We start from the raw sequence: 60,948 nt of genomic DNA, 5'->3' as shown, positions 1-60,948 counted from the left end.
CTGCTAGGTTCCTTCATTGAGGCTATAGCTCCCGTTGGGTGGCCTTTCCTCCAGCTACAGTTCTCACCGGGTTCAGGGACATGCTCCCCCATCACACCTTCATGCCTACAGGTGGTAACAGACTGTTGCCAACCCTGGACTTCCTTCAACCCTGCTCAGACCTTTGTAAAGAGTCCTTTAACAAATCCGCCCTTAGTCAGCCCTTTGAGTGTATGTGCTGTCTGTCTCCAGCTGGAGTTCTGACTCATACACTCTCTGAATCGGACATGAGGAATTTCTGAAATTTCATTCAACATTTATTTTAACAAAAGTGTTTTGAGCAACTACTTTATACAAATGATAAATGCTGAAAGACTTAATAATATCTGAACATTTTCGAGTGTCTGGTATGTGCCAGCTAATGGACTAAGCAATTTATATAATTTAATCATCACGATAATCTTGTGATGATGTGTTTTTAAACCTCTTTTCAGGTATGGAAACCAGTGTTTGTTATAAATAAGTACCTTGACTGAGGCTACATCCCCAGTAAGTAGAGGAGGCAGGATTCATACCCAGAGGGGTTTCATTTTTAAACTTATACTTTAAACTTCTTCTTTTTATGGTCTCTTATATACAGTGATAATTATGACAGGGTATTCAGGGAAAAAACAGAGGAGGAGGGAGGACCTCATGTACTAATTGCATACAGAAAACTAGGCTCTTTTTTCAAACTTGAAGACTGGTAGGAGGGCAAACCTACACAGACAGGATGAATGAAATGATAAAATATTTGGATGAAATGTTTATCAGGTGAACTAGGGGTGGGAGAAGAGGATTATGGAGGGGTGAGTATTATGTGCAGTGACAGGCAGTGATATGTTCAGCAGGTGGTCTCCATCCTCCCCAAAAGCCTGGTTTACAGTGTTTGTCAGTCTCTGTGGCATAAATACTCCCACGATGGCCAATGTCAAGCTACCAATATGGCATCACTGAATGGCATGTGGGGAAGAGATGTGCAAAATTGGCTCTTGAGAGTGGGTACAGGCCTGCTGCTGTGCACCACTGTATTTATGTGCAAGGGCAGGGAGTCAGGAAACAGCACGTGTGTTTGGGGTACTCTAGGTTGGTCAGATCTGCTAGAACACAAGGAACAAGTGGCAGGGGAAGGTAGAATGGGAACAGGGATGAGACAGGGGAAGTGGTAGAAAAGACCATGAGAGAGGGCTTTGTCTGCAGCTGCACTGTACAGTTTGGTACCCACACATTGCCAATGAGTACTTGAAACGTGTCTGGTCAAAATTGGGATGTGCTGTAAGTGTAAATTATACACTGGATTTCAAAGACTTAGTAAATATACATATATTATATAATTAATAGATATATGAATATATATAATTAGTATATTTGTGTTGATTATGTATTAATGATAATATTTGGATATATTGGGTTAATCACATATTTATAATTAATTTCATCTGTTTTCTTTTTACTTTTCAAAATGCAGCTACTAGAGAAAGCCAAACTACATGTGTAGCTCGCAATGTATTTCTTTTAGACAGCTTTGAGCCAGAGAATTTGGACTTTATTCAACAGGCAACAGAGAGTCTTAGAAGAGTTTTAAACGGATATGGTCTGCTTCCCGTAATGATCCATCTGGTGCCGTGTAGAGTTTGCTGAGCCCAGGCCGGAGGAGGGAACCTTGAGAGAGTCCAGGACAGAGGGATGCGGCACTGAATGAGGCAGAGGACGTGGGGATGAAGGAGGAGAGAGCAGACTGGATGGGACAGGGTGGCCGATTGCATGTGAGAGGTGGGCAGAGGGAGGAATCGAGGGTGATGCCCAGGTTTCTGGCTGGACCACTGTCCAGCTGGAGTGGTATTACCGGAGATGGAAGTGTAGGAGGAATGAAGATATCTTGGGGGAAGATAATGTGTTCAATTTCAGACCTGATGAGTCTGAGGAGCTAGGGAGCTTTCAGGTGTCCAGCAGGCAAGTGGGTACAGGGGTCTGGAACCCTGTTGGCACCGTCTACAAAATGCATCCCGAATCAACCGTCTCTTGCCACCTCTGCTGCCTCCTCCTAGTCTAGCCACTATAATATCCTGTCCGGAGGATCGCTGCAGCCTTCTAGCTAGTTCTTTTGCTGATGCATTTGCCTTGCTTTTTCTAAAGTCTCAATCAACAGGCAGAATAACCTCATTAAAAGCACATCAGAACATGGCATGCCTCCCCTCACAGTCTTCCAGTTAATTCCACGGCGCTCACTCCACTCTGTACAGTGGCCTAAGGTCCTATGCGACCTGACCCTGCTGCTCTGAGCTCCACTGCCCTCTCCCTCAGTGACTCTGCTTTAACCACGCTGAGCTCCTTGCTGTTCCTGGGACTCACCAGGAATCCTCCTTGCCTCAGGGCCTTTGCACCTGGTACTCTTCCCTTGGATTTCTGAGGCGCTATCTCCCTCACCTCCTTCAGGTCTGTACTCAACTACCCCTTCTCTGTGAAGACTTCCTGCTCACTCCATCTAAAATGACACCCCGCTCTTTCCTTCCCTTCTTTATTTTTTTCCCCAGCTCTTACCACTATTAATCATACTATAAATGTTACTTATTTATCATATTTAATATCTGTGTCCCTCATTTGAATGTAAACTCCGTAAGGCAGAAATTTTCTCTTTTATTTTCTGCTGCATCCCTGAACCTGGACTGGTTCCCGGTGCATAGTAAAAACTGAAATATTTGTTAAATGAAAGAATAAACTGCAGAAGATCAACGGGCTGAGTATATAAGGCCTAGGAATAAACAAGCCCTTGGAATCCCAGCTCTGACACTAGTCATTGTGACCTTGGACTGGTTATTTACCATCTCTAAGCCTTAATTTTCTCATCTATGACATGGAGAGATTAATAGTACCTCCCACAAAAGATTTTCGTGAGGATGCATCCAGCCGAGAAATATTTATGGACCCCCTCCCATGTGCCAGGAGCTGTGTTTAAATGGGGATTAGATGAGAGAATTTATAGAAGAGTTTGACATTGTGCCTGCCGTATTGCAAACCTGCCGTAAAGCCTTTACTGAGTATTAGCAGAGGAAAGAGTGTTAAGCAGTCAGGAGACAGGGCTGTGTGAGAGCCGCTGAGCTGGGAGTGCGCGTACTGACCCAGAGGGAGTGAGCAGAGTGCGGGGTGAGGGGAGGGGACTCTGCTGACCTTGCCGATTTCTCAGGGATGAACCCCGTGAGGGGGAGCCAGGAAGCAAGGTGGACTTTGAAGGATGATTAGGGAGTAGAAGGGGAATTCTGGTGTCATCATCAGCATACCAGTGCCAGAATGGAGAAGAATTGCAGACACAGACTCTCTCCAAAGCCACAAGTCACTGCTCCCGGGAGGAATGACACCGTGGGCATCCCCCTGCGAGAATCGAGGGGCCTTGAGAAGAACACTGTAACTTGGCAGGGTCCCACATACTTCAGACCGGATTAGGGTTGGACTCCCAAGTGCCGTGCCTCACTGCTTGGAAACCCCATGAAAGAGCTGGAGCCTCGTTCTGGGCAGCAGTGGACAATGGCTCTTTGTCAGCAGCCAGTGAAGAGTAAGCGAGGAGAGTGATGGAAGCTGAGGTCTGAGGGGTGCTGTGTGCTGGGGGTCTCAGATGGTGTGGAGAAGAGGGTCAAGGCCTGGGAGGTCACAGTCAGGCAGGATGAGAGCGTGGAGAACTGAGGGCCCTGCCCTTTCCCTCCGGACCCACCATGGCTCTGGCCCTCTCTGCCTTGGGCTGTACCTTGCTCTGGCCTTCCTGGTGGATTATTCTGGAAGACTTCCCAGGAAGTTTGGAGGTCCCTCAGGTCCAGGCCCCAGGGATGAGGGAGCCCAGGATAGCGGTTATTCCAATGATGTGAGCCCCTCAGGCACTCCGGCTTCTTCAGTGCCCAGGAGGCCCTGTGGTGCCACAGAGCCGACAGCGTGAAGCCGGGGACCCCACTGCACTGTGGGGAGGAGCAGGCTGAGAAGTCAGACCCTGAGGTGTGGCCTCTCGCTTTCCACCCACGTTAAGCAGAAACCACAACTTCAAGGCTTACTGTGCTCCTCCCTCCAGCCCTCAGTAGTATATGTTGCATAAGAGACACCTGCAGCTCAACAAGTAATTGCAAAGTGAATCCTATGTAACCACCACCTAGGACATGAGGGGACCACTGCCATCTCCCCTTCATCCCTTTCTGATTTCTATCCCTTGCCTCCCCCTGAAGGTAATTACTATGCTGACTTCTAGAACCATCATTCCCATGTTTTTTGTGTGTTTATTTTGTTTTGTTTTTACAAGGCAGCATAGTACAGTGGTAAGAACATGGATTCTGGAGACAGAAGGTGTTCATTCAATTCTTGGTTCCTCTACTCACTTGCTGTGTATCCTTGGGCCGAATACTTTCTCTCTCTGTGCTCACTTTCTTCATCTGTGACGTAAGGGTCACGAGAGAATGCGAGCTGATGAGGTTGTTTAAAAGATTAAATATGAGTTAATATATGTGATTAGAACAGTGCCTTGGGTAGTATGGGTGCTCTTTGTAGTACTGTCACCTAAATATACATGCCTTAGCGTATATGGTCTAGTTTGCTAGTTTTTGAACCCTATGCTAACGAATCATACTCTAAAACCAACCAACAAATAAACAACCAAACAGATAGGTACAAAGCCTATATGATGACAGCAGCAATGATGATTGAAGGGGAAAAGGATGTGCCAGTGGCTGAAGTTCTGGAAATAGGAGGAGCCTGTCGTGATGGGCTGGGACGTGAGGACAAGAACACACAGGGGTGGCATAAACAGATCATGGGGATTAACACTCAGCAGAGGGGTGTAACTGAGGGGGTTACTGAGTCTAAGCTCATGCTGCTCGTTGCCAGAGAGGCCAGTAAATCAAGTTGTTGGGACAAGGAATAGTGACTTTATTCGGAAAGCCAGCAGACCGAGAAGATGGTGGACTAGTGTCCCAAAGAACCATCTTGCCCGAGTTAGAATTCAGGCTTCTTTTATACTAAAAGGGGAAGGGGTGTGATTGGTTGCTGCAAACTTCTTGGTGTGGAAATCCTTTGTTCTTGCAGCTGCCCAGGTAGGTCATGTCACAATGTTCTCGTAAACCTCAAGCAAGACAAATGTTATTCTCTGTTCTGCAACTTTTTATCTCTATATGAATGGAAAAGTGTTACACCTTTAAAGGTCAGAGCCTTGAGGATGGGCCATCCTGTATATTTCAGGCTATAGGCAGCATGCTTTACTTGTAGCAAAAGCAATGGAATACAGAGGTTAAAGTAAAAGAAACAGATCCATATGGAGTCAGATCTGTTCTTCCCTATTACAAGAGAACACAGCATGGGTCCAAGGAGTAGGAGGGACTCTGGGGAGTGAGGCAACCTGTCCCTCCTCTCCCACCACCCGGCACCCAGCGTGGTTCCTGTGGAACTCATGCTGCTTCCTTCACGGTGCAGTGCAGACTCCATCTCCATTCTGCCTCTGGTTGCATGACGTCACACTTCCACTCCCGGCTGTGGGGCCTGGCTGTAGGTCACTGCCCTGATAATAGATGCTTCAGTTTCAGTGCAGCCTGGACAGTGCCCAGAGCCTCGTGGGCCTCTGTCTCCAGAGGGAACAGCCCTGTGCTTGGGGAACAAGAAGCCCCAGCTCCCAACTGCACTGTGGGCAGAGTTAGATTGAAAATGTTGTTATTCAGCAAACTTGTACTAAATACTTAAAAGTCCCAAATACTTCACTGAACTGAGATGGTTTTCTTTGCTTTCCCTGGATCTGCCCACTCAGTCGTCATAGCAGCCCTGAGCTCTCCTGCTGTCTCTGTGTTATAGAAGAGGAGACAGAGGCGGGGAACTGGCTCCCACTCACACGGCTAATAAGTGCAGGAGGCCTGGCCAGGGCCGTGCTCACTGCCCTGCTTCACCTCACTTCCTTGCTCAGCAGTCCTGGTTCTGCTCCGCTGGCTATGTGGGCACACTGCTGAACCTCTGCGGGTTTCAGGTTCCCTGCTTATGAGGAGCAGGCCTATGGGCCCCAGTGTTCGCATCCCCTGATTCACTGCCCTTCATGGAGGACTCCCACAGATGCCCTGGGCACCTGGGGACTCCACGAGAAGTAATATCACGGCCTCTGGCCTCCTCAGGGAACTTATATTTGGGGACACAACTGATGATACAAGATGGTAAATAATTAACTTTCCAAAGTGTGATTCAGACCAGGGTGTAATTAAGGGCTCTGGGAGGGCAGCTGAACGAGTCTTGCCTAGTGGAAAAATGGGTCATCTTAAAGGAAGAGCAAATTCTCCTTAACCACTGCTAAAAATTACTTCTCTGTTAGGCAAGGGTCAGAAACACTTTCCTGGCAAACAAGTCGTTACCATCTGGCTCCCAGTCGGCCCTACCTGCCCCACCCGCAGCCGGGAGCCCTGTGCAGCTTGTGGACGTGCCTCATTTCAGCAAAAGCATCAACACTTAGAGGGAGGGTTTTTTCTTCCTCCACAAAACATGCTTCCTTATGTTGAAATATTTCTCCACAGGGCTATGCGTGGGATGAAGAGGATGTATGGTGAGCAGGCATAGCCCCAGAAATAGAGGGCTAGTTGGGGTTGTGCAAAAGTCAGTGGATGAACCTTGTGACAGAGACACCACACACCCTGAGGCTGGTTGCTTCAACCATAAAGAACTAGTTGTGAGAAACAGAGTTTGACTGGGTTGGGGCCATGACACCGGGGAATGGAAACACTGGAGACAGTATTTTAAAATGTTGAGCTTGGGCTGAAGAACGAATCTTAGGTTTGTGCTGACTCATACTGTGGCATCGCAGAGCCTGTGGAGAGGCGGCATCTATCCCAGGATTCTTGGTCTCCCACTGTGTCTCTTCCTCTGTTGGTTTTCTTCCCTATGGTTCTGTGCCAGCTCTGCTGTTCATTCTACTACTGCAAGGGATAATACCTTTCCAAGATTTCAGTGTTTAGTAGCAGGCTGATGGCTCACAACTTTACTTTTTAATTTAAAAATTTTATATTTTTATTGCAGTATAGTTGATTTATAATGTTGTGTTTCAGGTGTATAGCACAGTATGTATATACGTATTATATATTCTTTTTCAGATTCTTTTCCCTTATAGGTTATTATAAGATGTTGAGTAGAGTTCCCTGTGCTATACAGTAGGTCCTTGTTAGTTATCTATTTTATATACGGTAGTGTGTATCTGTTAATCCCAGCCTTAGAGTTCCAGCTGGGAGCTGGCCGTAGGCTCTGGACTCACGAATGTGGCTGCCTCCTGGGTGTCGTCGTTCCGAGTCCCACAGGTACATCTTCTCAACTAAACTCCTCCCAAACTTGCTTCTCCCCATCCGCCTTCTAACTCAGTGAATGGCACCATCACTCACCCTCCCCATCCTCCATGTGCAAAGAGTCACCAGTTCCCTCCACGTCTTTCCACTCCACGCGTGAACCTCAGTTCAGGCCCTGCATCTCCGTCCTATAGCAGCTCTCTCAGGGGTCCGCCTGCCTTCCAGTTTGCTCCCCTTGAACCCACCCTACACACAGCAGCTAAAGTGCTTCCACAGCACAAATAGGAGGTGTAACTCCCCTCCTTAAAGCTCCTCGAAGCCTGCCAGTTGCTTTGGGGATTCAGCCTACACTCGTTCAGGGTAAAGCGCCATTCCTGAGTGGGGCCTGGTGTGTCACTCCAGTGATCTGAGGTTTGGCTCTCACGGGAACCTCCCTCCAGGCCTGGGCATTCTCTGACAGGAACAGGAGATGGACGAGGTGAAGTTGTTAAATGGAAATTACTATCTCTCCCAACACCCGCACTCTATCATATTTCTGAATTCAGAACATCCCAACAGAGTCCAAGATGCTGTTTCTAAAGAAAGTACATCAGAGTAACCTGCTTACAAATCAGTAAGAAAATAACCTATAGGAGAAAAGAATCTGAACAAGAATCTATACATATGTATATAACTGAATCACTTTTGCTGTATACCTGAAACTAACAACATTGTAAATCAGCTATACCTCCATTAAAAGATGCTTTGCTGAAACCAAGAAAAAAAGAAAAGAAAAATACAAGTAGCCTAAGACAATGACAGAAGATAACCAGGATAACCGGGGAAGAAAGCTGGAGCCTTTACTGCTCTTCCAGACCAGAGCCTGTTAGGCCCTCAGTGAACCTTGCCTGTAACTCTCTTATGACATTTCATACTATGTGGCATCTATGTATTTATTTATTACTTGGTTTAGCTCTTACTTTAAAAAGTCAGCAACCCGAGTTCGGGGAAGATGCATCTGTCTGCATCTCCTATGTGCCTCCTGGGCAGTGCATACCTTCTATGCATGGGGCAGAGGAGTGTCTCGGTATATGAACGGCCAATTATTAAATCACAATATTATGTCTTTCCCCATTAGCCAGGAATATTTATTTCATCAAAATAGCTTTCTAAAAATATCTCCCCATATTACAAAGGATTATGTTCCTAATGAGTATTTTGCACTTATGAATCAATAATAAAAAGACAAATTCCCTAAGAGAAAAGTTGACCAAAGATGATAGACAATTTACAAAAGAATTTACAAAAGAAACAATACCAATGGCCATGAAACGTATGGCAGAGGCTTAATCTCCATGTATGCAATGAAAGCTACTCTTTGCAGGAGGTGGGGAAAACAGGGACTTGCACTGTTGGCAGGAGTGTAAATTTGTAGAACCCTTCCTGAGGGCAATTAAGCAATAATAATTCAAAATTTAGAATTTACATGATCTTTGACCCAACAATCCCAGGACTCTGTCCTCTGGGAATAATCAGATAAGGGTACCAAGTTTATGTGAAAGAATAGTAATTGCAACGTTAATAACAGAATAGTTAAAAATGCAAATAAGTCAATCTTTTATCATAGTGATATGGTTAAATAAATCACGGTACAGCCATATAATGGAATATTATGCACTTGTTAGAAGAGAAGCAAATCTCTAGATATGTGTTTCTACAAGGAAAAATGCACGCAATATATCAAGTGAAAGAAGCAGGTTATAAAGCATTTTATCCATCTACCCATCCACCCTTCCTCTCATTCTTTCATTCAGCAAGAAAATAGTAAAAGAGTATTATTAAGCCATTAACAGTAATTATCACTGGATCAAGTTAGACTTTTTAGGGCCTTCCACACTCTCTTTCATATTTTGAAGATTTTACAATGAGCAGTGTGGTATATTATTCTTGAAACAGCAAAAACCATAGGTAATGCCAGTTAGGGGGAAAGTTTTTCTTGATTGAAAGAGCAATATGAGAGATTTCTCTCTGCTGGCATTTGGGGAACACGTTGCCATATGGGATAATTTTTTATCATGAGGCATCTTGGCTTGTTGGATTAGCCCCTGGTGGCAGAGCCTTGCATCATGTGGAATTTGTCCTGCGTTTTTGACCCCAGCTTTCACTAACTCCTAAGAAACACAAGATAACATTTTCACAGTCCATTCCTGTGCCAGTAAAGGGGAACAAATTACATTTAATTTCCAACTATCAGTGGTTAAGAATTGTGTGGGTATATGAAATCAGCAAATAATAAACATTTTATCCATTTGTTTTCTCTCTTCTACCTATACTCTCAATCATCATTTTATTTTATTTACTCATTACCAAGACAAAGTGAACTGATTTCTGGTTTTTATTTTGCTCTTCCCCACATGCTCTTGGCCTGACTTGGTCTTAGAGAACACTGGCCGGTTCCTATTGGTCACTAATTTCTTTTCTACCTAATCACAAAACGTTAACTAATACAAGTTTACACTTTTCCTTGGTGTTGATGACATGCTCATCTAACAATGGCTCCTGGAACTTCATCCTTTTTCCTTCTTAGGAAACTGTAAGTGCTTTGCCCTTCGGTCCACCATGTTGATGTCTTTATGTTGATTGGACTTGGTAAACTGAAAGTGGCATCTCTGGATGCCCTGGGAGGATACATGTGTTCTAGAATGTTGGAAATAAACCCTACAGAGATTCCAGGGGCCAGCCATATTGGTAAAGGTTTTAGGCTTTAGGTAAAGGTTTAGACTATGCTGAACAACATTCTCTCCAAGGTAAAGGACCAGTGAATGCATCTGCACCTCATACAACCATGAAAGCAACACAGCTCTTTGGAAGTCCTTCAGGTGCTGGAGGCAATATGCATTGCGCTTGGGACAACTGCTCCATCACATTTATCAGAGGACTCACGTTGCTAGCAATTTTTTTTTTTTTTTTTTTTTTGCGGTACGTGGGCCTCTCACTCTTGTGGCCTCTCCTGTTGCGGAGCACAGGCTCCGGACGCGTAGGCTCAGCGGCCATGGCTCATGGGCCTAGCCGCTCCGCGGCATGTGGGATCTTCCCAGACAAGGGCACGAACCCGTGTCCCCTGCATCGGCAGGTGAACTCTCAACCACTGTGCCACCAGGGAAGCCCTGGCAATTTTGACTGGGTCTCAGAGCAAGAGGGGGCTCTGCAGCAGGTCCAGGCTGTAGTATAAGCTGTCCTGCCACTTGGGCCACGTGAACTGGAAAATCCCATAGTGCTGGAGGAATCTTGTGATAAATGAGAGCACATTGTGGTGTCTCTGACAAGTTGCATTGGGGGAGTTGCAGTGCAGATCTCTAGGCTCTGGAGCAAGGACATGCTATCTGTTGCAAGAAATTATGCACTTTTTGAATGGAAGCTCTTGGCAGGCTACTGAACCTGGGAAGAGACTGAGCATCTTGCCAGAAGTCGTCAAATACATGTGCATCCAGAGCTACCTATCATGGACTGAGGGCTGTCATTCCCACCAGGTCGTAAGGCTGGAGAAGCCCAGCATAGTTCATCTTAAAGTGATCATGGTGCAGCTAGGAGTGGGCCTGGGCAGGTCCAGAGGGCATGAGGACACTAACTGACCAAGTGGAACAGTCTCACGTATCACCTGCTTATGTTGCATTGATGCCTCTCTCTAAGCTCATGCCGATGGCCAGGGGTTTCCTATGACCAGTTGGCAAAGGAAGAAAAGAAAATCCAGGCCTAACTCATGGAGGGGTTGACTGGGTCTGTTGGTGTGAGCTGAAAAGAGACTGTTCTGCATTACAGCTCCACTCAGGGGACTCTGAAAAGAATAGGAGGGCAGGAGAAAATCCTCCCCCCGTGGGCAGAGCTGCAGACACTGCTTTAGTCTTCCAGTTTGTGAAGAGAGAGAAATGGCTTTAGCTAAGACTATGCTGTGAGTCCTGAGCTGTGGCAAGTGGTTTGGCTGGTGGGTCAGGGGTTTGGATGGAGCAATATTGGAAGATTGGAGATGAGGTGATATAGGAGAAGAGCGTACAGAGGGGGCCCAAAGTGTAGGGGTTGTTACATCACCTATGAATGCCCACCAGAGGGAATCTACTACAGAATCAGGGACTCGACAATCAGCTGGACAGAATGACGTGGCCTGCTCTCAGCCTTCCCAGTGCCAGCACAGTGGGCCCGTGAAATGGAATCACCATGGTTACAGAAATGAGAACAACGCGTACGCCCATCATGGCAGAGCAGATGACTCTGATCGTCATGAGGAGGTAGGCTTGCTGCTGCATCATGGGGCCAGGAAGGAATAGGTTTGGAAATTAGAGGATTTATTGGGACCATATCTTGGTGCCCAGGTTTAGCTGCAGGTGGGCAATTATTGCAACTACAAACTGATAAGAGCATGATAACCAAGGGTTCAGACTCTTCAGGGGTAAATGTCTGTCCATTTCAGCAAACAAGCCACCTAGACCAGTAGAAGTGCTGGTGGAGAGTGGGGGAAATCTAGAAAGAATGGTGGAGGAAGGAGATGATGAATGTCAGTTCCAACCTAGGGACCAACTGCAGTGGTGAATGGGTGGCTGCTTTGCTTCTAATCGTCCCACACCAGCCACTCTCTTTGGAAGACTGCCACCTGGTAACTACACTGCTTTGCCCACAGGTGCAGAGCCCAGAGGTGCCTGGGAGTTTCCATTTCCTCAGGGCCCCCCTTAGCCAAGGGCTGACAGAGTTTGTGAGCATGAAGTCCAGCTCCTTGCCTCGATGGGGACAAACTCACAAGTCTCTCCCCTGTGAGACTCCACCTGAAATCTCACAACCTTGGGTCCTTCCCTTTCCATGGCCTGCTCCCCTCACTCTCCTATCAGTTTCTTCCAGGGCCGGTCTTACTAAACCACTGCCCTTAGAATCTTCCTCTCAGAGTCTGCTCTGGGTAATCTCCCACTACTTAACGGGGAGATTAACGGGGTGGGGGGTAATAATAGGTCACATTCCCTGGGCATCTACCATGCGCAGGGCACTGTGGTGAGAGGTCTTACATTACCAGGTCCACTGAATCCTCTAGAACTCCCCGCTCCCCGACCCCAGGTGCTGAATAAACTCTCAGCAGCAGAGCTTAGGGCTGTAGGGCACAGGCCCAGGAGCCCAACTATCTGGGGTCAAATTCTGGTTCTGCCAATGACTGGCTGTGTGACCTTGGGCAGGTTACTTTCCTCATCTGTAAAATGGGGATAATAATAGGGTCTACTTCACAGGCTGTTTATGAAAATTCGAGGAGTTAATGTAAAGCATTGGAATGCTTTGTAGATGTTTGTTAAATGAACAGATACTTCACAAGGGGCAAGTAGGTCTTAGAAAGATTAATGAACTTGCTCAAGTTCACCCAGCTAAAGGGGCAAAGTCAAGATCTGTATGATTTCAAAATCCAATCTCTTAACTACAACTGTATGCCACCTCTGGTCAGGCCTACTGCTCCTTCGTTCCCCTTAGTATATTTCAAAAGCCCCACTTTTCTCCGAGACCACCCATCGCTGGCTGGTCTTTGCTGGGAGACCACAGGAGGGGCCTGGGTCTCCCTGTGGCCGCCCTTGTGGTTGAGGTTCTCTATCACTGTGGACATTGTCTTGTCTTGGAGGTGCTGCTGTGTGTTAATTCTCAAGGGGATCTCTCCCCAGACCTTCATTTTCTTTATTTCATTGCCAACCCCTGTTCCCCACGCCTCCCAAAAAAGTAGAGACTTTCCTTCACTACTGAAGTGATAGCTTATGAGAACCTTTTTTTTTTTTAACTCGGAAATCCTTTTCTCAATTGCCAAGGCAAATGAGATAATAATTTAAAACATATGGAAACATGTAAGGGGGGAGGGAAGTGAGAAAACTCTCACTTGCCACCCGCGTGGCTTTCTGAGGCTGCTTCACTCACCCAGCCTTGGCTCACTGGGGCTGTCACCGGCCTCCCCTTGGACTTCGGGATGACACACCTGGCAGGCTTGGTGAATGTCCTTATAAGGCAACTGCGGTGCCGCCCCCGTGGCTTCCCTGGCCTGCCTTTCACTAGGGCAATGAAGCAATGTCCCTGAACTGGGAAGGGAGGGGACAGCTTGCTCTTAGTTCTCTAATAGCCCCACGCAGGCGGCTCTACTTCCTTTTCTGATGGTTTGAATGTGAGAAATCCAGCTACAGGAGAACATCAAGAAGGAGGCCATTTATCTCCATGCTATTCACTGAGCAAAATGTATCAGGCAGCCGCTATGTGCCATGCTCTTTAATCTCATGGGGTCACATGAGGACTGTTACAGGAAAGGGAAGAGATCCAGATGTGGTGCTGAGCTTCGAGGCTGCCCGGGATCCAACGTTAGTTTCATTGTTTCTTATTTTTGTGAGGCCCTCAAGGTCCACGCAGGTCCCAGGACTTGGGAAGGGAGGTAACTCCTTTTGTTAGAAAGGAGAAGGGACATCGAATATTTAATGTCATAGGTGCCAAGCCCAGTGCTTTACATCCATCACCTCATTTAATTCTCAAGGTTATCTGTGAAGTAGGTATTTGGGTTTACAGTGGAATTTCCCTGAAATATCTGCTCTGATCTATCTGGCTGCTCTCTACATCCCGGAGTCAGCCAGGATGAGGCCCCTTGGGTTATTTACATTTTAACCTCAAAGGGTGTTTTCTGTTTTTCAGCCTAAATACTTACGGCTCAGCTCAGTCCCAAGGGTTTCCTCCCAGCTCAGATACCCAAATCAGCTGCTCCCGCCCACGGCAAGTGCTCGACTCCTGGCTGCCCACAGCCACCAGGGGCCCAGGAGGCCTGGCTGACCTGCAATTCCACCTCCCCACCCATCATGAGGGGAGGGGTGGAGGCCCCAGACCTTCTACGACTTCACCTCTGGGCTCCCGGCTCACACCCTATGCCGTCCCCTTCAGTTAGTCTGCTCGGGATCCAGCTTCTGTGCTGGGTAAAAGACCAACATCACGTTGATGCTGGGGGTTTCCCAGGGTTTCACCTTCTTTGGAGAACAGGTGCTGCAGACATAAACGTCTTTCTGACCCAGGCTAGATTAATTCCCCCTGCGACGCGTTCTCTCCCATCTCCTCTTTCACAGCTCTTAGCACACGTTTTTCTCATGAACTGCCGGGAGAAAATTGCACTGGAAAATCTGGAAGCATATCTAGATGGCTTCTCTGGGTATGAAATTTCAACCACCCTCCCCTCTGCCAGTTTCCCCCTCCGTCACCTTCCTCCATCCTCGCCTTGCTGCCTCCACTCTGGCCACACTGGTCTCTTGCTGCTCCTTAAACATCCAAGGCTAGGGTTGCCAGATAAAATACAGGTTTCCCAGTTACATTTCAGTCTCAGATAAACAACAAATGATTTTTTAGTATAAGTATGTCCCAAGTTAAATTACTTCTTGCTTATCTGAAATTTAAATCTAACAGAATGTCCAACCTTTGCTTTCTTTCTCTTTTCTTTTTTTGCTAAATCTGGTGACAATGCCAAGCTCATTCCCGTCACTGGGGATGTTTGTCAGTCACGTGACTCCCCCCTCACTGGACCCTGGCCTTGGCCCAGATGCCCTGTCTTCAGGGAGGCCTCCCCTCGTCCCTGCATCTCAAAGCATGGCCCCATCCCGACCTTCCACCTCCCCTTGCCTTATTTCCCCCTCAGCAGCACCTGCCTGACTTGCGCTCACATATGTGTTTTCTGTCCATCTCTCCACAAGCACGATCACGTCATTAAGTCAGGGATTCACATCAGTTTTGTTCACTGCCATGTGCCCAGTGTCTAGAACAGGGCCTGGCACAAAACAGTCACCCCAAGCCATCTGTTGAATGAATGGATTATTCTGCATAATCAGGAGAGAGAATTTTGATTTTTTCCAGTCATCCCAAGAAAGAGAAGGTAAGAGAAGAAGGCACTGAGATAAGAGGGGGAAGAGTGGGGAGAGGGGAGGGGAGGAGAAAGACAGAGACAGACAGACAGAGTGAGACATAGAGACAGAGACAGACAGAATGAATGAATTGAGAGAAGAGACAGGATGCAGTCTGAGACCGCTCTCGTCTGTGGGTGACTTCAGAAGTGTGGGAGCCCATGCAGCTGCTAGAAGACTTTTGCACGGAGGGGCCATGCCATGCATACGATGTAGACTTTGAGAACACAGGCTTTGCCACAGACTCAAAATTTGAGTCTGGGCTCCACCACTTAACACTTGTAAGGCTTTAAGCACGGAATGCATCTCTAGGCCTCAGTTTCCCTATCTGTTAAATGGTAATAACAATATTACCCAGTCGTGGAGCAGCTGGGAGGCGTAAATGAGATACGTGTCAAGCACGTAGCACCAGGTCTGACCCCTGGCAAGTGCAGAAGAGAAAACAGCTGCCAGTGCTCCTGCCATCACAGCCATGCTCCTCCTGATCATGAAATGATGCCCCCCCACCCCATGATTGCCTCTTCAATTTTTACTGACTCTCAGTTGCTGACCATTTTTTAAAAAGCAGCAGTGGTTTTGTTTTTGTTCTTTTTTGGTAATCACTGTGGCCCATTAGAGATTAGAGAATAGCTGGCGGGTGTGCTCTGGGTGCTGAGAGGCCAGTGTCGCTTTTCTGCCTGTGGCGTGACTCACCCCTCATGCAGCCCCAGGGATAAGTCTCTGCACTCAGGTGGCTTGGAGGTTTTGGGAAATAGTTGCCACCAGTGTTAAACCCAGGGCGTCAGAGGCCCCTGTCGCTGAGCACACAGGACAGGGTGCAACCTGTCTGGTCTTGACATGTGCTGGCTCTGTGACCTCCGCACCCCTTAACCACTCAGCTGCACGTTCTTCCTGTGGAAAACAAGATGGTGTTTCCTGGTCTGTCTTTCTTCCAGGTTTGGATGACCACGAAATGAAAGAGGGTATGACAAAAGCTTTGGCAACCCTCAACTGCTATATAAAGCCCAGATCGTGTCATCGCATTGTCTGCATGACAAGGGGGAGGGTGTCCTGACCTGCTGACTGGGGATCACGGGCTCTGTGGACATCTTGGTGTCACCCACTCCCTGTACCTCATAGACACACACCCTTTTCCTGGCGCCAGGATCAAATACCACTCAGTGATGTGTCCTCGGGGTGGGGGTTAAAATGACACAAGGCCCTCATTCCTGGGAGCTCCACCACTGCACCCCCCGCAGTCAGGCCAGCAGGTGTCTGCCAGATGTTCGAAGGCAGGAAATTAGCGCCAGCTCTGAATAAACATCTTTGCACTTTGCTATATTGGTAACTGGCTGTACTCTTGTAGGAGTGGACACACTCCCGGAAGTCCCCCGGTTCCCAGCCCCGATGAGACACACACGCTCCAGCCCCTCCCCATCGTAGCCTCACCGTTTCTGGGGAACACTCATTCTTAGGTGGCAGCACTGTCCAGGGCCAGACGATGCCTCCTGCAGCAGACAGGCAGGCTCAGGATGTACTGGTGCCCATGACCTCAGCCTGTGGGCCCGGGCCTTGGCCCAGCCCATAAAGCCAAGTGACCTCTGAGAAACAACCTTCTCTCATTTGGCCAGAGCCAGCCCCCAACTACAGCAGGCAGGGTCCTTGCCTCAGGCTCTGCAACTTAATGCATTTATAAGACAAATAATAACCAAGTGACTACTATGCACTATGTACTCGGTGCTAGGAACTCACCAATGAACAAAACCAATACTGAATTTCCCTTCCTTCATGGAACTTCCATTCTAGTGTGGGGAGGGTACGGGGTACAGAAAAAGTAAATAACTAGATTCTGAAGTGTGTAAACAGGTGACAAATGACGTGGAAAATTAGCATGGTAAAGAGGGTAAGGGTGAGTGCAGGGGGAAGGGAGCAGCAGGTTCCACGGAGAGGTCCACAGAGAATGTACCACCTGAGTCAACACCAAGGAGGTGAGCACCTGGGACGGGAGCTGGGAAACATTCCACGAAGGGGGAACAGCCAGTGTGAAGGCCCTGATGCCTTGGCCACCGCCTGGTGTGTTCAAGCAATCAGGAGACCAGTGCCTAGAACCCAGTGAGTGGGGGAAGTAGTGATTTGGGAAATTAGCAGTGGCCAGGTGTGGAGAGCAATCCTGGCAGGTGGCAGCAGGAGAAAAGTGGTTCCGAATCAGCTGGTGGCAAGGGCTGGCTCTGGTTTGGGAGTCCTTGAAGTCTTCATAATGTGGGAATGCCTTCTTTAAGGAAAAATTTGAAATTACAAATATGAAATTAAGCACAGGGTTTTGGAAATGCAAGCGAGGACCCCTGAAGCTTAGGTTCCTTAACTTCCCGATGGTGGAGCTGTGGACCCAGGGCCTGTGCTTGGGATGGCTCCGGAGGGCCCCACTCACCCCAAGGCAGCACCCTCCTCCCTCTCTCCCTCCCCTACAGCATTGCCCTTCTGTGACTTCTCTCCTGGTCCAAGCTTCCCGTGACATCCATCTTAACCAGTGTTTGCACAGATAGCAATGGGGACAGAGAGAGGACCTGAGGGACCACCATTTCCCCAGCCTGGCCACATGGGTCAGAGTCCAGCCAGCAGGGATGACCGTGACAATGAGGGTGGCAGGGAAGCCCGCCTAGGAGGGGAAGGACAGGAATCACGTCTCCGCAGAGGACATTTCTCTGATTTTGTGGTTCTGTCCCCATCCAGGAAAAGAAACCAGGAGGGCAAGCACACACGCAACATGAAAGGAGGCTGGGGTCCTCTCCAGGCCCTGCACTATGACCCTTCAGGGAGTAGCTGCACGGGGCTGGGTCCCGGAAGATGAGCTGGGGGACTCTCTTAAGCTGGCTGGTGAGCGCCACCCAGGGAGGCCCAGGCTCTGCTTTGGAAACCAGGAAGGGGCTGGGGACAGGAGTGGAGCAGGCGGGGAGAGTGAAGAAAGGAATTATTCAGAGACCAGTTATGAACTATTAGCAGTGGGGAAAGAAACCAAGATGTTTGGGGGAGTGGTCATTACGTTCCTCTATGTGATGTGGCTTCTGCGGGGCCTGGTTAAATACGAACTATGCCCGCCCTCCCTCCCTTCCCTCCTTCCTTCCTTCCTTCCTTCCTTCCCTCCTTCCTTCCTTCCTTCCTTCCTTCCTTCCTTCCTTCCTTCCTCCCTCCCTTCCTCCCTCCTTCCCTCCCTCTCTTCTTTCTCTCTCTTTCATTCATTGATGAGAAAAGATCCCATTTAAAAGTAGCTGGTGTATGTAGACCCTTCCCAATTAAAAATAACATAATAATTTTTTTTTAAAGTGCCAATTGCTATCTTTGTCTAGATAGAGACATTTAAGCAAGTTTGGATATGATATGGAAATTTTGATTAATTTGTTTGAATGGGACTCTTTTTTTTTTTTTTGTGGTACGCGGGCCTCTCACTGTTGTGGCCTCTCCCGTTGCGGAGAACAGGCTCCGGACGCGCAGGCTCAGCGGCCATGGCTCACGGGCCCAGCCGCTCCGCGGCACGTGGGATCCTCCCGGATCGAGGCACGAACCTGTGTCCCCTGCATCGGCAGGCGGACTCTCAACCACTGCGCCACCAGGGAAGCCCTTGAATGGGACCCTTGTTGTAATATAATCCTTTGTGTTTTGGAATAAATCAACCAAGAAGCATTTATAGCACAGCTGCTATATATGCAGTTTTATTTTAGGGCCTCCTTATTCAAGGAGGTTGAATCCAAAATCCTACTCCTGGAGGTGATTTTGGTCTGGCTGTGAAGTCAGTGCTTATGTCTGTGGGGAGACAGGTCGATGACGCCATGGCATTGCTTCTCAGGCCTTACACGTGACTATTTCTCTTGTTATTCGATGTATTTTCCCTGGACTGTCGCACCCACACCAGAGACATCACCACCCTCTGTCAAGCTTTCAGTGCCAAATCAGTCCCCAGCCTGACTTCCCGCTACCTCCCAGGTGCTTTTCCAGGATGCGGAGGACTGCAGGCTCACTCCCTGAAACCCCCTCTCCCTTTGGGGTGGCCTGCCTGAAACACACGCATCTGACCACAACCCTGGTCCAGCCAGGAGCCTCCACTGGTCGCTGTTATCCACATCAGAGGTCCAAACATCCGGAAATGTAACTTGTTTTTCAAGTAAAGTATTGCATTGAACACCAGTAGAAGAAAGATGGGAAGTTATTTTATTGGTAGACATGTACTTTACAGGCAAATGTTTATAACATTTGCTTGCTCTAAAGCCAGCCACTCTGAATAATGAGGCTATTTTCAAAAGCATAAACATTTGACATTTATGGTCATGGATGCACTTGCAGTTTTTATTTTTTAATTCATTAATTATTTTAGTATAGGTGATTTACAATGTTAGTTTAGTTTCAGGTGTACAGCAAAGTGATTCATATATAGATAGATAGATAGATAGATAGATAGATAGATAGATAGATAGATATAGATATAGTCTTTTTCAGATTCTTTTCCATTATAGGTTATTGCAAGGTATTGAATATAGTTCCCTATGCTATACAGTAGGTCCTTGTTTTATCTGTAGTAGTGTGTATCTGTTAATCCCAAACTCCTAATTTATCCCTCCCCCACCCTTTTCCCCTTTGGTAACCATAAGTTTGTTTTCAGTGTCTGTGAGTCTATTTCTGTTTTGTAAATAAGTTCATTTGTATCATTTTCTTAGATTCCATCTATAAGTGATATCATATACTTTGTCTTTCTCTGTCTGACTTACTTCATTTAGTATGATAATCTCCAGGTCCATCCATGTTGCTGCAAGTGGCATTATTTCATTCTTTTTTATGGCCGAGTAATATTCCATTGTATACATGTACCACATCTTTTTTATCCATTCATCTGTCAATGGACATTTAGGTTGCTTCCATGTCTTGGCTATTATAAAAAGTGCTGCAATGAACAATGAGGTGCATGTATCTTTTCAAGTTAGAGTTTTCATCTTGTCTGGATATGTGCCCAAGAGTAGGATTGCTGGATCGTATGGCAACTCTATTTCTAGTTTTTTAAGGAACCTCCACACTGGTCTCCATAGTGGCTACACCACTTTACATTCCCACCAACGGTGTAGGAGGGTTCCCTTCTCTCCACACCCTCTCCAACATTTATTATTTGTAGACTTTTTGATTATGGTGCACTTGCAGTTTTAGATCAGCCTCAGCATCCAATTTATTCCTGTATTTGTTTCTGTTGCCCAGTGTTGAGAAAGTTTGTGTGTACGGCCCCGGGCGTCCCCGGGAGTCCCGACCAGCAGGACAAATCCTTGTGAGTCCGAGGAGGAACCTGTGGGGGTTGAAAAAAGGGGGAAGGGCAGGAGACGCGAAAGAATGGAGGCAAGACAGAATCCTGATCAAGCCTCAAACTTTTATTGCTGCGGTAGCTGTATTTATACACTGCAGAGAAAGGGGGGCGGGATTCAGAATGAGGGAAGTACTTGGCTAATCATCATTGGTGCTGCGTGCGCGGGCTTTCATTTTAGGCGCGAACTTCTATCTCATAAATCAGGAAGAGAAGCAGGGTGTCGGCCATCTTCTAATGGCGAAAACTTCTTGGCTCCCAACATTTCCTCCCTTTTTATTTCTTTTAAGGAGGTGGGCATTAACCGAGTGAGGGAGTAGTGACCTGAATCCTCCCGTGGACAAGGTATGTGTGTCCACACTCATCGGCTCTTGGTATCTTTTGGGGAGGAGAGGCAGAGCCAAAGATAATCTTAGCTACTAAAAGCCAAAAACAATGTTTAGATACCAACCTCTATCATAATTCAGGTATACTCACAGGGAATAACAGAGATTACCTTGTATATACATATATACACGTTTTCCCTTGTGCATGCTTTGCTGCCACACTCAACTCGGTACCCATACCCTCCATCAAAGAGGGGGGTAGGCATGTCTCTGTTTCATGCCGCTCCAGTGGAGGGGCAGCCAGAATCATCCTTTGGTTCTGCTTCTGTAATGGCGAGGCAATGGTAATGTATCAGGTTAAATTTTGAGGCAAGTGGGGAGTGCTTTCAGCCTGTCCAACAACCAGCAAAGATGACAGGATCAGGGTCACAACGGATAGCTCATGTCGTCTCTGCCGCTCTTTCAATATTAGGAGGGTCTCCATCTTTTTCTGAAAAAGAAAAAGAAATACAATCTCAGGGAAAAGGGCCCTGGATAAAATTTATTACTTTATAGAACTTATAGGTTTAATAAGGCGCTCAGGCAACCAGCGTGATCCATCTTCTTTGGTATTATATACACATGCGGATCCCCTCCCCCAGATGAGGAGTGGATCGGGTCCATGCCATTTAAAGGTCAAAGGGTCTTTCCACATAACTTGTGCATATTGATTTTTAGTTTCTTGATGCCAAAGGCGATCGGCGGCAGATCTACCATTATTATCTAATTGTAAAAAATTAATTACAAACAGGGCATGACTAAGAATATTTTTGGGGGAATTTTTTGTAGCAGTTAAATCATTATTTTTAAGCTTGGAAATGGTATTTTTAAGGGTTTGATGGGCTCTTTCTACTATGCCTTGACCCTGGGGGTTATATGGAATTCCCGTAAGATGTTTTATTTGAAGCCGGGTGCAAAAATCTTGGAAAGCCTGGGAGGTATACCCAGGCCCATTATCTGTTTTAATTATTTGAGGCTTGCCTAAAACTGTAAAACATTGGAGCACATGTGAAATAATGTTTTTTGTGGCTTCTCCTCCCTGAAGGGAGGCATATATAAAGCCGCTAAAGGTATCAATGGACACATGAATAAATTTTAATTTTCCAAATTTAGCAAGATGGGTAACATCCATCTGCCAGATTTCATTAGGTAATAGACCTCTTGGGTTTACCCCAAGATGTGGAAGAGGTAAAAATGTAACGCACCCTGGACAATTTTTTACAATTTGTCTTGATTGTTCTCGAGTAAGCTTAAACATTAAGCGAAGAGTATGTGCATTAACATGATGTAGCTGATGAAATTGAGTAGGCTTGAGAAACAGAATCAGAGGTTACGGTGCACATCAGGCGGGCATTTTTATCAGCTAAATCATTGCCCTGAGAGAGGGGTCCAGGAAGATCTGTATGAGCCCTAAGATGATCAATAAAAAAAGGCGCTTGTCTTCGAAGTATAAGACTTTGAAGTTGTTGAAAAGGGGAACAGCATTGGAAGAGGGTTTAATATATGGAACAGTTTCTAAAAGGGGGACGGACAAAGCTATATATGAGCTGTCCGTATATAAATTAAAGGGGATATTCTGTAACATCTCAAAAACCTGAAGAATGGCAAAAAGCTCAACAAGTTGTGCTGATAAAAAGGGGGACTGTACCCTATAGGGCTGATTATTTATAACAAATACAGCAACACCGGATGATGATCCATCAGTGAATACTAGGGCAGCATCTCCCAGAGGAACAGCAGAAGTGATTTTGGGAAATATAAACAGATGTTTTCTAGGAAACTGAAGGAGCTTATCAGGTGGATAATGATTATCAATATTACCCTGAAAGGAGGATAAGGAAACAAGCCATTTATCATCAGTTTGTAATAACCAACTAAGCTCTTCTTTGGTATAGGGGAGAATCAAATGATCAGGATCTCTGCCAAAAAATTGACGGCTTTTTTCTCTGCCCAAAGTAAGAACCTGTGCTACTAAGGAAGGGTAGGTCTTAAGCACTTTATTAGGAGATACGGACAAATGTATCCACAAGAGGGGATGATCTTGCCATAGGACTCCAGTGGGTGTATGTGCAGTGGCACAAATAATCAAACTAAAGGGACGACCATAATCTAAAAAGGTAATCTGTTGACATCTAATGGCCTTTTCTACTAATTGAAGAGAATTTTTAGCCTCCTTAGTCAGCCTACGGGGTGACAAGGGATCTGATGGCCCTTGTAAAATTTCGAATAAGGGTTTTAACTCTCCCGTAGTAAGTTTAAGATACGGTCGTAGCCAATTAATATCTCCCAAAAATTTTTGAAAATCATTGAGGGTTTGCAAATGTGATACTTGTATGTGTATCTTTTGAGTGGTAATTATTTTTTTGTTTAATTCGAAACCAAGATAATAGTATGGATCTTTTAATTGTACCTTATTTGAAGCAATTTGAAGGCCAGAGGAAGCAAGATTATCTTTTAAATCTCGATAACACTTAAGGAGTTCATCAGTTGATTTTCCAGCCAAAAGAATATCATCCATATAATGAATGATATAGATACCAGGCCAACAAGCCCTAAGAGGGTCTACAGCTTGTGCAACAAATTTTTGACATAAGGTGGGGCTATTGGCCATACCCTGCGGGAGGACCTTCCATTGAAAACGTGGCATTGGGCCTTTAAAATTAATTACTGGGAGACTAAATGCAAAACGCTCTCTATCCTGAGGATGGAGAGGGATAGTAAAAAAGCAATCTTTAAGATCAATAATGATTTTAAAATAGCCAGCTGGAATGGCAATAGGAGAAGGCAAGCCAGGCTGTAAAGCTCCCATAGTAAACATTGTTTTATTAATTTCCCTAAGATCTTGGAGAAGTCGCCATGAGCCAGATCTCTTTTTTATCACAAATATAGGGGTATTCCATGGCGAAGTAGTGGCTTCTAAATGTCCAGCGGCCAATTGTTCCTGCACTAACTTTGTGGCAGCTGTAAGTTTTTCTTCTGTTAGAGGCCATTGGTCCACCCAAACGGGATCATTAGTTTTCCATCGTATTTTGTCCGCATGGGGCACAGGAAGGTCAATGGCCGCTAAGAAAAAGGCGAACTGCCTAGGCCCTGGCGATTTATGTTAGATGCCAGGGAAATAGGTCGTGTAATACCCTGATTATTTTTTCCTAAGCCTAAGCCTGGTAGAAACCCTTGGTTTAGCATTTGTTGGGTCACCACCTCATTGGGGCTGGCCATGATTAACTTTAATTGTGACAGGATGTCACGTCCCCAAAGATTCAACGGGATATGTGGCAAAATATAAGGTTGTACCTGTCCAGTATTACCTTCAGTATCTATCCATGTAAGAACTTTAGAACTCCGTTTAGGATTGGTAGAATGTCCTATGCCTTGTAAATGAGTTATAGACACTGTACAAGGCCAAGAGGAGGGCCAATATTTTTCCGAAATAACTGTTGCATCGGCTCCTGTATCGACTAAACCCTCAAATTTCTTTCCATCTAACCACAGGGTTAGGAGTGGCCTTTCAGGAGTAATTTGTTGGACCCAATAAATATCTGAGGAGCCAAAAGCAGCATCTGCTCTAGGACAATTAGTATGGCTCTTATTTAAAGAATTTAGGGGCAACAATACTAACTGTGCTATCCTTTGACCTTTAGGGATTGATATAGGGCCTTGTAAAGCAGATGCCAAAAGGGTAATTTGACCTGAATAATCATTATCAATAACACCAGGTATAATTTGGAGGCCAGCCAAAGCGGAACTACCTCTTCCTAAAATTAAACCAAAAGTATTTGGGGGTAGGGGGCCATAAACTTCTGTGGGAATTGGTTGTACTCCTTGTTCTGGGACTAATATTGAGTCGGTGGAGGCACAGAGGTCCAATCCTGCGCTTCCGGGTGTGGCTCGACAGAGGGAGCCAACATCTGGGTGCAGGGAACTTGTCCAGATTTTTGAGGAACAAACCGAATTGCCCCTTGGTTTGGTTCCAAGGAAGGGGCCAGGGGCTGGCCCCGTGAAAAGTTTCCCTGTTTTTTGGGGAGCAATTGGCCATTTATATCCGTTTTTGAAAAACATTCTGAAGACCAATGTTTGCCTCTTTTACAACGAGGGCAAACGGTGGTGGGAGGAGCCCGGGATTGATATTGGGGTTGTTGTGGGTTAGCCTTTAATGACTGTCCTTGTCTATGTAATGAACAATCCCGGGCAAAATGTCCAGGTTGTTTGCAATTATAGCAAGTTTTTTGTTGTTTATCTAGGACGGATGTATCTTTAATAAAATCTTTTAGAGCAGCTCCAATCGCAAGACCAACAGAATGAGAGGGACCAATTCCGGAGCACAACTTAATGTAATCAGCCAGGCTACCACCACGATGAGCCCGAAGGGCAGCTTGGCAGGCCGGATTGGCATTTTCATAAGCTAAATGTTTAACAAAGGCATTATCAGTTTCACTATCACCCACTACACGCTCGGCGGCGTCCGTGAGGCGGCTAATAAACTCACAATAAGGCTCTTCTGGTCCCTGGCGAATTTTTGCCAAGGAAGTTGTGGGCGAACCCTTAGGCGGAAGACGGCGCCAGGCCTTAAGGCCAGCATGTTGTATTTGAGCCAACAAACCAGGGGGAAAAGCAGCCTGAGACTCATTGGATTCATAGGGGGGACGGCCAAGTAATTTATCTCGGGTCCATGATCGGGAAGTTCTGTTTTCAGCATTTCTTTGGGCAGTTTCTCTACAATTTTCTGCAAATTCAGTGCGCCATAAAACAAAATCTCCCCCAGAAAGGGTGGCCCGAGCCAGGGTAAGCCAATCATTTGGGGTCAGCCAGCGATCGCTTAATCCCTCCAAGATTGCCAATGTATAAGGGGCTGTGGGCCCATAATTATTGACAGCAGATTTTAAATCTTTTATATGTTTTAAATTGAGGCGGCGATATTTATGTTCAAAAGGGCCGCCCCCAGAAGAATTATGAATATCTGGTCCCTCATCAGGTTCAGGAGATTCTTCTCCCTCTTCCTCTTCCCCTTCCTCACTATCTTCAGCTTGAATTTCACCTTGAGTGGGTAAATTTTGACTGCGAGTAACAGGGAAGGCTAACTTAATGGATCCTGGTTTTTGTCGAAGCGGGGGTTTATTGGGACCGTTCGAGACATTAAAAGAAGTAAGCTCCACCTCAAGGGCCTTAAGCTCCTTTAGGAGATCCAAGCGTTCCCGTTTTTGTTGTAAAACATCTCTCAAAGAGGAAATTTCCTGGGTTAAGGCCATCTTAGCCTGTCGAAGGGGATCAATCAGGGGGGCAATGGGAGCAGGGGCGCTAAAGGCAGGCATCTGATGAGGAGTATTATAAGATGGTGGAGGCTTCAAAAGGGGGAATCCCCAGGGATCATCATTGCGATGATAACGAGCAGCCTGCTCATCGAGAGTTTCCTGATCTTGGGGGGAAAGCTGGTCATCATTGGGATCACCCTTAATAGCAGTAAGGGAAGGATAAATCTTTGGGATAACTTTATCATCTGTGGGATAATGATGACCGGTTTCTGGAATTTTTGGGAACTCTTCATTTGAACCCATATCAATGGTAACGGATGGACAAGCTGAATGGAGACGAGAGGCTGCTTTAAGAATTGTTTCCCCGGTCTCTACAACCTTTTGGACATCGGGGTCAAAAAAATGACCCATGAGAATCTCCCTAATTAAATTCCAATACGAAAATGCAGTCACAGGCACTTTAGAAGGCCCAAAGGTTTGATAATAATCATTTAAACAATTTCCTACACGATTCCAGCATTTTTTATCTATTGTCCCTTCCTGTGGGAACCATGGGCAAACATCAGACAAGAACATAAAAAATTCACGCAAATCTTTTTTTTCTAGCCTTAATCTTCCGCATCTTGAGGGAATCCTCGATCCCCTGAAGAAAGAGTTCATGGGAACTCAATTCCTGTCCCATATTTATAGCTCCGCTTACCTTATCCTCAGGTCACGACTGCCGAAGGGTGGCCAGTCCTCCGGGGACCTAATCAAGCTGCACTTTCGAGTAAGTCTCGCGGCGGCTCAGTGGGTGCCTGGCCAGGCGTTCGTAAGCGTGCTACCTCCGTCAGGATCCGTTCCTCGAGCCCCACGTTGGGCGCCAATTGTGTACGGCCCCGGGCGTCCCCGGGAGTCCCGACCAGCAGGACAAATCCTTGTGAGTCCGAGGAGGAACCTGTGGGGGTTGAAAAAAGGGGGAAGGGCAGGAGACGCGAAAGAATGGAAGCAAGACAGAATCCTGATCAAGCCTCAAACTTTTATTGCTGCGGTAGCTGTATTTATACACTGCAGAGAAAGGGGGGCGGGATTCAGAATGAGGGAAGTACTTGGCTAATCATCATTGGTGCTGCGTGCGCGGGCTTTCATTTTAGGCGCGAACTTCTATCTCATAAATCAGGAAGAGAAGCAGGGTGTCGGCCATCTTCTAATGGCGAAAACTTCTTGGCTCCCAACATTTCCTCCCTTTTTATTTCTTTTAAGGAGGTGGGCATTAACCGAGTGAGGGAGTAGTGACCTGAATCCTCCCGTGGACAAGGTATGTGTGTCCACACTCATCGGCTCTTGGTATCTTTTGGGGAGGAGGGGCAGAGCCAAAGATAATCTTAGCTACTAAAAGCCAAAAACAATGTTTAGATACCAACCTCTATCATAATTCAGGTATACTCACAGGGAATAACAGAGATTACCTTGTATATACATATATACACGTTTTCCCTTGTGCATGCTTTGCTGCCACACTCAACTCGGTACCCATACCCTCCATCAAAGAGGGGGGTAGGCATGTCTCTGTTTCATGCCGCTCCAGTGGAGGGGCAGCCAGAATCATCCTTTGGTTCTGCTTCTGTAATGGCGAGGCAATGGTAATGTATCAGGTTAAATTTTGAGGCAAGTGGGGAGTGCTTTCAGCCTGTCCAACAACCAGCAAAGATGACAGGATCAGGGTCACAACGGATAGCTCATGTCGTCTCTGCCGCTCTTTCAATATTAGGAGGGTCTCCATCTTTTTCTGAAAAAGAAAAAGAAATACAATCTCAGGGAAAAGGGCCCTGGATAAAATTTATTACTTTATAGAACTTATAGGTTTAATAAGGCGCTCAGGCAACCAGCGTGATCCATCTTCTTTGGTATTATATACACATGCGGATCCCCTCCCCCAGATGAGGAGTGGATCGGGTCCATGCCATTTAAAGGTCAAAGGGTCTTTCCACATAACTTGTGCATATTGATTTTTAGTTTCTTGATGCCAAAGGCGATCGGCGGCAGATCTACCATTATTATCTAATTGTAAAAAATTAATTACAAACAGGGCATGACTAAGAATATTTTTGGGGGAATTTTTTGTAGCAGTTAAATCATTATTTTTAAGCTTGGAAATGGTATTTTTAAGGGTTTGATGGGCTCTTTCTACTATGCCTTGACCCTGGGGGTTATATGGAATTCCCGTAAGATGTTTTATTTGAAGCCGGGTGCAAAAATCTTGGAAAGCCTGGGAGGTATACCCAGGCCCATTATCTGTTTTAATTATTTGAGGCTTGCCTAAAACTGTAAAACATTGGAGCACATGTGAAATAATGTTTTTTGTGGCTTCTCCTCCCTGAAGGGAGGCATATATAAAGCCGCTAAAGGTATCAATGGACACATGAATAAATTTTAATTTTCCAAATTTAGCAAGATGGGTAACATCCATCTGCCAGATTTCATTAGGTAATAGACCTCTTGGGTTTACCCCAAGATGTGGAAGAGGTAAAAATGTAACGCACCCTGGACAATTTTTTACAATTTGTCTTGATTGTTCTCGAGTAAGCTTAAACATTAAGCGAAGAGTATGTGCATTAACATGATGTAGCTGATGAAATTGAGTAGCTTGAGAAACAGAATCAGAGGTTACGGTGCACATCAGGCGGGCATTTTTATCAGCTAAATCATTGCCCTGAGAGAGGGGTCCAGGAAGATCTGTATGAGCCCTAAGATGATCAATAAAAAAAGGCGCTTGTCTTCGAAGTATAAGACTTTGAAGTTGTTGAAAAAGGGGAACAGCATTGGAAGAGGGTTTAATATATGGAACAGTTTCTAAAAGGGGGACGGACAAAGCTATATATGAGCTGTCCGTATATAAATTAAAGGGGATATTCTGTAACATCTCAAAAACCTGAAGAATGGCAAAAAGCTCAACAAGTTGTGCTGATAAAAAGGGGGACTGTACCCTATAGGGCTGATTATTTATAACAAATACAGCAACACCGGATGATGATCCATCAGTGAATACTAGGGCAGCATCTCCCAGAGGAACAGCAGAAGTGATTTTGGGAAATATAAACAGATGTTTTCTAGGAAACTGAAGGAGCTTATCAGGTGGATAATGATTATCAATATTACCCTGAAAGGAGGATAAGGAAACAAGCCATTTATCATCAGTTTGTAATAACCAACTAAGCTCTTCTTTGGTATAGGGGAGAATCAAATGATCAGGATCTCTGCCAAAAAATTGACGGCTTTTTTCTCTGCCCAAAGTAAGAACCTGTGCTACTAAGGAAGGGTAGGTCTTAAGCACTTTATTAGGAGATACGGACAAATGTATCCACAAGAGGGGATGATCTTGCCATAGGACTCCAGTGGGTGTATGTGCAGTGGCACAAATAATCAAACTAAAGGGACGACCATAATCTAAAAAGGTAATCTGTTGACATCTAATGGCCTTTTCTACTAATTGAAGAGAATTTTTAGCCTCCTTAGTCAGCCTACGGGGTGACAAGGGATCTGATGGCCCTTGTAAAATTTCGAATAAGGGTTTTAACTCTCCCGTAGTAAGTTTAAGATACGGTCGTAGCCAATTAATATCTCCCAAAAATTTTTGAAAATCATTGAGGGTTTGCAAATGTGATACTTGTATGTGTATCTTTTGAGTGGTAATTATTTTTTTGTTTAATTCGAAACCAAGATAATAGTATGGATCTTTTAATTGTACCTTATTTGAAGCAATTTGAAGGCCAGAGGAAGCAAGATTATCTTTTAAATCTCGATAACACTTAAGGAGTTCATCAGTTGATTTTCCAGCCAAAAGAATATCATCCATATAATGAATGATATAGATACCAGGCCAACAAGCCCTAAGAGGGTCTACAGCTTGTGCAACAAATTTTTGACATAAGGTGGGGCTATTGGCCATACCCTGCGGGAGGACCTTCCATTGAAAACGTGGCATTGGGCCTTTAAAATTAATTACTGGGAGACTAAATGCAAAACGCTCTCTATCCTGAGGATGGAGAGGGATAGTAAAAAAGCAATCTTTAAGATCAATAATGATTTTAAAATAGCCAGCTGGAATGGCAATAGGAGAAGGCAAGCCAGGCTGTAAAGCTCCCATAGTAAACATTGTTTTATTAATTTCCCTAAGATCTTGGAGAAGTCGCCATGAGCCAGATCTCTTTTTTATCACAAATATAGGGGTATTCCATGGCGAAGTAGTGGCTTCTAAATGTCCAGCGGCCAATTGTTCCTGCACTAACTTTGTGGCAGCTGTAAGTTTTTCTTCTGTTAGAGGCCATTGGTCCACCCAAACGGGATCATTAGTTTTCCATCGTATTTTGTCCGCATGGGGCACAGGAAGGTCAATGGCCGCTAAGAAAAAGGCGAACTGCCTAGGCCCTGGCGATTTATGTTAGATGCCAGGGAAATAGGTCGTGTAATACCCTGATTATTTTTTCCTAAGCCTAAGCCTGGTAGAAACCCTTGGTTTAGCATTTGTTGGGTCACCACCTCATTGGGGCTGGCCATGATTAACTTTAATTGTGACAGGATGTCACGTCCCCAAAGATTCAACGGGATATGTGGCAAAATATAAGGTTGTACCTGTCCAGTATTACCTTCAGTATCTATCCATGTAAGAACTTTAGAACTCCGTTTAGGATTGGTAGAATGTCCTATGCCTTGTAAATGAGTTATAGACACTGTACAAGGCCAAGAGGAGGGCCAATATTTTTCCGAAATAACTGTTGCATCGGCTCCTGTATCGACTAAACCCTCAAATTTCTTTCCATCTAACCACAGGGTTAGGAGTGGCCTTTCAGGAGTAATTTGTTGGACCCAATAAATATCTGAGGAGCCAAAAGCAGCATCTGCTCTAGGACAATTAGTATGGCTCTTATTTAAAGAATTTAGGGGCAACAATACTAACTGTGCTATCCTTTGACCTTTAGGGATTGATATAGGGCCTTGTAAAGCAGATGCCAAAAGGGTAATTTGACCTGAATAATCATTATCAATAACACCAGGTATAATTTGGAGGCCAGCCAAAGCGGAACTACCTCTTCCTAAAATTAAACCAAAAGTATTTGGGGGTAGGGGGCCATAAACTTCTGTGGGAATTGGTTGTACTCCTTGTTCTGGGACTAATATTGAGTCGGTGGAGGCACAGAGGTCCAATCCTGCGCTTCCGGGTGTGGCTCGACAGAGGGAGCCAACATCTGGGTGCAGGGAACTTGTCCAGATTTTTGAGGAACAAACCGAATTGCCCCTTGGTTTGGTTCCAAGGAAGGGGCCAGGGGCTGGCCCCGTGAAAAGTTTCCCTGTTTTTTGGGGAGCAATTGGCCATTTATATCCGTTTTTGAAAAACATTCTGAAGACCAATGTTTGCCTCTTTTACAACGAGGGCAAACGGTGGTGGGAGGAGCCCGGGATTGATATTGGGGTTGTTGTGGGTTAGCCTTTAATGACTGTCCTTGTCTATGTAATGAACAATCCCGGGCAAAATGTCCAGGTTGTTTGCAATTATAGCAAGTTTTTTGTTGTTTATCTAGGACGGATGTATCTTTAATAAAATCTTTTAGAGCAGCTCCAATCGCAAGACCAACAGAATGAGAGGGACCAATTCCGGAGCACAACTTAATGTAATCAGCCAGGCTACCACCACGATGAGCCCGAAGGGCAGCTTGGCAGGCCGGATTGGCATTTTCATAAGCTAAATGTTTAACAAAGGCATTATCAGTTTCACTATCACCCACTACACGCTCGGCGGCGTCCGTGAGGCGGCTAATAAACTCACAATAAGGCTCTTCTGGTCCCTGGCGAATTTTTGCCAAGGAAGTTGTGGGCGAACCCTTAGGCGGAAGACGGCGCCAGGCCTTAAGGCCAGCATGTTGTATTTGAGCCAACAAACCAGGGGGAAAAGCAGCCTGAGACTCATTGGATTCATAGGGGGGACGGCCAAGTAATTTATCTCGGGTCCATGATCGGGAAGTTCTGTTTTCAGCATTTCTTTGGGCAGTTTCTCTACAATTTTCTGCAAATTCAGTGCGCCATAAAACAAAATCTCCCCCAGAAAGGGTGGCCCGAGCCAGGGTAAGCCAATCATTTGGGGTCAGCCAGCGATCGCTTAATCCCTCCAAGATTGCCAATGTATAAGGGGCTGTGGGCCCATAATTATTGACAGCAGATTTTAAATCTTTTATATGTTTTAAATTGAGGCGGCGATATTTATGTTCAAAAGGGCCGCCCCCAGAAGAATTATGAATATCTGGTCCCTCATCAGGTTCAGGAGATTCTTCTCCCTCTTCCTCTTCCCCTTCCTCACTATCTTCAGCTTGAATTTCACCTTGAGTGGGTAAATTTTGACTGCGAGTAACAGGGAAGGCTAACTTAATGGATCCTGGTTTTTGTCGAAGCGGGGGTTTATTGGGACCGTTCGAGACATTAAAAGAAGTAAGCTCCACCTCAAGGGCCTTAAGCTCCTTTAGGAGATCCAAGCGTTCCCGTTTTTGTTGTAAAACATCTCTCAAAGAGGAAATTTCCTGGGTTAAGGCCATCTTAGCCTGTCGAAGGGGATCAATCAGGGGGGCAATGGGAGCAGGGGCGCTAAAGGCAGGCATCTGATGAGGAGTATTATAAGATGGTGGAGGCTTCAAAAGGGGGAATCCCCAGGGATCATCATTGCGATGATAACGAGCAGCCTGCTCATCGAGAGTTTCCTGATCTTGGGGGGAAAGCTGGTCATCATTGGGATCACCCTTAATAGCAGTAAGGGAAGGATAAATCTTTGGGATAACTTTATCATCTGTGGGATAATGATGACCGGTTTCTGGAATTTTTGGGAACTCTTCATTTGAACCCATATCAATGGTAACGGATGGACAAGCTGAATGGAGACGAGAGGCTGCTTTAAGAATTGTTTCCCCGGTCTCTACAACCTTTTGGACATCGGGGTCAAAAAAATGACCCATGAGAATCTCCCTAATTAAATTCCAATACGAAAATGCAGTCACAGGCACTTTAGAAGGCCCAAAGGTTTGATAATAATCATTTAAACAATTTCCTACACGATTCCAGCATTTTTTATCTATTGTCCCTTCCTGTGGGAACCATGGGCAAACATCAGACAAGAACATAAAAAATTCACGCAAATCTTTTTTTTCTAGCCTTAATCTTCCGCATCTTGAGGGAATCCTCGATCCCCTGAAGAAAGAGTTCATGGGAACTCAATTCCTGTCCCATATTTATAGCTCCGCTTACCTTATCCTCAGGTCACGACTGCCGAAGGGTGGCCAGTCCTCCGGGGACCTAATCAAGCTGCACTTTCGAGTAAGTCTCGCGGCGGCTCAGTGGGTGCCTGGCCAGGCGTTCGTAAGCGTGCTACCTCCGTCAGGATCCGTTCCTCGAGCCCCACGTTGGGCGCCAATTGTGTACGGCCCCGGGCGTCCCCGGGAGTCCCGACCAGCAGGACAAATCCTTGTGAGTCCGAGGAGGAACCTGTGGGGGTTGAAAAAAGGGGGAAGGGCAGGAGACGCGAAAGAATGGAAGCAAGACAGAATCCTGATCAAGCCTCAAACTTTTATTGCTGCGGTAGCTGTATTTATACACTGCAGAGAAAGGGGGGCGGGATTCAGAATGAGGGAAGTACTTGGCTAATCATCATTGGTGCTGCGTGCGCGGGCTTTCATTTTAGGCGCGAACTTCTATCTCATAAATCAGGAAGAGAAGCAGGGTGTCGGCCATCTTCTAATGGCGAAAACTTCTTGGCTCCCAACATTTTCTCCCTTTTTATTTCTTTTAAGGAGGTGGGCATTAACCGAGTGAGGGAGTAGTGACCTGAATCCTCCCGTGGACAAGGTATGTGTGTCCACACTCATCGGCTCTTGGTATCTTTTGGGGAGGAGGGGCAGAGCCAAAGATAATCTTAGCTACTAAAAGCCAAAAACAATGTTTAGATACCAACCTCTATCATAATTCAGGTATACTCACAGGGAATAACAGAGATTACCTTGTATATACATATATACACGTTTTCCCTTGTGCATGCTTTGCTGCCACACTCAACTCGGTACCCATACCCTCCATCAAAGAGGGGGGTAGGCATGTCTCTGTTTCATGCCGCTCCAGTGGAGGGGCAGCCAGAATCATCCTTTGGTTCTGCTTCTGTAATGGCGAGGCAATGGTAATGTATCAGGTTAAATTTTGAGGCAAGTGGGGAGTGCTTTCAGCCTGTCCAACAACCAGCAAAGATGACAGGATCAGGGTCACAACGGATAGCTCATGTCGTCTCTGCCGCTCTTTCAATATTAGGAGGGTCTCCATCTTTTTCTGAAAAAGAAAAAGAAATACAATCTCAGGGAAAAGGGCCCTGGATAAAATTTATTACTTTATAGAACTTATAGGTTTAATAAGGCGCTCAGGCAACCAGCGTGATCCATCTTCTTTGGTATTATATACACATGCGGATCCCCTCCCCCAGATGAGGAGTGGATCGGGTCCATGCCATTTAAAGGTCAAAGGGTCTTTCCACATAACTTGTGCATATTGATTTTTAGTTTCTTGATGCCAAAGGCGATCGGCGGCAGATCTACCATTATTATCTAATTGTAAAAAATTAATTACAAACAGGGCATGACTAAGAATATTTTTGGGGGAATTTTTTGTAGCAGTTAAATCATTATTTTTAAGCTTGGAAATGGTATTTTTAAGGGTTTGATGGGCTCTTTCTACTATGCCTTGACCCTGGGGGTTATATGGAATTCCCGTAAGATGTTTTATTTGAAGCCGGGTGCAAAAATCTTGGAAAGCCTGGGAGGTATACCCAGGCCCATTATCTGTTTTAATTATTTGAGGCTTGCCTAAAACTGTAAAACATTGGAGCACATGTGAAATAATGTTTTTTGTGGCTTCTCCTCCCTGAAGGGAGGCATATATAAAGCCGCTAAAGGTATCAATGGACACATGAATAAATTTTAATTTTCCAAATTTAGCAAGATGGGTAACATCCATCTGCCAGATTTCATTAGGTAATAGACCTCTTGGGTTTACCCCAAGATGTGGAAGAGGTAAAAATGTAACGCACCCTGGACAATTTTTTACAATTTGTCTTGATTGTTCTCGAGTAAGCTTAAACATTAAGCGAAGAGTATGTGCATTAACATGATGTAGCTGATGAAATTGAGTAGCTTGAGAAACAGAATCAGAGGTTACGGTGCACATCAGGCGGGCATTTTTATCAGCTAAATCATTGCCCTGAGAGAGGGGTCCAGGAAGATCTGTATGAGCCCTAAGATGATCAATAAAAAAAGGCGCTTGTCTTCGAAGTATAAGACTTTGAAGTTGTTGAAAAAGGGGAACAGCATTGGAAGAGGGTTTAATATATGGAACAGTTTCTAAAAGGGGGACGGACAAAGCTATATATGAGCTGTCCGTATATAAATTAAAGGGGATATTCTGTAACATCTCAAAAACCTGAAGAATGGCAAAAAGCTCAACAAGTTGTGCTGATAAAAAGGGGGACTGTACCCTATAGGGCTGATTATTTATAACAAATACAGCAACACCGGATGATGATCCATCAGTGAATACTAGGGCAGCATCTCCCAGAGGAACAGCAGAAGTGATTTTGGGAAATATAAACAGATGTTTTCTAGGAAACTGAAGGAGCTTATCAGGTGGATAATGATTATCAATATTACCCTGAAAGGAGGATAAGGAAACAAGCCATTTATCATCAGTTTGTAATAACCAACTAAGCTCTTCTTTGGTATAGGGGAGAATCAAATGATCAGGATCTCTGCCAAAAAATTGACGGCTTTTTTCTCTGCCCAAAGTAAGAACCTGTGCTACTAAGGAAGGGTAGGTCTTAAGCACTTTATTAGGAGATACGGACAAATGTATCCACAAGAGGGGATGATCTTGCCATAGGACTCCAGTGGGTGTATGTGCAGTGGCACAAATAATCAAACTAAAGGGACGACCATAATCTAAAAAGGTAATCTGTTGACATCTAATGGCCTTTTCTACTAATTGAAGAGAATTTTTAGCCTCCTTAGTCAGCCTACGGGGTGACAAGGGATCTGATGGCCCTTGTAAAATTTCGAATAAGGGTTTTAACTCTCCCGTAGTAAGTTTAAGATACGGTCGTAGCCAATTAATATCTCCCAAAAATTTTTGAAAATCATTGAGGGTTTGCAAATGTGATACTTGTATGTGTATCTTTTGAGTGGTAATTATTTTTTTGTTTAATTCGAAACCAAGATAATAGTATGGATCTTTTAATTGTACCTTATTTGAAGCAATTTGAAGGCCAGAGGAAGCAAGATTATCTTTTAAATCTCGATAACACTTAAGGAGTTCATCAGTTGATTTTCCAGCCAAAAGAATATCATCCATATAATGAATGATATAGATACCAGGCCAACAAGCCCTAAGAGGGTCTACAGCTTGTGCAACAAATTTTTGACATAAGGTGGGGCTATTGGCCATACCCTGCGGGAGGACCTTCCATTGAAAACGTGGCATTGGGCCTTTAAAATTAATTACTGGGAGACTAAATGCAAAACGCTCTCTATCCTGAGGATGGAGAGGGATAGTAAAAAAGCAATCTTTAAGATCAATAATGATTTTAAAATAGCCAGCTGGAATGGCAATAGGAGAAGGCAAGCCAGGCTGTAAAGCTCCCATAGTAAACATTGTTTTATTAATTTCCCTAAGATCTTGGAGAAGTCGCCATGAGCCAGATCTCTTTTTTATCACAAATATAGGGGTATTCCATGGCGAAGTAGTGGCTTCTAAATGTCCAGCGGCCAATTGTTCCTGCACTAACTTTGTGGCAGCTGTAAGTTTTTCTTCTGTTAGAGGCCATTGGTCCACCCAAACGGGATCATTAGTTTTCCATCGTATTTTGTCCGCATGGGGCACAGGAAGGTCAATGGCCGCTAAGAAAAAGGCGAACTGCCTAGGCCCTGGCGATTTATGTTAGATGCCAGGGAAATAGGTCGTGTAATACCCTGATTATTTTTTCCTAAGCCTAAGCCTGGTAGAAACCCTTGGTTTAGCATTTGTTGGGTCACCACCTCATTGGGGCTGGCCATGATTAACTTTAATTGTGACAGGATGTCACGTCCCCAAAGATTCAACGGGATATGTGGCAAAATATAAGGTTGTACCTGTCCAGTATTACCTTCAGTATCTATCCATGTAAGAACTTTAGAACTCCGTTTAGGATTGGTAGAATGTCCTATGCCTTGTAAATGAGTTATAGACACTGTACAAGGCCAAGAGGAGGGCCAATATTTTTCCGAAATAACTGTTGCATCGGCTCCTGTATCGACTAAACCCTCAAATTTCTTTCCATCTAACCACAGGGTTAGGAGTGGCCTTTCAGGAGTAATTTGTTGGACCCAATAAATATCTGAGGAGCCAAAAGCAGCATCTGCTCTAGGACAATTAGTATGGCTCTTATTTAAAGAATTTAGGGGCAACAATACTAACTGTGCTATCCTTTGACCTTTAGGGATTGATATAGGGCCTTGTAAAGCAGATGCCAAAAGGGTAATTTGACCTGAATAATCATTATCAATAACACCAGGTATAATTTGGAGGCCAGCCAAAGCGGAACTACCTCTTCCTAAAATTAAACCAAAAGTATTTGGGGGTAGGGGGCCATAAACTTCTGTGGGAATTGGTTGTACTCCTTGTTCTGGGACTAATATTGAGTCGGTGGAGGCACAGAGGTCCAATCCTGCGCTTCCGGGTGTGGCTCGACAGAGGGAGCCAACATCTGGGTGCAGGGAACTTGTCCAGATTTTTGAGGAACAAACCGAATTGCCCCTTGGTTTGGTTCCAAGGAAGGGGCCAGGGGCTGGCCCCGTGAAAAGTTTCCCTGTTTTTTGGGGAGCAATTGGCCATTTATATCCGTTTTTGAAAAACATTCTGAAGACCAATGTTTGCCTCTTTTACAACGAGGGCAAACGGTGGTGGGAGGAGCCCGGGATTGATATTGGGGTTGTTGTGGGTTAGCCTTTAATGACTGTCCTTGTCTATGTAATGAACAATCCCGGGCAAAATGTCCAGGTTGTTTGCAATTATAGCAAGTTTTTTGTTGTTTATCTAGGACGGATGTATCTTTAATAAAATCTTTTAGAGCAGCTCCAATCGCAAGACCAACAGAATGAGAGGGACCAATTCCGGAGCACAACTTAATGTAATCAGCCAGGCTACCACCACGATGAGCCCGAAGGGCAGCTTGGCAGGCCGGATTGGCATTTTCATAAGCTAAATGTTTAACAAAGGCATTATCAGTTTCACTATCACCCACTACACGCTCGGCGGCGTCCGTGAGGCGGCTAATAAACTCACAATAAGGCTCTTCTGGTCCCTGGCGAATTTTTGCCAAGGAAGTTGTGGGCGAACCCTTAGGCGGAAGACGGCGCCAGGCCTTAAGGCCAGCATGTTGTATTTGAGCCAACAAACCAGGGGGAAAAGCAGCCTGAGACTCATTGGATTCATAGGGGGGACGGCCAAGTAATTTATCTCGGGTCCATGATCGGGAAGTTCTGTTTTCAGCATTTCTTTGGGCAGTTTCTCTACAATTTTCTGCAAATTCAGTGCGCCATAAAACAAAATCTCCCCCAGAAAGGGTGGCCCGAGCCAGGGTAAGCCAATCATTTGGGGTCAGCCAGCGATCGCTTAATCCCTCCAAGATTGCCAATGTATAAGGGGCTGTGGGCCCATAATTATTGACAGCAGATTTTAAATCTTTTATATGTTTTAAATTGAGGCGGCGATATTTATGTTCAAAAGGGCCGCCCCCAGAAGAATTATGAATATCTGGTCCCTCATCAGGTTCAGGAGATTCTTCTCCCTCTTCCTCTTCCCCTTCCTCACTATCTTCAGCTTGAATTTCACCTTGAGTGGGTAAATTTTGACTGCGAGTAACAGGGAAGGCTAACTTAATGGATCCTGGTTTTTGTCGAAGCGGGGGTTTATTGGGACCGTTCGAGACATTAAAAGAAGTAAGCTCCACCTCAAGGGCCTTAAGCTCCTTTAGGAGATCCAAGCGTTCCCGTTTTTGTTGTAAAACATCTCTCAAAGAGGAAATTTCCTGGGTTAAGGCCATCTTAGCCTGTCGAAGGGGATCAATCAGGGGGGCAATGGGAGCAGGGGCGCTAAAGGCAGGCATCTGATGAGGAGTATTATAAGATGGTGGAGGCTTCAAAAGGGGGAATCCCCAGGGATCATCATTGCGATGATAACGAGCAGCCTGCTCATCGAGAGTTTCCTGATCTTGGGGGGAAAGCTGGTCATCATTGGGATCACCCTTAATAGCAGTAAGGGAAGGATAAATCTTTGGGATAACTTTATCATCTGTGGGATAACGATGACCGGTTTCTGGAATTTTTGGGAACTCTTCATTTGAACCCATATCAATGGTAACGGATGGACAAGCTGAATGGAGACGAGAGGCTGCTTTAAGAATTGTTTCCCCGGTCTCTACAACCTTTTGGACATCGGGGTCAAAAAAATGACCCATGAGAATCTCCCTAATTAAATTCCAATACGAAAATGCAGTCACAGGCACTTTAGAAGGCCCAAAGGTTTGATAATAATCATTTAAACAATTTCCTACACGATTCCAGCATTTTTTATCTATTGTCCCTTCCTGTGGGAACCATGGGCAAACATCAGACAAGAACATAAAAAATTCACGCAAATCTTTTTTTTCTAGCCTTAATCTTCCGCATCTTGAGGGAATCCTCGATCCCCTGAAGAAAGAGTTCATGGGAACTCAATTCCTGTCCCATATTTATAGCTCCGCTTACCTTATCCTCAGGTCACGACTGCCGAAGGGTGGCCAGTCCTCCGGGGACCTAATCAAGCTGCACTTTCGAGTAAGTCTCGCGGCGGCTCAGTGGGTGCCTGGCCAGGCGTTCGTAAGCGTGCTACCTCCGTCAGGATCCGTTCCTCGAGCCCCACGTTGGGCGCCAATTGTGTACGGCCCCGGGCGTCCCCGGGAGTCCCGACCAGCAGGACAAATCCTTGTGAGTCCGAGGAGGAACCTGTGGGGGTTGAAAAAAGGGGGAAGGGCAGGAGACGCGAAAGAATGGAGGCAAGACAGAATCCTGATCAAGCCTCAAACTTTTATTGCTGCGGTAGCTGTATTTATACACTGCAGAGAAAGGGGGGCGGGATTCAGAATGAGGGAAGTACTTGGCTAATCATCATTGGTGCTGCGTGCGCGGGCTTTCATTTTAGGCGCGAACTTCTATCTCATAAATCAGGAAGAGAAGCAGGGTGTCGGCCATCTTCTAATGGCGAAAACTTCTTGGCTCCCAACAAGTTTGGCTCAAGATATAAGTAATAAAACTAGCAACATTTTTCTGTTTTATTTTTACACAACTTGCCTTGCCATCTCAGGATGCTCTTAATTAAACAAATCCAAGATCTTGAATGCAGAGTAGGAGAAAATGTTGAGCCTAATATTGAATCATGAACAATATCTAACTGCTTTCATTGCTTATGTTAAATGCGAAATTCACATCAGAAGTAGCTCAAATTTAAGATAGGTGCTCATGCAGTATTATCCTGACTGCACAGCTAACCATTACACAGTAGGGAGTGAATGTGATCACCTAGGTTTTGTCAGCCTGCATTTGGTTATTCAGTTTACCATGGTCATGTATCTGTACAAATTGACGCAAGAGGGCATACACAGACCTGGATTTTAAGAAATCACCCGTAAAGAGCTACAGTCTTTCTAATCAGTGACACCTTTATTAAATATTCAAAATCATGAACCAAATCAGAAGAAAAGATCAATTCTTACGGTATCAAAGAGCATTTGCCCAGCGACATGAATTAGCGCATTTGTGGTCTCTGATATGTTAGCATTTGATATAAAGCACTTGTGACTATGTTGATATAAAATTACAGTTGATTTTTTAATGATTTAAAGTACATATTTTGGGTAGCTTTTTTTTTAAAAAAGAAAAATCCATGGACAGAGTCCAAAAGCCAAAAGGTAAAAGAAGGATATTTAGTGACAAATAAATCTCCCTCCACCTCATCCTCAACCAGTATTGTTCTCCCCAGTATTTTTCTTCACTGTTACCAGTTTCTTTTAATCCTACCAGAGACATTCTGTGTGTGTGTGGGAGTGTGTCTTAATTTGGGCTACCCTAGAAACAGACCTTGACACAAGGATTTAAATGAAGCTATGTATCTGGGAAGAGCTCCCAGGACTCCTGCAGGGGCTGGGGGTATGAGAATGGGGACGGAAGGCAGCCAATAAAGGGAAGATCATCGAGTAAATTCCACCATGAACAAACAGAGCGTAATGCCACCAGGGAACTCTGGGAGCCAGCATAGGGCACGTGGCCCAGTATTATTTCTCCTGTGGGGAAATGAAGCTGGTAATTTATAACCAACTGCATTGTTTGAGGGCTGTGCGGTGTGGGCAACCAGCCATGCGGCCGGGCACAGTGGACCCTGGTGGTCAGAGAAAACTCTCAGTCAAAGAAATGCAAGAGCTGGCCCTTTAGAATGTGCAGGTGTGCCCTGAAATGGTAAGGAGCACGAGGTATGGGCAGGGCACCAACAGCATCTGCTACAACATTCTCCTAAAAACATTTGAATGAAATTTGAACCAAACATTTGCAGCAACCGTGGCCTAGCCCCGCGATTGCCAGGCTTCCACAGAGCCCAGTCTGAAGGCCATTGGCATTCGTGGGAGCAGCAAACGAAGCTTTCCAGGGTCTGGCTCCTGTCAACTACTTCTGGTTCCTTTCCCTCCTTAATCACAGTCAAGTTGTCCCCAGTGATACAAGCGATTTGTGCTGGCGGGCCCCACCGGATGGTGGAGCACACCTCCCTGCCTTTTCTCATGATGCTGTCTTGGCCTGGGAGCACCCTTTCCCTTCCTCTTAGCTGCCTGATGCTACTTGTTCTCCAGATTCAGGTGAGTAGAAAGAATGAACTTTCCTTTTGGTGTAGTAGAGGGCTCACCGAGGTGTTTAGCCCAGAGCCTGACAGAGACTGTGCTCTCAGGGGTGATTAGCTGCCCATATCCCCATCTGTCTTATGCCTTGGGGAACCTTCCCTGTCACCCCTGGGCTAGATTGGGATTCCACTCTGCTCACTGTCCTAGCACCCTGGGCTCACCTATTGGAATGATCTGTTTGCCTGTCTGTCTCGCCCAACTGTACCAGGAACTTCTTCAGGGCAGGAAGCAGGCTTTGCTCACCTCTGAATCCCCGTTGCAGGCAGTGTGGCTCAGTAGATGCTTTTGAACAGAATTCAACAGAGGGCGCTGCACAGTGCCCCTTCTTTGCAGTATTTGTAGGAATCCTGAGGGAGCAATTGCTGCAGACAAGGTGGCCCTTGAATGTGTGTTAGGTGGCCTTGAATAAGACACATGCCTGTAAAGGAGGTTGCTGCCTCCTTCCTGGGGAGAGACCTGTAGACCTGCTCCTTAATTTGGCATGCAAGATTGTTTCTGCTTTTTTCATTTTTGTATTTGTTTAATGGATAGTCAGTCCCTCAGTCCATAAATATTTTCCGAGTCCCTGCTATTCTGGGCACCATTCTAGGGGATGGAGATATAGGGGTGCACATGACAGAAGGAGGTCCCACCTCAAAGAACTTCCCTCCCTTGGAAGGTGTAGAATAGTACAGAATGGACTATTCATTTGGACTAGCCCGCTGTCACTGGCGGGATCTGAAGAATCTGGAACAAGTGGGGCTCATCAGGGCGTGGCTGATGGAAACCTCAGGCAGTTGTAAGTAAAGGCATGGGGGCAGACATCCCAGTAGGAGGAGGGAACCAAAGGCGGTCAAGGACAGCCGTCATTTAGAAACATATTGAACGCATCTGTGGTCAGCATATTGGAAGTCACAGAGATAGAAGCCTCAGTCCGTCCCTGTGAAGATCTTCTGTCTACAGTGGGAGAGGAAAGTCACAGTTATCCTGAGGATTATCAACCAGTGAGGACCATCCAGGCAACCATTTTTAAAGACTTTTTATTTGAAAATAATTATAGACTCGAAGAATGTTGCAAAAAATAGTACAGAGAGGTTGTGTGTACCGTCACCCAATTTCCCCCAGTGGTAATACTTACATAACTACAGGACAATACCACAGCCAGGAAACTGACATTAGTGAAAGGCACAGATCTTGTTCAGATTTCCTTTGTTTTACATGTGAGTCTACAAAATCATTTCACATGTGTAAACCCACATAACAACCATCACAGTCAAGATACAGAAGAGTTCTGTCACCACAAAGATACCCCTGGTGCCACACCTTTATAGTCACCAGCCCCCACCCCCAACCCCTGGCTAGTGTTGAGTTTTGAAAGTTCTTGGTGCTCTAGACATGAGCCCTTGGCCACATGTGCGGTTTGCAAATATTTTCTACTTGTCTATAGCATGTCTTTTCAGCCTCTTTACAGGGTCTTTCACAGAAAAAAAGATTTTAATTTTGATGAAGTACAACTTAATTTTTTCTTTTGTGGACTGTGCTTGTAGTGTCACGTTTAAGAACTCTTCATTTTTCTCTAGGTTTGAAGGTTTTCTTCTAAAAGTTTTATGATTTTACATTTAAATCTATGGTCATTTTTCAGTTAATTTTGTATAAGGTGTGAGGTTTGTTTCAAAGTTTTTTTTTTTTTTGCCTATAAATATTGAATTGTTCCAGCGTTTTCTGTTTTAAAAAAAGCTATCCTTTCTCCATTGCGTATCTTTTGCTTCTTTTTCAAAAATCAGTTGGCTGACCTGGGCCTGCCTGATGGTGTCCCCATGCCTGACAAGTACTCCTGGCAACGAGTTGCTGTAGAACTCAAATCTCTGCTGGGCAAGGATGTTTTGTTCTTGAAGGACTGCGTGGGCCCAGAAGTGGAGAAAGCTTGTGTGGACACAGCTGCTGGGTCTGTCATCCTGCTGGAGAACCTTTGCTTTCATGTGGAGGAAGAAGGGAAGGGAAAAGATCTTCTGGGAACACGGTTAAAGCTGAGCCAGCCCAAATAGAAGCCTTCCAAGCTTCTCTTTCCAAGCTAGAGGATGTCTATGTCAATGATGCTTTTGGCACTGGTCACCCAGCCCACAGCTCCATGGTGGGAGTAAATCTGCCAGAGAAGGCTGGAGGTATTTTGATGAAGGAGGAGCTGGACTGCTTTGCCCAGGCCTTGGAGAGCCCAGAGCGACCCTTCCTGGCCATCTAAAGTGGGACGGAGCTAAAGTTGCAGACAAGATCCAGCTGACCAATAATATGCTGGACAAAGTCAGTGAGATGATTATTGGTGGTGGAATGGCCCTTACCTTCCTTAATGTGCTCAACAACATGGAGATCGGCACTTCTCTGTTTGACGAAGAGAGATCCAAGATCATCAAAGACCTGATATCCAAAGCTGAGAAGAATGGTGTGCAGATTACCTTGCCTGTTGACTTTGTCACTGCTGATAAGTTTGATGAGAATGCCAAGACTGGCCAAGCCACTGTGCCCTCTGGCATACCTGCTGGCCGGATGGGCTTGGACTGCGGTCCTGAGAGCAGCAAAGAGTATGCTGAGGCTGTCGCTCGGGCTCAGCAGACCGTGTGGAATGGACCTGTGGGCGTGTTTGAATGGGAAGCTTTTGCCCGAGAAACCAAAGCCCTCATGGATGAGGTGGTGAAAGCCACTTCCAGGGGCTGCATCACCATCATAGGTGGGGGAGACACTGCTACTTCTGTGCCAAATGGAACACGGAGGATAAAGTCAGTCATGTGAGCACCGGAGGTGGGGCCAGCTTAGAGCTCCTGGAGGGTGAAGTCCTTCCTGGGGTGGTGGATGCTCTCGGCAATGTTTAGTACTTTCCTGCCTTTTGGTTCCTGTGCATAGCCCCTAAGTCAACTTAGTGCTTCCTGCATCTCCACTTGGCATTAGCTAATATCTTCCCCCATGTCAAGATTTGGCTAGTGGCCAAGAGATATAGGGCCAGGAACCCTTAAACAGTTGTACGGCACCTCAGCTCACCTTTACCGCACCCTGGATTTGCCTACATTCTTCAAGTTCCCATTTGAATTCCTTAGAGACCAAACCATTGTGCATTCTAGAGGCGTGTATTTATATTATGCCTGTTAAAAGAAAGTGAGCTGTGTTAGCTCAGTTCTCTTTATGAAGTAGCTTATTCTGATTAGCTTTGTCATTGTTTCACCACTCAGCATGGAAACAAAATGAAATGCCAGTTGTTGGTAGGAAGGGAGATGAAGTTGGTGATCTATTAAATAAATAATAAAAATATTCACTGGGAAAAAAAAAACAGTTGGCTGTACTAGTGTGGATTTATCTCTGGCTTATCTATTTTGTTTTATTGGTGTGGGTATTTATTCCTCCATAATACACATTGTCTTGATTACTGTAGTTACATAGTAAATCTTAAAATTGGGTGGAGTGATTCCTTCCTCTTTATTCTTCTTTTCTAAAATTGTTTCAGCTATTCTAATTCCTTTGCCTTTCCACATATATTTATAATAATCGTGTTAAAACCTACACAAATTTTGCTGGGGTTTTGATAGAAATTGTGTTAAACCTATAGATCAATTTAGGGAGAACTGACATCTTTACTGGGTTGGGTCTTCGAAGCTGTGAACACGGTATGTTTTTCCGTTTATTTACATCTTCCTTAATTTCTTTCATCAGTGTCTTGTTGTCTTCAGCAAACAAGTCCTGTACACCTTTTGTTATAATTATGCCTATACAGTTTATTTACAGGGATGGTATAAACGGTATTATGTTTTTAATTTTGGCTTCCACATGGTCATGGACAGTATATAGAGATACTATTGATTTTTGAATGTTGACCTTGTATCCTGCGACCTAGCTAAGCTATTAGTGCTAGATGGGTTTTGTTTGTTTGCTTCATTTTTGTTTTGGGCTTTTTAAAAAAGATTCTTTGGGATTTTCTGCATAGGCCATATGTCGTCTGAAAATAAGGATAGTTTTATTTGTTCCTCTCCAATATGTATGCCATCATGGTGATTATCAACTGTGAGAATCATCCAGGCAAAAAATGTATTTAATTCCAACGATTCTGTTTTCTTACTCTTTTCTAGATTATTTCCCCTTGTCTACTGTGTGTTCAGGGAACACAGACTCACTCTTACATTAGATCAAACAACTATTATTAGGAAAAATATCTGGAAATAATAAGATTAACACATCGTAGAGCCAAAGAGGAAGGATTGGGGGACTTTTCACATCCCGCCTGCTCGCTGAGGAAAGGTCCTCGAAAGATGACTCTGGGTACTGTGTGTTCCCTTGGGTCAGGGCCATCTGGGCCTCAGCTAGCCTTCTCGATGTTCCCCCAGTGAAAAGCAATCCTTCTTCCAGGACTGGCCCAGGTTGGGAACCCCTGAAGGCAGACTGGGATGAGGGACTGACCACGGGGTTGGAGGGGAGGTGGAGGGAGTCCTTGGGAAGGTTGAGGAGGGCCTCCCCTCACGTTGATCCAGATGAGTTTTCAGCAGGTGTGTGGGAGACATCACTGTCCCTTGCTTTGAGCTGAGACACAGCTTCTACACGTCCCGTGGGATGGGGGTCTAGGTGTTATTGAAGAGAAGAAAAACAACACAGTGTTCTTCTTCCCACTGGTGATGAACCTGGGCCATGCAAGGGGGACTGTGTCCTTGACACCAGGAAACTGAAGCCAGGGCTCACTGTGCAGACCCCAGAATCGTACATGATGTATAAGCCATGCTGTGTGAGCAAAACGATCCTGTACAATGAAAGTTCTGCTTATCCAGATGGCTTAAAGTTTTTTAATCCCAGTGCTATTTACCTTCCTGGTAAGGTGTTGGGCAATTCATAGCTAAAATATACTGAAACGTTATGCCATGTGCAATGCTTAATCCACACGTTTGTTAAAGGTGGGTGTGTTTAAAGAGGTTGAAACAAAGGGAATGCAGTTCCCTGATAACATGCTTAGCTGTGGAGAGCTTTATTTAATCTAGAATAGTAAGGTATTTTTATCCACTTTCTGAAAACAAAGAGATTTTTAAAAATAAGTATATTTTATTTATTTATTTTTGGCTGTGTTGGGTCTTTGCTGCTGTGCGCGGGCTTTCTCTAGTTGCAGCGAGCGGAGGCTACTCTGCATTGCGGTACGCGGGCTTCTCATTGCCGTGGCTTCTCGTTGTGGGAGCATGGGCTGTAGGTGCGCGGGCTTCAGTAGTTGTGGCTCGTGGGCTCTAGAGCGCAGGCTCAGTAGTTGTGGTGCACGGGCTTAGTTGCTCCGTGGCATGTGGGATCTTCCCGGACCAGGGCTTGAACACGTGTCCCCCGCATTGGCAGGTGGATTCTCAACCACTGTGCCACCAGGGAAGCCCAAGAGATGAGTTTTTTAAAAGCTAAGGCTATATCTTGAAAATGGTAAACTGGAAAAAAATTTAAAGGCAAATTTAGTTAATGGGGGTCGTAACTTCTTATTGTTTCCGTGTTCTATACCACGCCATACATGAATTAATAAGCTCTTACAGCCTTGCAACTATGAGGCTGGCAAGTCCCTTGATCTGCTGGATGAGTCTGCAAGCTGGAAGCCCGGGAGAGCTGGGGGTTTAGTTTCAGTCCAAGTCCAAAAGCCTGAGAACCAGGAGAGCTGATGGTGTAGTTTGTGTCCAAAGGCTGGCAGGCTCAAGACCCTGCAAGAGCCGATGTTTCAGTTCATGTCTGAAGGCAGGAAAAAAAACTGGTGTCCTATTCTGAAAGCATTCAGGCAGGAGAGGTCTCTCTCCTACTCAGAAGAGGATCGGCCTTCTTGTTCTATTCAGAGCTTCAACTGATAGGATGGGCCCACAAGCATGAAAGAGGGCAATCTGCTTTACTTGGTTTATACCCTCATGGAAACACCGAAAATAATGTCTGACCAAATATCTGGGCACCGCGTGGCCCAATCAAGCTGACATAAAATTAGTCATCGTGGAAACATAGGCACGGACCAGTGAAAGACTATTTCAAAAGAGCGTGAAGTTCTGGAGCGGACTTCTGATTACCTTCTCAAAGAGGACCAGGTTTTCTTATCTGCCAGTTGAGAAAATGTTCCTTACCCCCTTGTAAGATCTGAATGCTTTCTTAAAATTACAATAATGAATATCATTCACTGTGTACCTACTCTGTGCTGTTTGCTTAGCAAACATCTCACTTAATCCTCTCACTAACGTCTCACTTAATCTTCTCACTAACCCTGCTCTCTACTAAGCTTATTCTCAAAGGAGGGGATGAAGTGGCATCTGCATATGAGAAAACCAAGGCTCAAAGAACTGTATACTCATCAGTGTTTACAGTGCCTGGAACACAGTAGGTGTTCAATAAATATGTGTTGAATGATGTTAATTAAGCCTCTTGTTAAAGGCCACACAGCTAGAAATGGTAAAGTTTAAATTCAAAACCAGATCGTTTGACCCCAAAGTCAACGCACTTTAGGGAAAACTAGTGAACACAGGCAGGGTAGAAAATATGTTACTTGGAGTTTAGGCTGTCGGACCACTGGCATTTCATATGACTCCTACATGAAGTAGGCCGACATGACAGAGCCTGAAAAAATTCCAGTAATTCCAACAAAGCTGGTCAGCCTCTGGTACAGGTCCTTGAAAGTGACCTTGAGCAATTAAACCACACACATCGGCAGACATTAGCTCTAGTTCTGGTTGACTCAGAAACTCAACAGCCCTATTCCTGGCATGATTGAGCATAATTTTCTCCCTGTTATTAATTCATCCTTAGAATGCTTGGGTCATAGCCAGAAAGACAGGGTCAATATATGTTTCAAAACTGTCTGGTCTCTCTCTGATGAACAGTGTTCAGTTGGTGGGGGATGAAGTTGAGGGAGGAGGACTGGTTATTAATTTCACAGCAGTTATGTTGTTCAGTCTCAGTGAGATGTTTATCAAGGGGCTAAGATTCTTCCCAGTAAGTTATTAGCTATATTTGGAAGCATGTTAAGTCTTGGAGGCCACAGGGCGCTGTTTGATGTTTTTCGGTAGTGATTCAGGACACAGAAGGTATCTTAATCACTTCCCCAAGGGTCTTCTCAACTTTCAACCCAAGGGCAACTTTACTCCAGGAACACTGGCCCTGAGCATACCTTACTGTCTCCCTGTCCTGCTCCCTTCCAAGGCTACGGGAAATCTGTTTTTCATTTTCAAAGAAAATGTGTAGATTAATTTTAAAGGAGAATTTTGCTATTTCATCTGAACTTGCCAAAGACTTGATAAGATCTCAGAAAGGACAATGTGGTTCTTCCAATTATTTTGGACAATTGGTGGTGAACAGTCAGAAGGGAGGAAAGTTGGGAGTCGTTTAAGAAAGAAGATTCATCCAAGCAGAGACCCGTGAAAACGCCCTATTGTCTAAAACCAAAATGAGTCATGTTGTGCAAGAACAGTTAGTGGCTGTTGCTGGGAGGGACATGTTGACCTCCAACCTAAACCTGGAACTAGAGCCAGAGCCTTCGGTTTGGGCGGTCTTTCTCTAGGATATCATGTCTGCTGCAGTGTTCCAACTTCAAATCACATCTGGAATGTGGTCTTGCCTCTTCTCACCATGGCTGTTACTACCACCCTCATCTGCACTCCCATCATCTCTCCCCGGTGTTGCCACAAAAGCCCACTTCCTGGCCTTCCTGCAGGCCATTTTCCACGCAGCAGCCTGGATCATCTGTTACAACCCAAGTCACATATGCCTCTACTATGCTCAAAAGCTTCCCGTGTCTCCCCACGTTACTAAGAGTAGAAGCCACAGTCCTTCCATGCCCTCCGTGATCCAGCCATGCAAGCTGGCCCCTCCCTTACCTTGCTGACCTCCTCTCCTACCTAAAGATAGGACCCAAAGCAAGGGCTCAGACTTCACTTTCTGGTCTTAGGTTGGAGGTCAAGGCTTCACCTCAACACGTCCCTTCCAGAAACAACCTCTGCATTTCTTGCACCTCCCGTGTCCTCCGATCTCATCATGTTTTAGGCATGGGCCCGTTTCCCATGGGCAGCCTTGCTGTCCCCACTTCTCGCTCTGCTCCAGCCACATTGGTGTGATTGCTCTTTCTCAAACACGCCAGGCTCTCTCTGCCTCAGGGCATTTACACTTGCTGTTCTCTCTGGCTGGAATGCTTTTCCCCCAAATAATTACATGACATGCCTCATTTCCTTTAGGACCCTGTTCCTATGTTTCTCTCTTCTCTGACGGTGTTATTTACAGTTGCAACTCCTTCTGCCTACCATCCCTCCACCCTGGTCCTCCCTCTCTTCTTTTATCTTTCTCATTAGCACTTGTCATGAACTAACATACTATATATTTTATTTATTATATTTTGCCAATCCATGGGGCAGGGATTTTTGGGTCTATTTTGTTTATTGTTGTATCCTCAGTGCTCAGAAGCATACCTAGCACATCATAAATACACATTACATATTTGTTGAGCGTAGAAACGAATAAAGGAAGCATTAAATGAAAAACTAAACTCTGCCCAGTCTTGAGCTACATGAGCACGGTGTGGAGAACAAGCTGCTTACTCTAAAGAAACGCATGATCCGTTTGGGAAGACAGTGCTGGGAGCACTGGCCGTTCAAGGTAGTTTTGCCGTGAGACAGAGACTCGCTCAAAAAAAACTCTCAGGGGACTTCCCTGGTGGCGCAGGGAATCTGCCTACCAATGCAGGGGACACGGGTTCGAGCCCTGGTCCGGGAAGATCCCACATGACATGGAGCAACTAAGCCCGTGCGCCACAACTACTGAGCCCGCGCACCTACAGCCCGCGAGCCACAACAAGAGAAGCCACCGCTATGAGAAGCCTGAGAACTGCAACTAGGAGTAGCCCCCGCTCGCCGCTACTAGAGAAAGCCTATGCGCAGCAACGAAGACCCAACGCAGCCAAAAAATAAATAAATAAAATTAATAATTAAAAAAACATACTCTCAGAAATTGGGGTTGATTTTAAGGACACCTGTGGACTAAAATAGGTCCAAGAAGCAGAAAGCCCTCAGGAGCCAAGGGCAGCGTTGGGAACCCCCTCCTTTCCTTTTCTCCCATGGTTTCCCCCTCCTACAGAGCCTCTGGCCCATCTCGGAGGCCCTGGTTTGTTCTCCTCACCTGCCAGGCTGCCCACCCCATTCCCCACTCTCTTGTCCAGATCCCACGAGGGCTGCTCTGCCTGATGTTCACTGTCCCCCTGTTGGACAGAGGCCCTCACACCTCGTGGGTCACTGGACCCACCCACGGGTGAGCTGCCCTTGACCAGGGACCTACTCTTACAGCCTCACTCTACTTTGCTGAGCAGGGACCCAGGTTCAGGTCAGTCAACCAAGGTCAGGACAGGAATAATACAAGATGGTTTGGAATTCTTTGAATTTTCTATGCATTACTTGTAATTATAGAAAAACTGAAAGTGTAGATAAGAAAAAATAGGTTAAAATCCTAACTACTATTGACATCTTGGTATACCCTTTTCCTGGCATACAAAATATGCTCATTGTTTTTATAAACACTTTATACACTGTATCTACTATGTATCTACTATTATTATATATTTATTATATATATATTACTATATATTATTTTATATTTTTGTTTTTATCACATATTAATCATATTTCATGAGCATCATTCCATGTCATATCCAGAGATACACTGGTATTTAATTATTGAATAATGTTTCATTTTATAGGCATAGTATAATTTAGTCAACCAATTCCCTGTCCTTGGATACTTGGGCCGTACCTAGATTTTGCTATTATAAGAAATTGCTGAAGGGTAGTTTTTTTGTATAAATCCATGATTACTTTCTTAGAATGAATTCCTAGAAGCAGGATTTCTGGGTTAAAGGGCATAAACATTTAAAAAAATAATAATAGCTGACATTTATTGAACACTTGCTATATACCAATTACTTTACATGTCACAGTCACAACACGCATGTGAAGTAGACACCCTTATTGTACCATCCTGCAGATGAGGACACGTTCACAGAGACATGAAACAACTCCCCTAAGATCCCACAGCAGGTAAGTGGCAGAACCAGGATTTGAATGCAGGAACTCTAGCATAGAGCCCTTGACTTCTAAATGGTACTGCCTCCCTGGAAGAATAGGACCTTTTTGTAGAGGGAGAGGCCCTGTTAGTGCCTTGAAGGAAGGGTAGCCGGCTATAAGCAGACCTTTAACCCAGCAGGCCACATGCTACCAGTAGACAGACAGGCCACCTGCTACTGGTGGACCCATTCATTTATTTAACAAATGACATCAGGAGGTCTCCAATGAACAATAATGTCCCCCTTAGCAACATGCAGCTAAGATGTTTCATTTTTGACCCTTTCAAGGTAGAGTTGGCTTGCTGCCCTCTTAAGCCCAGCTGATGGCCCCTTGGTTGAGAAAATGTTGCCTTTACTCATGAAAGGACTGGCAATTGGGCTGGCGAGATCACTCATCTGTCTTAATAACTTGCGTTTCTGGAAAATTACCTGTACCTAAATGTTATAGAAACCCACTCTAAAAATTGTAACGTAAAAGTTGATAAGTCCAACTTCAGGGTGATAGAAGGGACAAGAATGGGCAAAAGGGGGCTGTAAGTGACTCTCAAAGAGCAGGCTGGAGTGGGAGGCCAAGAGGCCGTCGGGTGGCTCTCTGGTGGTTGAGTCACAGGTGAGCAGGTGTGTGCCTGGGCTGGGATAACAAGTCTAGACTTCACGAAATAACAGTCCTCCAGACATCGGCGGCAGCAGGACTAGGTGGGACGCAGAAAGGCAAACATGTCTTTTCACCTGGAGACAGTTTATGATGATGTGGAAACTTCACCTGAAAGCTCTTGGCTTCCTCATAGGTACAGGGACCATATGTTCTCAACTAAGAATTGGTACAGTCATCTGAAACATAGTCATCTAATGAGTCAGAGTTTGTAGAAGGCCATTCCCAGGGAACACAGGAAAGTATACAGCACAGCTGGAGAACACCCGATTGCTTGACTTCAGAATTCTACCCCCTCCATCTTTTTAACTCCATACTTTCAAGATACTTACACAGGTAAAATACATACATCATTTAGGTCCATACTTTAAGATATTTATACAGATAAAAAATATAACATTATGTTACAAAATACATACATCTTTTAGGTCCATACTTTAAGATATTTATACAGATAAAAATATAACATTATGTTACATATGCAAGCATGTACTGAAAGGGCATCCACTAGGTTTGACCTTGTCTGTTTTCCCTCCAGTCTCCTAGAACAAAGCTCCCCATATCTGTGTGGAGAATGAGGACCAGGCAGCAGCATCCCTGAAAAAACATCCTGCCCTGAGTTTATTGACTTGCCCATCACCTTCCACCCTACCAGGGTCTTTAAACCTGCTGCACTTTCTCAGGCATGTGGCTAGATGTCTGTAGTGGGAACTGTTAGGTCCCCCCATGGGCATGGTACCCACCCTGCCTCCTAACTGAACCCCAGTTCCATTCGGTATCCCCTCCTTAGTGAGGCACTTGTGCTTCCAGGGAGGCTGGGACCATCCCCTGCTTCCAGAGGCTGGGTCTTGATGAAGTTAAGCCACTTCGAATGAGCCTGTTCCTCTTACTAGGGATAGTTTAAGCCTGAACATGTGATACAATTCCAACCAAAATGAAATGAGAGGAGTCTGCTGAAGGGATTTGAGAAGATTAGCTCCTTAAAAGAGAGACAGGGATATTTCTTTCATGTGACATTTTTGTGTTTTTAAGTGATACTTCTAGCAGTGGCTGCCATTTTATAACCACAAGTTGATAACCTAAGGATAAGCCAGTGGATTTGCACTAAGGATGGTAAAGCAAAAACGTGGAGAGAAGCTGGGTTCTTGATGATGTCACTAACTTGGGGGCCATCCTATTGCAGGGCTTTTTGTAATGTAAAATAAGAAATTCTCCTTGTTGTGTGAGAGCCAAAAACATTCTAATACAATCCCCCAATGTTTTCATACCCAAAGAGTTTCTGACCATCATTTGGTGATGTTAGAAGCATCCAGCATCTCCTCTCCACCTCCCTCTCTCCCAGCAAAAATATTCTAAAAGGCATCTTGGCTATGAATACAAATTAAGCAGAATTTCACCACATCCTGTTGGAGGTAGAAAGAGGTAGAGCTGATTGATACCAAATTTAGTTCTGAGAATTGTTGCCAGAACTCTATAACCGGAATTCTTAAAATCAGGATTCTGAACCCTAGATTTGAAATGTTGGTGGTAAGCCTTCAAGAATTATAATTTTTGGCACACCAAATGTTTCCAGATGCCTATTTATCTTTTATCTTCTTTTTTAAATTAAAAATTTTTTCATTCATTTACTTATTTTGGCAAAATATGAGGTCTTATTTCACGAAGATTTTGGCTATAAACTAGTGTCATTTCTTAATCCCAATTGCCCCACCTGTCCCTAATTCCTTCCAGGAACTTGCTGAGTTCTTACAAATTCATGATTTCCTGATAGCTTGCTGTCCTCTCTTCCCCCTGATGAAGAGTTAGAAATCTCTGAGTCCTTAACATAGAAGTCTGGCAAAGAAGAAAAATCATTGGCTTAGCTTTCGGGGTATGAAATCATGAAGATAATGAATCACATAAATGAAATCTGTGTCCTAACAGGTTATCAACAGTTCAGTTAACTTCCACCATTTATTGAAAGCCTATAATATATAGGCTCTGGGGATTCAAAGACGTTTAAATCGTATCGTCTGACTTTAAAGAGTTGAAGGCCTAGTGGAAGTGTTCTAACCCTTCACAAAGAGGAGAAGAGTGAGTTGTTTGTTTGGAAATCATGACTTTGTAGGTACTCAGCAAGTGCTACTTAGGAATTAGGGATAGTTTAGATTAAGAACACCAGTTTTTAGCCAAAATGTTCATGAAATGGAACCTCCGATTTTTCACACACACCCCCCCCTCAATTTTAAAGTAGAGTGAGTAGGGTTAGGGTCTGGGAAGGCATGGACTAATAAACACATCATTTTAGCACATACACGCTAAATGCTAAAATGGGATCTTGTGCAGCATTATAGAAGCACTGGGCCCAACCTGGTATGTGAGAAAACTTCTAGAAGACAATACCTGGGCTACAGGTATTTCTCTTTCTCTTTGGAGAAAGAGTTACCCAGGTAAAGAAAGGTGGGCATTAAGTAAGAAAGTAGAGGGAACAGTGATGGCAGTCACAGAGAAGTGAAACAATTTAGCATGTGAGATAGCTAAATGCAACTTTGTACCCAGGACAGAAAGAGGCTTTGGGGGCTGGGCAGGACCCAGAGGGCCAGGCCAGGCCTTAGACCCACCGCTGTGTACAACACCTTGGATGTTCACCCAGCCCCTTAATTTATTATTCTCCTTAATCCTGCTGCCTCCCTGGGGCTTAAAACAGGTAGAGCCTTCTCACATTGCTTTGGGGGAAAATAGGGGTGATTCCAGGAAGGATTAGTCCTCACGCTGCCCTCACCAAAGTAGGGAGTCAGGCCGAAGAGAGGGAGTTCTGGCTAACTGGCAGTGGCTCCCCTTCCCTGGACACATCTAAGTGAATGGGATGACTGCCAAATGGAGCAGCTCCTGCCCCCCCCCCCCGGCCCAACCCACAGGCAGGACCCGGAAGAGTCCAGGGAGTGTTTAGGAATGAGGACTTCCATGTCCCCCTCCAGTCAGAGAATGGGAACTGGCATTTTCAAAGCTCCCCATGTGATGTGGATGTCCAGCCAGGTCTCAAAACCATTCTTGAAGCAGCATTTCTTAAACTGTGTCCCAGGGACTTCCCTGGTGGTCCAGTGGTTAAGACTTCACCTTCCAATGAAGAGGGTGAGAGTTGGACCCCTGGTCAGGGAGCCAAGATCCCACATGCCTCAGGGCCAAGAAACCAAAACATAAAATAGAACCAGTATTGTAACAACTCAATAAAGACTTTAAAAATGGTCCACATCAAAAAATCTTAAAAAACAACAACAACAAAACACCTGTGTTCCATTGTTCTGGGCGCTACTGGGTCAAACACATTTAAACAGTTGTCTTAATTACAGGACCTCTCAGTTTTCTCTATCTGCTACTACACTGTAAGACTCCACAAGAGAAAGTGGGGCAAGGGTAGGAAGAAATATATTGTATTATATTTTCTAAACATATTTGACCATATGGTGTTTCTCTCTCTCTTTCTCTCCCTCTCCCTCTCTCTCTCTTTTGGTGGAGTATTTCTTAAGACTGGACTCCATGCAGCACATATTTTCAGGAAAGCTGCTCTAGAAGCTCAGGAAAATGGTGTTAATTTTCCTGGTGATGGTTAATTCTATGTGTCACCTTGACTGGGCCACAGGGTACCTAGATACTGGCCAAACATTCTTCTTGGTGTTTCTGTGAAAGCATTTTGGGTGAGCTTAACATTTAAATCAGTAAATGAGCAAAGCAGATTGCCCTCCCTAATGTGGGTGGACCCTATCCAATCAGCTGAAGCCCTGAATAGCTGACCCTCCTCCAGGTAAGAGAAAATTCTTTCCTGTCTGACTGCCTTCAGACTGGGATATTGATTTTTTTTTTCCTGCCTTTAGACTTGAACTGAAACACTGGCTCTTCCTGGGTCTTGAGGCTGTCAGCCTTTGGACTGGAATTATACCATCACCTCTCTTGAGTCTCCAGACTGCTGACTCATCCTGCAGATCTTGGGACTTGTCAGCCTCCATAATCTCATGAGCTAATTCCTTATAAATAAATGTCTTTCTATCTACCTTTTGTAGGAGACCATACTAGGCCACCCCAAAACATGCTCTTGGCATAGAGATTATTTCGAGGAATAGTAAACACGGGAGAAGCTATAAAAAACTGACTAGAAGTTACTCTTCGGTAAGGGAAATTTGCATTTATTTTGAAAACATCTCAGTTTACAAGGATGTTTCCTTCTCTGTACCTGAAAGAGAAGGATGACTGAATTATCAGAGACATCAAAGGAGAAGACATCGATTCAAATCGGTATAACAAACTTTGCTTTTCTTTATCATACTTTTCCTGATCTCCCCCATAATTGGCCTTGCCACACCCTTGTCTCTTTGATTTAGCTGAAGATGGTATTTAAGCCTGAATTCTAAGATACTTCTTTGAGAGTTTCTGGGTGTCTCCCGTGTATACATGAGATATACATGTTAATAAACTTCTGTCTTTCTCTTGTTAATCTGTTTTGTTACAGGGACCCCAGCTGAGAATTTTGAAGGGTAGAAGGAAAAGAATTCTTTTTCCGCCCCTACTCTATCATCTGTCTGTCTCTCTCTCCATCCATCCATCCATCCATCCATCCATCCATCCATCCTATTGGTTCTGGTACTCTGGAGAGTAATACTGGTGACCTCCATCACTCACTGCAGGAGTGGGGTGAAGGCAGGGCACGCTGCCTCCCACCAGCTGGCCAGAGAGTGCCATGTAGTCAGGAGCCATCATGGTGATAGGCAGCAGCCTTGATGCATAAAACCTACCTGGTGAGTACTTCCTTCCAGAGCCAAGGCTTTCTCTAGGCACCTGGGAAGGGATGACCACCCTCTCCCCAGGACGCTGCTTCTTACTCAGGAGGTAGTTACAAGGCCTGGCTGGTACACTGTGATGTGTGGGCTCCAAAGTGAGGGAATGGATTCTTTATGGAGTTCTACAATTGACCAAAGGACCCTCCCTTCCCCCAACCCCTTCCTGCTTACTCAGGTGCTTCACAGGGACAAAAATGGGTCCATAGAGCAGTCACAGGACAGCTCACAGGTGCACAGTGCTGTTTTCCAAATAAGCCGACGGCCCAAGTGAGTCGGAAAGGAAGCAAACTAGAGCTGCATCCCTCGCAGGAACCTGCCTGCTCTGGAAGATGGTGCTCAAGCTCTGGAAAGGCAGCAGCTAAGGGAGACCCTCGTTTCATTACCTGACACGGTGAGTGTCATCTAATGCAGAAGTTACTGCAGGTCACACTGTGGGTGTGCCAGCGATGATGGGGAAATCCTGCCAGGACCCCTTTCCTGTGTGGCGGCTGGCCTGAGAGAGCAGTGCAGTGTGCTCCAGAGATGGGCAGAGCTGGGGACTGAGTGAGAATCAGATCCCTCACTGGGGTTCCATCTGGGAGTGGGACACGCCCAGCTTACCACTGAAGCTGAGATGGAGGTTTGAGCCTGGAAGACTTAACTTCAGGAAAAGGAAGGAAAGATTGTGGAAGGAAAGAAAAGAGGGAAGGAGAAGAGAAAAAAGAGAATTAAAAAAAAATCTCCTGCACTTGCCCTGGGCTGGGTGCACACATTTTCTCATCATCGCTCACCACAGCTACAGGAGGAGAGTGCTATTATGCAGACGTAAATGGGAAGTACAGTGGTCAGGAGACTTTCCCGTGGTTGCCCAGCAAGGATTCTAACTCCCACCTGCCTGGCTGCAGGGTCTGGGTGCCGCGTGGGTAGGAAGAAGGTGAGATGGAGGGGACAGAGGACAGATGTTGGCAGCAAGATGTACAGAGAGACCAGCTCCTGGCTGCTCGGCACGGAGGATGGTTCCTGGGTTCACAGGACTGGAAACGAGAGCAACGAGGGGATGGCGTGTCAGGTCCCCCAGGGTGAAAGAGGGCACTCCTTTAGCATCTAGGGTGAAGGCTCCAAACAAGCATCTAATGTTTTCTCTGGATTCTTCTCCCTGGAAACATGTGCTTTGTAAGTTGCACTCTTTCTTTTGATGTCTATCTTCTCTCTGTTTATTGACCTGTTTTCTTGGAGCTGCTAAGAAGGGCTGTGGCCTCTTTTCCTCTGAGTGGAACCAGGAATTGGGAGCAATGGGAGAAAGAAGGGAGGGGCCTGTAAGGCCTGTGGGTGGCCAGGAGAGTGAGTGCTCAGGGCCTCGTGGGAATGTGGCCCACCCACGGCGCCCTTCCATCAGTGGAGCTTTCCCTATTAACAGCAGACCCAGAGGCGTGTCCGCAGACCCAGGTCCTCTGCAATTTCCGTGGGCCCAAATGTTTCTCCTGAGGCCCGTGTCTTTGCCAAAATGGGCAAAGGATCCTGTGGCCGGAGGGATAATTGGAGATGTGTGGGCCGGGCAGATGTCCACATCTGACAAGAGCAGCAGCTTAAACAGCCTGGAGAAAATTTCAGAGTCAGGCAAGGAGACTTTGGTACCAATCTCCCGCTGTTCCTTGGCCATCACTTCATGCTGGATATTGCTCAACAGTCCCACCAGTCACACGGAGCCCCATCCCCAGACCATGTGGAAACGAAATCTTATCTTCACCCCGCTGCCTGGGAAGCCTGCTTTCGGCCTCCGGGCTGGGTTCTTCCCGCCTTCTCGGGGGGCAAGGAGGCTGCCATGGTGGTGAGGCTGACCTGCAGGCTCTCCCCACTCTCTCCTCTGCTGAGTGTTTAGCACCTGGGCCTGCATCTGGTCTTGCTGTTTTCCAAGGACGTGCACACGTCTGAGAGGAAACGGTCAGCCTGGAGGGAAATCAGGTGGGCGAAAGTGAAAATGAATCTCCTTTAAGTTCCTCTTGGGTTTCCGTTCATGGTATTACTGAAGCCAGGGTCAAGAGGTCGCATAGTTCATAACCCAGAACCGATCCACTCCAGAAGACTGCAGGGGCCGGCAGGGAGGCGGTGTGAGCAGTGCCTTGTTGGCCGCGTGGGCGGAGTCACACTTTCCAGCAGAAGTAAAGCAGATGGCCGCCTGCCTTCTGTGGAGGTGGGTCCCTCCCAGGCTGGGTCCTTGTACTCGCTCAAAGCCAGCTGATAACCAACCCCTGAACCTTTGTGTGTGTGTGTGTTTTAACAGCGTTATTGAGATATAATTCATCTACCGTACAATTCACTCTTTAAAGTGTACAATTCAGTGGCTTTTAGTATATTCACAGGGCTGTGCAGCTATCACCACTCTCTAATTCTCAACATTTTCATCATCCCCAAAAGCAATCCCACACGCCTTAGCCATCACCCCCTCTAATCTTCCCCAACCCCCTAGACCTAGGCAACCACTAATCTGCTTCCTATCTCTATAGACTTGTTGATTCTGAACATTTCATTTAAATGGAAATCATATAGTGTGTTTTCTCAGGCTGGCTTCTTTCACTTAGCATACTAGTTTTCAGGTTCATCCATGTTGTAGCGTGTAAAAGTGCTTCACTCGTTTTTATGGTGAAAAACATTCCATCGTGTGGATGTACCACGTTAATTTAGCCATTCATCATGGACATTTGGGCTACGTCATCCACCTTTGAGCTATTGTGAATAATCTGCTATGAACATTCATGGACAAGTTTTTGTGTCGACATGTGTTTTCTGTTCTCTTGGGTATATACTTTAGGAGTGGAATTGCTAGGTCACATGGCAAACTCTGTTTAGTCTTTTGAGGAACTTCCAGACTGCTTCCCAAGGCACAATTTCAATGTACCATTTTGCATTCTTTCCAGCAATTTGTGAAGGTTTTAATTTCTCTACAACCTCAACAGCCATTGTTTATTGTCTTTTTCTGGGTGTGAAGTGCTATTTCATTGTGGCTTTGATTTGCATTTCTTTGATAGCTTGACCTTTTGTTTTTGAGAGATTAAATCTGTTTTAGAACTTTAAACATTTCATCTTTCAACCGTCTCCTGCTCTTGGCTCCCAGAGGAGTGGAAACTTTTCTCTGAGCCATGACAGCATCAACTCCTTGACCACCCTGAAAAACTGGGGGTTCATTCTGTCATTTTTTGAGATTCCTCACCACTAACCCCTTGTCAATTGCTCTTCTTTGAACTTTCCACATCTCTCTTTTAAAAAGCCTGGATTCTTCAACAAGTTAATAGCAGAAGGAAAAAAAAAATGTGAG

At 45.3% G+C, this 60,948-nt stretch overlaps 1 pseudogene across 1 annotated transcript; it reads left to right on the top strand.

Moving 5' to 3' along the window:
• The first annotated feature begins 11,522 nt into the window (after positions 1-11,522).
• LOC307192763 (phosphoglycerate kinase 1-like) lies at positions 11,523-44,988 on the top strand (annotated as a pseudogene). Its single transcript has 3 exons — positions 11,523-11,557; positions 39,980-40,037; positions 43,909-44,988. The product of its transcript is annotated as a phosphoglycerate kinase 1-like (transcript).
• Positions 44,989-60,948: the final 15,960 nt, after the last annotated feature.

This window comes from Stenella coeruleoalba (genome assembly GCF_951394435.1).
Source record: "Stenella coeruleoalba genome assembly, chromosome: 1".
Classification (NCBI taxonomy): Eukaryota; Metazoa; Chordata; class Mammalia; order Artiodactyla; family Delphinidae; genus Stenella; species Stenella coeruleoalba.
The sequence above is the reverse complement of the archived record's forward strand: the minus strand, read 5'-3'. Positions and strand labels throughout refer to the sequence as shown.